General features: G+C 41.4%; 1 protein-coding gene across 2 annotated transcripts; it reads right to left on the minus strand.

Moving 5' to 3' along the window:
* Positions 1-416: 416 nt before the first annotated feature.
* On the minus strand, positions 417-26,523 carry LOC137298349 (protein ABHD15-like). 2 transcript variants are annotated; one of them, XM_067830571.1, is made up of 2 exons: positions 26,370-26,523; positions 417-4,512 (listed from the first exon to the last, which is right to left on the minus strand). In XM_067830571.1, the coding sequence occupies exon 2, from the start codon at positions 4,449-4,451 to the stop codon at positions 3,267-3,269; it is 1,185 nt and encodes a 394-aa protein (XP_067686672.1). In that variant the 5' UTR covers positions 4,452-4,512; positions 26,370-26,523; the 3' UTR covers positions 417-3,266. The 2 variants fall into 2 exon arrangements, with proteins under 2 accessions (XP_067686672.1, XP_067686680.1); XM_067830579.1 differs by having other exon boundaries at positions 429-4,508.
* Positions 26,524-72,089: the final 45,566 nt, after the last annotated feature.

Below are 72,089 nucleotides of genomic sequence, written 5' to 3' on the forward strand. Positions count from 1 at the left end.
CACTCCTTTAGTGTGTTGAGTAAAACTGGGAACAATTCACTCCTTTAGTGTGTTGAGTAAAACTGGGAACTATTCACTCCTTTAGTGTGTTGAGTAAAACTGGGAACTATTCACTCCTTTGGTGCGTGGAGCCAAACAGGGAACTATTCACCCATTCAGTGCGAGGAATCAAACCGGGAACTACATACTCGTATAGTGTTGTGGAGTCAAACAGAAAACTATTCACACATATTGTGTTGAAAAGTCAGATAGACAACTATTCATTCCTTTAGTGTTGTTAAGTCAAATAGAGACCCATTTACGCCTAGAATGCTGTCGAACCAAACAGAGAACTATTCACTTTGTTGTTGTAATTTTGGTTCAAGCAGACTAAGCTAGACCGTTCGTAAACACGATACACGACTCAAAGCCAAACAGCAGTATTTTGACAGTGTTTATTACATATCAGTGAATGCGACCAATGAACATGACATGAATCGTCTTGAAATGTATCGTCATAAATATGACACAGAAAGAACAAAATAGCGTTTTCCAACAGAATGTTCAGATTTACCCACTGTGAATTGACCCACATGCGTCCTTAACAACACGTGTTTTGAGCCGTATCAACAAAAACATCACGTTCATATATTGATGAAGAAGCTCCTTTATCAGAATAGTACCCTTGGTTACACATCCAGGCTAGAACTGGTCATCAGCTTGTTGTAAGAGGCTCCTCCAGACTTTTTCGAACTGACAGGAATCATCAGGAATCATGGAGTATCACACCGAAAAACATATTTCCAAAATTCGAACCAGATTTCGAAAGAATGTCAAAATAAGCAAGTTTTTCAAATTTTGAGAGAACGCGACCCCCAAGTGCTATATGATGTTTTAGTGACAAGTGGTCGCGTTTTTCCATGCGATTCCGCTGTGTTCTGCTAACGTCAGGGCTCTTTTGAAGAGCATTTGGGACGTTCTGATGTGTATTTGAGGTACATTCAAGCAGCGTTCAAACTTCAAGCTAAATATTCCGATACACTGGAAGAATATTCCATCTTAAGTCCAGCTGCAGTCGGGATACATTCCCACTCATTCGAGACATCCTGACAGGATTTGAAGGATTCCTATTCTCCCTCGAATTTGTTCAGAATACTTAGAATGCAGTTAAATATTTAGAATGCAGTGAGAGTACTTAGAATGCAGTTAAATATTTAGAATGCAGTGAGAGTACTTAGAATGCAGTTCGAATCCACCTCAAATGCCATTCGAGAATTTTCCTTTTCGAATGTACCTCGAAAGTTTTGGACATATTCAAAATCATTCGGGCATGTTACAAGAATTGACCCGAATAGATGAAATCCATTCGGAATGCAGTAAGAAGTTTTAGAATTCAGTTCGAATTTCCAGGAATCTCATTCCGATAGCATTCCGGCTCATTCCACCTCAGGTGTGAAGGGGGTATTAAGGGATCGGGTGGTTAGGCTCACTGGTTTGGTTCACACTCGCTGTCGTGTCCAAAGTACGTAGATCGATGAACATGTTGTTCATGTTGGATTTTCTGGTCCTAATTATTTACAGATCACCGCCAAATATCTGGAATATTGCTGAGTACGGTGTTCAACAACAAACCAACCAACACTGGTTATTATTCAGGGCCTAAATTTTCGGAGCTCTCTTATCGCTACTATATTTGTAAGCTAATGTAATGTAATGTTAATGTATGGGACTATCTTAGTGATAAGAGAGCTTCGAAAATCTAGGCCCTGGAGGGAGGAAGGAGAAATTGAGTTTGTGACCATGCTGGATGAAATGGTAGGTAAAAGTAGTAAAAATCTGATACTGTTTTACAGCTACTTATACCTGAAAATGAACACTGAGTAAGTTACACGCCCGACCATTATCCCCTTACCCTTTATCAGTGACCCATCTGTTGTCATTATCCTAACACAGCATGGTGGCACATTGACGCCAGCTTGTTTACTCTGTTACCGCAGTCCGGCACAGGCGCTTGGGGGTTACTTGAACATAACTACATAAACACAATGTAGCGTCTATCCAATTATCAAAGATCAAGGTTGCTTACAAAACATATCGATCCGATATACGGACGTTGTTCCACCATAACAGACACAGATAAACCTATACCATACTGAGTCATGGGGGGTTTCACATTAATTCTGTTATGATAAATTCTGGATCCTAGTTAGAATTGTCTTTAGTAAACCATGCTTGTAAGAAGAGACTAAAAGGATCGGGTGGTCAGGCTAGGTGACTTCGTTGACACGTGTCATCGTGTCTTAACTGCGTAAATCTACGTTCATGCGGTTGATCATTGGATTGTCTGGTCCAGATAGACACCATCACTGGAATATTGTTGTTTGCGGCGTTAGAGAACAAACAACTTAAAGCTTTGTGTAAATATCGAATAGAACATCACGGTCCTTGAAATAACCATTAATAACATTAATGCCCTGTGCCAAAGGAATCTGTTCTACATAGATAAGAGCTAAAGGATATCGCAATGTTGGAGGTCCGTAAATAATCGAGTCTGGACCAGACAATCCAGTGATTGATATAATGAGCATCGACCTGGGCAATTACGATAATATGACATCGATTGACCTAGTCTGACTACCAGATCCCGTTCGACGTTGTTACGGTTTGCTGAACGTCAGTAAAAACTCGGGTCTTCGCGGGTCTGTTGTCACGTCTTCAAATAAGAAGAGAATGAGTGATGTTAGTTTTACGCAGCACTCAGCAATGTTCCAGCTATGTGGTGAAGGTGTGTAAATAATTGAGTCTGGACCAGGCAGTCCAGTGATCAACAGCATGAGCATCACTTAGAAAGACTGACATTGTCTATCCCTTAACTAGAACTGCATGTCATTTTTCATGGAGAGCTAGGCATGTACATGATACTGACATTCTGTCTTGACGATTACATAAAAATACTTTTGTTTTTATTGACATTGTTTCATGGAACAGATCTACCCAACATTACCGAAATAACGGTAGCACTTTTCAAACTTTATAAACCAACATCATACATACATAAATAGTCACAGTTGCGTAAATCTGTAAATGAGACATAAATCAAACGAATAAAGTATTCTTTATGCCGCCTTAATATATTTCAGCAATACCACATTATACTTGTCTGAGAATCCAGCGAAGGCCTCGGGCGTGGCACAAAAGCTTCAGCCAGTAAATTACCCGTCCGTGATAAGACACAGTGCCACAAATTTAGATAATCTTCCTACAATATAATTAGCTTCTTGAAAATATCAGATGGTTGACCGAACGGCACCACGATTGTTCACTCCGTAACCCTTAGTAGTGAACTCAAACACAGCTTCTATGTAATCCAGGCACAAATTATCTGCCCATGATTTGGGTGGAAATCCTTCTAAAAATCCACAATGCCCTCCTCTCTCAGTTGCCACCAGTAGAAAGTTGGGATAATATTTAAAGAGATCATATGGAATGTTACTCTTGGCATAGAAAGGATCGTCTAAACTGTTAATACACAGCACAGGCACGGATATGTCGTCTACATCACGGATCGGGTTATTCCGCTCCCAGAACTCATCCATACTTTCGTAGCCATAAATTCGACAATAGACATCCTCTTCGTATTTGTGAAACGTCCAGGCTTTGAGAGCCTGTTTCACGTCCACAATGCTTGACAAAGCCTGTGCGTGGCGGCACAGGATGACCTTGAGGAACAAGAGAAACATGTAGTCATATATACTTCTCATCGACATGGAGAATCGTTCACAAGCATCGTAACACGGAGACACACATGCACCCACGGATATGAGAGCCGAGGATCCGAACTCGCCTAAATACGAAATCAGCAGACCACATCCTGTTCCATATCCAACTGCTGCTAGCTTACATCGCGGGAATTTCAACCTGATGTATTTTACGACTTGCCGTAAATCGGAAGGATCGCCGGAACTTTGTAGTTTGGCTGTTGTTAGTACACTTCCGCCGTGTCCTCTGCGGTTGAAAACCACAGCTTTAAATCCACGTTGCGTGGCGTCGTAACACAGCGCTGAAACACCTAGCGCACTTCCTGTTATAGAGGGAATGATTAGCAAAATAGTCCTTTTCCTTTTGATCTTTGGCTGAACACTCACAACCCAATCAAGGGCGACGACTCCCTTGTCTCTCATTTGCAAGTACTCCCTATCGAAATTGACATCAAACGAAGGGCATATTGCTGCAAGAACCGACTGCACGTGAGGATTGCGTATCCAAAACGAGGGAGTAAATACCCTCTGTCGCAGACGACACTTGCTTAGAAGGTGTCGCGTTAGCGTAGATTCCCTGTAGTGGAGCTTTGGGAGGTAGGCACGTGACCGGAAGAAGCTATGTATTCGGACGGCGAGACTAAGCAGCAGGGAGCCGATGACAGCCATCAGAAATGGGACGGCTATGATGGCGTATAGGGATAACATCGTCATCAGAGGAAAGGACCGTGAACCTTCGCTGCCATCTTTCACCGTTGTCTACATGGCGCTCTTTCTGGAAAAGTAAGTATAGACCTATAACAATCATACAAGGAAGTACATTGGAGTTCAGACAAAACCCGGCCGATGTAAATCCAGCCAGTCTCGATTATCTGACTATCTCTAGGCTTAACCGATGACTAGAAGCCCAGCGACTTTGCGTATGCAGTGCCATCCATAATATTTTGACTTCGACGTGAATGCCACCTTCCATGTACCCCTCAAGAACCTCATGTTAAGTGTTCGTTATCATAATCAAAGTTGTTGACTTTGATCGACTGTATTGCCTGTTACTGATCGACATATTAGTCTGATAACTTGAGCCTTGCATGTTCCTGTGCACAAAATAGGGTAATTGGAATGTTTTGGCACTGTTTTTTAGATGTGGGAGTAATTTTATGACTCCCCTCCTCTCGCTCTCCCCCTCACTCTGGCAGAGTCCTTTCTTTTCCTCTCGTTTGTTTCTCCTTCCCTCTCTACCTGTCTCATGCCCTCCCTCCCCCACCTCTCCACATCTGAGCATGACGTCATCCACAAGACATAGAGACCAAACTGAGAATATTTCATGCATATGGTAAATGTTAAACACATGTACAAGGAGAGGTTTTACGAGTGGAGTTCTCGTTGTCTGGAGTATTTACCTACTTACTTTATAGTGCCCAGTAATTGGATTTGTTCTGACACGGAAGTTCATGACCGCGTGTTCCAGTGACGTCATAACAGCTACTTAATGTCCGGCAGATATGACAAAGCAGCTGTCTCGTGGAACGCGAGTGTGTGAAAGACCAGCTCGAGATGGTGATTAAATAGACGGCCCCGGAACATATTCTTGGTTCTTCGATCGATTCAGTTGTGAGTGTGATTCCGCAATGACATAACATCAAGGCTCTTGTACGAGATATTTATTGTCACTGAACATGTCGATTACATTAAGGAACAATGACTTCTTCTCGGTGAACGAAGAGATCAAGTTGGATAGTCGTGGGTAGATCGTTAGGTCTTGTCTTAATCATGGTTTGTATCTAATCTGTTGTTAATCAAGAATACACATGCTGTCAGATACAATTAATGTATTATGTGATTACTGGTATGGTCAAAGAACACGGGGTGGATTTGGTTACATTGTTGTTGATGTGCACTGACCTATTGTAGAAGAAGAGACAGGTTTGTTGGGGTATTCTTCAGGAACATGAAGAGACGAAGTTAATAGGACAACCTTCAGCATCATGACCAGACTAACGCTTAGTCTCTGAATAAATATTTTCATTGCTGGAAAACCCATTTATATTGAAATAGAGTCCCAGGGAGACAATTGATTCAGAATCTGTAGAGGTGTGAACTTGCTTCTTTCAGGGCTTGGTTTTAGGGAAAATAATGTTTCAGGGACTGTGAGACAGACAAGGGATGACCAACTGAGTGAGTGAGTTTAGTTTTACGCCGCACTCAGCAATATTACAGCTATATGGCGGCGGTCTGTAAATAATCGAGTCTGGACCAAACAATCCAGTGATCAACAACATGAGCATCGATCTGCGCAATTGGGAACCGATGACATGCGTCAACCAAGTCAGCGAGCCTGACCACCCGATCCCGTTAGTCGCCTCTTGCGACAAGCTGAGTCGCCTTTTATGGCAAGCATGGGTTGCTGAAGGCCTATTCTACCCCGGGACCTTCACGGGTCGATGACGAATTGAGATCAACAGGGCAATGATAACAATTTACTCACTTTGGTTCACTATCCTCAACATTATGACCAGGTGTCGTTAATGGGACAACCTTGGCAACATGACAGGATGAGGTTAACAGGTCACTCTTCATTAGCAACACAACCAGATGAGGTTGATAGGTTTAATCTTAAGGAACATGTCCAGTTTGGGTTTACAGGACAACAGTCAGCAACATGACACTCTGAGGTGGATAGGTCAAGCTTCAACAACATGACCAGATGAATTTCACGGGACCAAGTGCACCGGATGGGGTTCATAGGAGCGGATACCACACTAATAGCAATCCCGCAGAAACATTGTCCAGACTGTAACTTGATAATATGATTGCCTGGCAGCAGGTGTCCGGAACAACAGTAAATTCCCAGCGGGTATCCTGGGATGCATATGCACATAATTACCCATACTTGTTGTGGAATTGACATCAATTACGTTTACAGTCTTGACTAAATGGAATTGATGATCAGAGAGACCAGTGGTTGATGGCGACGATGCACGTCGTCAGGAGGCAAGAGGGCGCAATCAGACAGGACACTCAGAGTAATGACCTAATCTTCAGGAATCACCTACGATAAACATGATATAATGTTGACCTAGAATTCCAACGGAATGACAGAATTTGTTTTGTCGAACTAGCAGTGACGTAGATCCTTGCTCAACTTCGTATTGTGGTGATGTTTGTTTATTAATTTTGCTTTATGGCAGCTGAGAGTAATACTCTTAACACAGATGGGTTTAAGAGATAGCCGAGCCAAGAACAGGCACCGAGTAATATAAATTGTGAGCTTGGCTCAAGCACAATGATAAGTATCGTATGTGAGTGAGTTCGTACGTGAGTGAGTTCGTTAGGTTTATCGCCGCATGATGTGATGAGGTCATACATGGTCTCTGGTGTGTGAGTTCGAATGCAGTAACATTCGCACCGCTTCAACCATACCCAGTTACTGACCATCTTGTTGAGTGAGTGAGCGAGTGAGTGAGCGAGTGAGTTTACGCCCGCACTGAGCAATACTCCAGTTACGTGGCGGCGGTTTATAAAGAATACGGCCTGGACCAGACAATTAAGTTATTAACGGCATCAGCATCGATAAGCTTAGTTGGGATACGATGATATATCATGAGGAGGGCGAATCCGGAGTTCGAAACAGAGGATTACTTTATAGTTGCACGCAAGGGGGCGTAACTCTAAGAACCCAGACGTCTGTGATTTGGAAAGCTACACATATGATACGCCAATTAGGCATTTCTGCGTGGCCCCCTGAGGCCTATGAGACTGCTCTTATGAGAATGATACTTGGGCATCTAAAAAGTGAGTATTATTGTGTTCCGTATTCTTTCTTTCGCCAATTATACCAAGAAACACAATTGTGCACACATCGAAATCATTTTTTAAAATCAGTGACAATTGTCGTAACAGCGTCAGCTGTGGCTGAGTGGGTTAGATCGCAGACTCTGTGTGCGACGATTATGTGCCTGACTGAGAGTGTGGTTCTAATCCGCATGGCACTCAACCTAACACTAACACAAGAATGTGTACATAACTGAGAAAACGTAAACCTTAATATAACATATATTAGAGGTGACCTCTTTTTTAACTGACAGTGTGTTTTCATATATCATGTGGCGCTGTAAATATCAAAAATAATTTTGCATTGGCGATGAATATGACGCACACGGTTAACGCAACGCGAAGGATTATTGCCCCACACCGATGCGCGATAAATGCATGCTATTTCAGCCTTATGATTACATATCTATACGGTTAGAAGAAGAAAACAAAATTCCACGGCCACAAATGTTTGCTGCAAATAGTGTACATTAATATACTGTTACAAGTTTCAGCTAACAGCGAGTGCATCTGTGTGAAGAAACGGGCTTACCGCTGATATGTGCAATACCCCGGGGCACCTGTCTGGAGAAACTCGATACACCGTCTATCAGGACTGCGGAAAGATGTCTTTTCGTCTTTCAGGGAGGGTAATGGAGAACCCGCTACAACGTGTTTGGAGTTTTGATGTACAAGCACATGCTCTGTTTCACAGATAATGAAAAAGTAATTTCAGTGTCTGAAACTCCCCACTCCTCCCCACACACACACTCACACGCACACACGCACACTCTATCACCAACATGGTTTGCTTGCTAATGCCCATAGTTGAAAGCAATGCATTCTGCATCGAAAGGGGTAGATTACACCTCAATGGTGGTTAGTAAATAATTAAATCTGGACCAGTCAATCAGGTGACTGACATCAAAAACATCCACCACAATGCCATGTGTCAACCAAGTCAGCGAGCCTGACCATCCGATCCCTCTAGTCGCCTCTTATGATTAGCACGAAATACCGAGGACCAATTCTAACCCGGATTTTCACGGGAGCCGTTCGAGGATTGTGAGACTACAAAGCGGGGATGTAGTCACTCTCACGGTCCCTGAACCATGTTTTCCTTCCACCTTGTCATTTCTGTATTGCAGACCCGTAAAGGTCCCGGAGTAGAATAGGTTCTTAGCAACCCATGCTTGCCATAGAAGGCGACTAATTGCGCAGACCGATGCTCATGTTGTTGATCACTGGATTGTTTGGTCCAGACTTGATTATTTACAGACCGCCGCCAAATAGCTGTAATATTGCTGAGTGCGGCGTAAAACTAAACTCACACTCATTTCTGTATTACAGACGCGCTAACCGAATGCTACCACCATCCGCGCACTGTCTGAGGCTCTTTTTCAATTTACAGTATATAGATTGTATTATTAAAAACATGCGACTACTTTCATACGGACTTGTCATGTATTTCAAAATTTAGTTAAACTGTCACATACATTGATATATTCTTCACGACAGACCTTAACTTTCAGGTTTATCTCTAACTACTTGTATTTAATATTAGTTGTCAGTAACATACTGCTTAGAAACAGGTGCTTCACAGTTGTCGGCTGCTCAATTTCAATGGAATCTTTTGTTTCTTCCAAAACCTACATTTATAGAAACAGAGGTTATGTAAGTCCAAAGGGAGGAGAGATATCACACATTCCTCGCCGATTTGACCCAAATACCTTTCCGATGACGATCGCGACCTAAATGTCTATAATCGTCATTGCAAATATGTCATCACTGAAAGGTCATGGATGTTCAAAACATAAACATTCCTGACAGTCATGATGTTTTTCATCATCAAGGGCATGTGACTTCACAAACTGCAGAGTTCATATTCCATGCCAGTTTTATCAACGGCCTGTACACATGCTGTATTAAAATCTGGTCATTATCAATAGAGGGCACCTATTACTTCTGTCCCCGGTTCTGCAGGCCTATGCATGTACATGGAGGGTAATCAGAAAGCTAATGTTCAGCATCTGATTACATTGATTGTAAACAAATAATTTCCTTTAAATTCAGAAATCCCGAAACTGAGGAAATATAGACGTGACTCAGATAGGGCTCAAGTAATGCAAACGCTTAGTCTTCGTACATATAATTTTGATACCAACAAATAATTGAATTTAAATTAACAAGTCCCAGTAAGACTGGTCTGAACGTGAGGAAATTAAGACTTAAGTTAGTCTGAACTATATGTTAATTTGATAGAATCAAAATAATCCCGCTTCAGTTGAAAAGGAATCCCTGTAAGATTAGCATAAACCCGAGGAAATCAAGACCTTGGCACAGTAGAATGGGCCGCATTGAAGAGGAAATAACGTGGTTTGAGGGCTATGAGACAGAGAGGTAGCCTTACTGACTAGCCCTCTATGCAATGCTAAAACCCTAATTGAAGCAAGTCTAGAATTCCCTAGGCTCGGGGTCTCCCAACTCACTGACCTCCTTTTCAATATAAACGGAGTTATTTGTTACTATCAAAATTATACAGATTCCGAGAATTAAGCATTACTCTAACAGGGAGCCTTATCAGTCTTTTTGCGGCATTTGTGAATGCAGACCCACTCCTCCTATGAGAGGCAATTAAGCTCGAGACAAATGTAACTTGCGTATCGGAACACAGTTGAGTCGCAGTGGAAGGGATCTGTGAAAACATTTCGAGTTAACCAGGGTTCGACATAATCACAGGATGATTAAAAAAGGGGGTGAGTTTAATTTCACGTTGTATTCAGTAAAATTCCAGCTATATGGAATCTTTTTGTAAGTAACTGAGTGTGGAGTCGAGTCAGCATAACTATCGGTCTGCGCATTTGGGAACCGATGACGTGTCAACCAAGTCAGCGAGTCTGACCACCTGATCCCGTTAGTTGCCTCTTAAGACAAGCATAGTCGCCTTTTATGGCAAGCATGGGTTGCTGAAGAACTAATCTACCCCAGATCTTCATTGGTTTCTAAAAAAGGGGACAAAAGTTTAGACGAAGTCAGATACCTTGCGATGTCAGTGGTCATTCACGAAATGAATGAGTGAGTGAGTGAGTATGGGTTTACGCCGTCTTTAGTAAATATTCCAACTTAGAATTGACACATAAAGACGAATTCCTATGACTTACAAGTTCTAGAATGCCTCTCAAACAGTTCAATATTCTAGCAACATCACGACGGGGACACCACAAATGGACTTGCCACTATACTGAGAGACGCTCAGATCCACTCATGGCAATACAGCTGTCCCTAAAAATACCACATGTTCTCTGATCAAGTAGAAGCAATCGATCCAGTTAAATCCTTGTCCTGAGGTAAATGTGACATGTAGATATGTGTTAATCCTGGGATCAAACATCAAATCTCTTACTGCATATGCGGACACTGGTGACCTAGTCATCTATGGCTGATATCTGTGCGGAGTTACGCCCCTTGGGCGCGTCAGAAAACTGTGGTTGTAAGTCAGGCTGTATTCCTAGGTCGGTCAGTATTAAGCCAGAGGCCCCTTTCACGAAGCTGTTTTTACTGAGGTTAACCTTAACTCCCATGCTTTAACATTGCCCTAAGGTTATCTTAGAGACTTACGATCACTTTAGTGCTTAGTGAAAGGAGGCCCTGATCTCGTAGGTATCACACATCTGAAACCAGGTCGAATTTTCCTCCATATTACAGCATCAGGTCAAACAGCAGGTCGAACATCAGGTCGAACATCAGGTCGAATTTTCATCTACATTGAAATGCGATAGAACTTGACGTTTACCGTTTAAACCCGACTTACTCATGTACACTTCAAGCACACTGTGACGTGGGAGATTTGACATATCATCATTCGCCTAAACCGGAAGTTGGACAGCCTAATGCTTTGATTCTAGACATGGGTACACTGTTTGAAGACCATTTCTGGTGTCCTTCTCTATGTCGCTGGAATATTGCTAAAGGCGGTGTAAACACTAACTCCCTCGCTGACTACACGTAGCTCACGGGCAGAAACCAGTAACTCTGATCTCGCGATATAAATGGGACAGTTTGTTACTTTCAAAATTACTATAACGGCATTTGTTTATCTGTTATCATACACGGTATTGGGCGCAATTAAGGACAGTTGCACAAGGCAAGAGACGAAAGTAAATTATGATCGATATTTAGGGAATGAGGAACAAATGACACCATCTTCAAAATAATAAAAAAAGAGTGTCCTGTAACTCAAATCTATAAACACAATTCACAAGAAGAAATTTACCTGTCACCTGCGAAGTTTTATTTTTAGATGCACGACATGTAATGCAATGATACATTGTGCTATTTTAACTTCCTTGAGTGGCATTTTAGACGTTGGGAGGTACAATAATGACAAATGTTCCGGAAAATATATTCGTATATTTCGTGAGTGCGACATTTCCATACAGATTCCTGTACCACTGTCAAGCTGAAGGAGTTTATGTGGTTAGTTTGCTGTTTGACGTCGCACGTACCGATATTCAAGATACATTGCGAAAACAATCTTATCTGGGCCAGACAATCCAGAGATCAACAGCATGAGAATCGATCTAGGCATCTGGGATACTATGTGTCAAACAGGTCAGTGAGTCTGACCATCCCGTTAAGTCGCCTCTATCAATTAGAATAGGTTGCTGAAAACCAGTTCGAACCGGATCTTTACGATTCGAATGGGGTGACACCGGCTATAGCATTTTCTCAGGCAGGTTTACATACCATAATTTGATCAGAAAAAGAGAAACCAAACGGGAGAGAAAGAATCTTAAAGAAAAAGAAAGAATCCCTTCTTATCACACCTAATTTGAAATTGCCGTTATGGCAACCATAGCATGGGGTCTTAGTGTGAAGAAGTGATGATATGCATGTACAATCAATGTCACTCACTCTCAAACATCTCTGGTTCTTAAATACCACAAAATACTTTCTCTGATATACAGCAACAGCAGTTTCCTGGAACGTACAAGAGACGCAACTCTACAGCAACTCGGTTCGGTTTGCAATGACGTATGGGTCACTTGTGATGTGAGGAAGACAAATTGCAACTGTCAGAAGAACTAAGAATACTACTTAAAATCTTTTCTTGCTTATCTGGAATTCTGAATTGGACGAAACTTCCTCCCGCCCCAGGCTTACCACACACTGAGCGCCTAACACAATGAACCGAGCACAACAACAGACACTGATAAAGATGAAAAGATTGGGCTGAAAACGGCTTTGGAAAAATCTCATTTCAGCCAAATTAGATCTGGGGGAATCCAAATGTCAAATCTTGTTAATCAGGAGCAGAACGTGATAATCCAGAATCTGGGAGAAAATTGTGGCGGGAATATTGCCGTTAAGAAGCAGGTCTGGTGAACTCATTGGAAACGTCTTTCTAAGGTCATGTAAACAGCGCGATATACAATGTATTACAAACTACGTCGTTCCCAGACAGGGGCTTATGAACATGCGCACATAAATTCGATGGAGTCAAGCTACCTTTCTAAGAGAGCATATTTATATCAACTACCGAAACTGTGAAGATCTGGTTAGAATTGGCCTTCACCAACCCATACTTATACCCCGTGAAGATCTGGTTTTGAACTGGTCTTCAGCAACCCGTGCTTGTACTCCGTGAAGATCTGGTTTTGAACTGGCCTACACCAACCCGTACTTGTACCCCGTGAAGATCTGGTTTTGAACTGGCCTACACCAATACATACTTGTACTCCGTGAAGATCTGGTTTTGAACTGGCCTACACCAACCCATACATGTAATCCGTGAAGATCTGGTTTTGAAATGGTCTTCAACAACCCGTGCTTGTACTGCGTGAAGATCTGGTTTTGAACTGGCCTACACCAACCAATACTTGTACCCTGTAAAGATCTGGTTTTGAACTGGTCTTCAGCAACCCGTGCTTGTACCCCGTGAAGATCTGGTTTTAAACTAGCCTACACCAACCCATACATGTACCCTGTGAAGATCTGGTTTTGAACTGGCCTACACCAACCCATACATGTACCCCGTGAAGATCTGGTTTTGAACTGGCCTACACCAACCCATACATGTAATCCGTGAAGATCTGGTTTTGAGTGAGTGAGTGAGTGAGTTTAGTTTTACGTCGCACTTAGCAATATTCCAGCTATATGGCGACGGTCTGTAAATAATCGAGTCTGGACCAGACAATCCAGTGATCAACAACATGAGCATCGATCTGCGCAATGGGGAACCGATGATATGTGTCAACCAAGTCAGCTAGTCTGACCACCCGATCCCGTTAGTCGCCTCTTACGACAAGCATAGTCACCTTTTATGGCAAGCATGGGTTGCTGAAGGCCTATTCTACCCCGGGACCTTCACGGGTTAGATCTGGTTTTGAAATGGTCTTCAACAACCCGTGCTTGTACTGCGTGAAGATCTGGTTTTGAACTGGCCTACACCAACCAATACTTGTACCCCGTGAAGATCTGGTTTTGAACTGGTCTTCAGCAACCCGTGCTTGTACCCCGTGAAAATCTGGTTTTAAACTAGCCTACACCAACCCATACATGTACCCCGTGAAGATCTGGTTTTGAACTGGCCTACACCAACCCATAAATGTACCCCCTGAAGATCTGGTTTTGAACTGGCCTACACCAACCCATACATGTACCCCGTGAAGATCTGGTTTTGAACTGGTGAAGATCTGGTTTTGAGCTGGTCTACACCAACCCATACTTGTACCCCGTGAAGATCTGGTTTTGAACCGGCCTACACCAACCCATACTTGTACCCCGTGAAGATCTGGTCCCCGCTATTCAAAGCCATCGCAGCGCTATGAACTCTCACACTTTACTATAGACTTCATCACCATCACCATCACTATACAAACATTTGTACAGCTCCGATATCCAGATCAGCTGGTCAAAAGGCACTTTTCCCCCTCGATCAGTGCATGTCAGTCTCAACGGCACATCGTATCGGGATCGTACTACTTACTACAGCCGTAGCGATGGGATCGCTTCTGGGAACAGCGCCCTTGAACAGAACTGATCATCAGTGTGAGTGAGATCAATCCAGTGATCAACAACATGAGGATCAATTGGGAACCGATGACATGTGTCAACCAAGTCAGCGACCCTGACCACCCGATCCCGCTGAAGGCCTATTCTCCCCCGGGACCTTCACGAGTCCTGATCATTAGTATGTTTGTACTCTGTGAAGATCCGAGTTTGAATTGGTCTTCTGCAGCTCATGCTTGTCGTGAGAGGCGACAAACGGGATCGAGGGGTCAGACACGCTGACTTGCTTCAGACATGTCATCGTATCCCAGTACGATCAATGCTCATGCTGTTGATCAGTGGATTTTCTTGTCCAGACTGTTATTTACAGACGGCCGCCCGACGGACGGTAAAAGGTAATGACAGTTGACCGGACGTTAAGCTGGAATATTGAGTGCGGCGTGCGGCGTGCTGCGTGAGGCGTTAAACAACAAGCTAAACAAACAAAAACTGCCCAATTCGAATGAAATATTCCGCGCCAACATGTAAAGGAACCCCCGACTTCGCACAATCCGTTGAGCAACAGCCTTTCTGGACATTTAGCGAAATAGCAGGAAAATTTCAATTTTTTGGTCCAGGAAACTACGTAGACATTCCAGGGTGTCGAATTAAAATAGCCCGGGGGTCAGTATATGTGACGAATGGTTATCAGAACATGCCAGAACCAGCATGAGTTCAGATTGATCCTAACAACCTGAATCGAATTGATTCCAGTACAACCAGTGACTGTAAACACTCCCAGAAATCCATAGAGAGTGTGCGTCCACGCGGAAGCGTGTGTCTGTCAACATGGTCACGGGTCCGACACTGGGGACACGATCGATACAGCAAAGACAGTATGTCACAGTTCTGTAATGTCGTGTTCAGTTGTGTTATGACGTATACGTCTGTGTTTTCTAATAAAGTGAGTTACAGATGTCAATGACGCGATTACGTCAACTTTGTTTTGCTTGATAATTGTTCATAAGGGATATACAGTTTTTTGGCAATGTGCATACGGTAGAGTGAGTGAGTGAGTGAGTTTAGTTTTACGCCGCACTCAGCAATATTCCAGCTATATGGCGGCGGTCTGTAAATAATCGAGTTTGGACCAAACAATCCATTGATCAAGAGTATGAGCATCGATCTGAGCAATTAGGAACCGATGACGAGTCAACCAAGTTAGCGAGCCTAACCACCCGATCCCGTTAGTCGCCTCTTACGACAAGCATAGTCGCCTTTTATGGCAAGCATGGATTGCAGAGTTATCTTGAGGCATGTGTACGGTTTGGTTGTTGATAACGCATCAGTGAGTGAGTGAGTGAGAGAGAGATGAGTTTTACGTCACTTTTAGCAACAGCCCAGCAAAATGACGGCGAGGGACATAGGAAATTTGCTTCACACAATATAGCCGAGTGGGGAATCGAACAGCGGTCTTCAGCATGACGAGCGGACACTTTAACCATTAAGCTACTCCGCCCCTTATGACATATGCACGGAGTTGTTGAATTACGGAACAGTTGGCTTGTGGGGTATATATATAGTCTGGTTCATAATTATTGAGAATTTTTCTTCTTACTTTGAGCTATCCTAACACCTCAACTGATTCACTGATACTTAAAACTAAGTAATGGTATAAGGGAGGTAATTCATCTTGGCCTACTGAGTATAGTACAATTAGAGTTACCTCCCCTGAATTTGTAGCAGACGTCATTTTCCTCAGCACTGTCAACAATGTCTGCTGAAGATAAAAGAAGGTCGATTTTTGAGTTGTGTAATCAAGGAATTGATGATGTAAATACATTGGCAGAGAGAACAGGGACTCCTCTTTCTACTGTGTATAGGATTAGGAAGAATTGTAAAGAGGGAAAGGATTTTGGGCACCAGAAAGGAGCAGGGAGACCCAGAAAATTGGACTTCTCAGATCGCGTCCGGCTGGGAATTTTAGCGTCTAAAAAGCAAAGGGCAAGCATCTCCAACATCAGGTATGAAATGATAGAAAGGGGATCAACAGTTGTATCAAAATCTACAGTTAGAAGAAATTTGATTGATCTTGGATGGGAGAAAAAGACTGGAATTCCTTCTCCTCTCATGAAACAAGAACATAAAGACAGGCGTGTTGAGTGGTGTTTGGCACATGAAAACTTTGACTGGGAAAATGTGATTTTTACTGATGAAAGCTCAATATGGGTATATCTCAATAATGTGAAAATATGGACAAAGTCTGCGTCAGCACCGTTGTATCGACGACCTAAATACAGCCCAAAGTTTCATGTATGGGTAGGGATATCCTTATTAGGAACGACCCCGCTGTGTGTGTTTGAGGGAAATCTGACAAGTCAACGCTACACTAACATATTAGATAATTTTCTCCTTCCAAGTGCACATGTGTTTTATGGAAATGACTGGATTTTGCAGCAAGATAATGATCCTAAACACACCGCAAAACATGCCAAGCAGTGGTTTCAGGAGAAAAATGTGACTGCATTACCATTTCCTGCATATAGTCCTGACTTAAATCCCATTGAGAACATTTGGGGGATGATGAAGGAATGTGTGAATCAAAAGGGGTTGACAAAAATTGAAGACATGAAGAGAGAGGTGGTCCGATACTGGGACAGCATAACTCACGAGACACTAACCTCTCTGATAGGAAGTATGCCTACCCGTCTTAGACTGTGCCGTGAAGCTCAAGGAGACTTGATAAAATATTAAATTGTTACCTACACAACATGAAAAGGTCAGTTCTCTTTCACAATACATTCAATTTTATCTGATTTGTTCTCGTTTAATAATATGAAATGCTTTAGCTATTCTCAATAATTTTGAACCATACTGTAAGTTCGGATTAAGTGTATGACCTCAACCAAAGTTAACTAACAACGAGAATACACAGTCGTTTTATGCATGCCTGTGTTGAACACACAGTAATGCTGATAATAATAATCAGTAATATTGCAGCAATGTTAATTCAGTCTGTAACCAAACGTGGTGGCGAGTGGTCCTGTGCGTAGTGCTCAGGTCACCATCAGTTGAAGTTAAGCACCGTCGAGCTCGGACAGTCCTTGGATGGGTGGCCGTGTTTGGCAGTTTAACTCCTGAGAGTTTCTAGGTCTTCGGTCCTGCCCCACAACGAAGCACATGGGAAACATGTGGTCTCACCTTAGGCAAGTGAGTTTGTTCAAATTTGCCTCTGTTCACCCAGCAGAAAATGGGTACCCGGTGAGATAGAGTCTTATGACTATAACCTTCTAGCGCTTAAGAAGGCAGCTTGGGTTATCCGGGGTAATGATAATCAGATTCTGATTAGAGCGTCCAGTGAGCAACTGGTCAGATGGATACTTGGCGCTATATAAGTGAATTATTATCATTATTATCAATCTGAACCAGACAACCTAGTCACTCATTATGAACATCAACATACACAGAATTCGAACCCAATTTTCCAGCCTGTCAAAGTGATTGATTGGGTAGTTTGTTGTTTAAGGCCACATTCAGCAATATCCCAGCAATATGGTGACGGTCAAATCTGAACCAAGCAATCTAGTGATCAACACCATGAGCATCGATCTACGCATCTATGACATGTGTCAGCCAAGTCAGTCAGCCTGACCACACGATCCTATTACAATCATGGGTTAGTGAAGACCAATTCTGTCACGGATCTTCACGGGTCGCCAAGGGACAAACATCTGCATGCGGTTTCAATGAGATTCCTAGCCAAAGCGGAAGCAAGAACTAAGAGATACATTATATAAGATTGGAGTGGTAATACATTTCACTAACCGCCAGGGCACGCAGCTGAGCAACACATGGCTGCAGTACAACGATATGTATCATCGACACATGATATTATATCGCCATGATGACACGCTCTCTCCAGAGACAATTGTCAGCTTACAACACGCAAAAAGGTGACATCGATTATTGGACACATTTTACAGCACATGTTGCACTGTTAGCGATCCCTGCGTTGTGAAATCAGAGGCTGCTGTATATACACAGGTTCTCTACCAACGTATATTGCATCTGACTTACCACACATATACAAAAGTCTAATGCTGAGACTACTGCAACAAAACATATTTTTTCAGCAAAAATGATCGTTGTTTCGAGCACTGTTTTTTGGTGGCTTCAGTTATTTTCTCGTTCCTTCGAATATTTTCTCGCTGCTTCGATATTTTCTTTACTTCAAGTTTCTGCCAAAAATATGAAATTTCGAATATATTCTCGTTGCTTCCAGTATTTATTCGTTGTTTCGAGTTTCTGTCAAAGCTTTGAAATTTCGAGCATTTACTCGTCGCTCCGAGAATTTTCTCTTTTCTTAAAGTTGGTTTTAAAAGCTTGAAATAGCAAGTTCTTCTTTGAAAAAAAAAACATTTTGAGCACCGAGATATTGATCGAAGCTACAAGAAATTAATTGAAGAAACGAGTAAACAGTCCAAATTTCAAGTTTTTGAAAGAAACTTGAAGAAACGAGATAATACCCGAACAACGAAAGACTGAGTTCAGTAACAAGAAAACATGATCAAGCACCGTCCAGATAATCGAAACGATGCAACAAAATTGTCAGGATCAGGCTTTCGTAAACATGTTGTTTCACATCTTCAGTTCACCACGTATGACTGACGCGCTTGTTTTAGACCCTGGTCTATTTCACGGTTGACAGACAGGCGGAAGTGTTCATTTCACACCTGGCATAACGATTACTAAGCTGCGCACATCGGTACGTTGAATATACAAAAGTATCTATGATGAATGTACCTAACGTTGTGAGGGTTGCTGGTAAAAGAAGTGGGCCCGCTACACAAACCAATCTTATCGCTTGGATGATGAACGTAAGCATGTGCTAAGGCATGGAAGCAACGATCATTTGAGCGCTGACATTGCTTCGCGAAACCTGGCCTTGGTTCGGACACAAATTGTTTTGTAGACTGTACTGAAAGACCGAGCAAGTTTAGATAAACTAAATCAAGTGTAGTTTTCAAACATAAACAAACACCAGGGGAATAAACGCTCTTTAGAAAACTAAAATTTTAATTGAATCATCTGTGCATAAGAATACCCACTTAGGATAATCCTCAGAAATAGATTCCGTTTGTTCTTCACAAGGTAAACATTCAGCAAAAAACATTTTTATGGACTACAGTAGGTTATTTGCCAGTTGCCTTCATTACGTCAAGTTTCAGAACTTGTGTTCTTGCAAGTGAATGGGCGAGTTTAGTTTTATTTATTTATTTTTTGACAAAATTCATCAATATCACGGCGAGGGCCACCAGAGACGGTTTTCACACATTGTACCCATATGGGGAATCGAAGTCAGGCTTTCGACGTGACGGGCGAGCGCTTGGCGCCCATTGCTTATACTCCATAAGGGCACAGATGAATTCCTATAGAGGACACTCTGCAGCTCTCAACACGTGTTCGATAGAGATGACCATACGTTGCACCAGACGCAGTTGAGGATAGATTGTAGAAAGTATTGAATGTAGTTGGAGTGGCCGATGTACAGCCTGATAACAGGTCATTGCCCGATATATATACACACATATAGACATGATGTCCAAGCTGCAGTTATCATACCGCCATTCCGTAATTAACTTCAGTTAGTGTTTTCTCCAGAGATGTCTGGAGGGTTTGATTTGTGATACAGTTATTATTCGTAAACTAAAGGAAATAGCTTTGTATTCAGTTTGAGAGACACGATGACTGGTTACGTTCGGTGGAATATCGAACGGTAGTTTCAACTTCCTTGTCTAGTGATGCCGTTCACTGCATCCACTGTGTTCGATGTTGCTGATTCTGAACATCAAAGGTGGATTGTCACGCTTATTGAATCATGACAATAGGATATTAACACTACATGTTGTCTTTTTATCACTAATACTCAATAACTTGTTCCGGCTTTGGTAGCTCAGAGAGATCGCTTCAGAATTTATTTCGCTAAATATCTGCGAGCAAAGCGGACACGATATTAATCTCTGCATACAAGTGTTATTGTTAAGTGAGTGAGTGAGTATAGGTTTACGCCGCTTTTAGCAATATTCCAGCAATATCACGACAGGGACTACAAGACATAGGCTGGACACACAAGACAAAGAACCAGGAGGTTGCACAACGATCAGAATTCGAAATATTCCGAAACCGACATTCCACAGTTAGCATACCAATATTCATGATAAACCTTTCAGATGCAAACTTTTATGTAATCGTAATTATTCGACAATAGTGATAATAATATTACTCTGTAATCACTTTTCACTTAGTGATACTGTATCCAGTACCCCTGGCACATAGTTGGTATCAAGTGTGTAGTTTCTTTTCTACGTCAGTACTGTTTGCACCAAGAGTTAGTTTGTCAGGTGAGCTTAAACAGTCACTTTTCAAGCAGATTGTACATCACCATCGGTCCAGAACTGTCTCGAAATAAGCATACGGTATACTGGTGCGAAACCCTACAAAGAAGGATACTCTTAAATTAAAAAGGAGAGGAAATCAACCAGTTCGATAACCCAGCACCCCTGGTTTCGAAAGGTACAATTTCCTGTCGCTGTAGCATCTTCCTGGAGGGAGCATCGCAAATGCACCTGCACTTAAACCACACAGTCATATCCAGTTGTTCAACGTAGCCATGGCAAGCAGACAAGAGAATGGCACTGTAGTGGCGCATGATGACATGGCGACCAGTTCATGGAATATCTGCCCATGACATGCACCGGATCAAATACCAGGTTATGACATCGGTAGCTTGACCTTTGATCTGTGTCTCACTGACGGATCAGGTCTGTTATCAAAAGTGGCAGGATCGTATGGATTATATGGATTTGTAACATTCATCCTTCCGTGGAGTTAAACGCATGACGACAGGACAGTCGGGCAAGGGAGTTTAACGCAGCTCTCCTCTTAATCACGAACTGTCAGTTTGATGTACAGTGAAAACCGAAGTGAATAAGCGAGATTATTTTTACGCCGCACCCAGCAATAGTCCAGCCATAAGGCGATGGAGTGAAAGCAGGTCTCCTGCTTCCCTGCTGACACTCAACCCCACGTAAATAACAAATAAAGAAGGTCTGAGGTTCGAACTTAGATTCATACGTTCCTGGTACGCGTAGGGGAGGCAACTCGAGATAGCGACTCGCAGATTCTTAGATAACTGTACAAGGCCAGTTTTGTATAGATTTCTAAAGCATAATGATTATATGTTTCAAGTAAAAATGTCTAAAAATTTGAACAAGTTGTTCCAAAAGACTGATGTCCTTAATTGTGCTTTCCGCTATAGTAGACTTGTCTGAGGATAGAATAACTGAACATCGATGTATTATTCAGACCTGCATTGGAGCAGGACTAGAACCATACGTGTGAGAAACAGAGGAGTGCCCATGTCAGAGAGAGCTTAAATGTTTGTATTTCTCTAGTGAGAACGAGGGATATACAGATATTTAGGTATGAATTCGTAAACATAAATTTAGTCTGGTATAGGCATAAACATAATATTCTGTAGATTACCAAGTCGTCAAATTGGCGAAAATAAACCCAAATCTACTTTCAAACATAGGCTGGTCACCCGCCGTCGTCGAATGTAGAACACAACGTCATAGAAGTAACGTAACGTCAAAGCACTGTTCATTACGGCACGTCACCATGACAACGTCCCCTAGGGTATCGTATGAAATATATGAGCCCTGTATACAGCTGTGGCCACGACTCCACAGGAAACAGATGAACACATCCTAGCATAGAAACCGAAGGGCCGAAGGGACTGATTCGAGTAATTCCTTCGCCTCCTAAAGATTATGCTCACTATATCAACCACTGTTTCTGGTAGGTTGTTTAACGCCGTACTCAGTCCTATTCAAGCTACATGGCGACGGTTTATAAATAATCGAGCTTGGACCAGACTATTCAGTGATTAACATAATGAGCATCAAATCTACTCTATTGGCATACGATGACATGTGTCAACCAAGTCAGCGACCACCCGATCCCGCTATTCGCCTCTTACGACAGGCATGGGTTACTGAATATGAATTCAAACTCGCAACTTCGTCCGTTCAGGTAGGTATTGATACGGTGAATCACCATCTACTGCCCCACCAGGGTGGATCAACATACTTGAATACATCATACGTCCCCAGCAACACTCAGAAATGAATAGAACCAAAGCTGGTTGAAATAGAATCACGACCAATACAGGTCGCCTTTCACTGGGCACCTTTAATATTTGGAACAACAAATAAATAATTCGAATGCCAATGTGGCTGAGTATTGACATATATTACAGGTACTTAACTGTGGATTCTTTTTCGAGGTTGGGTTGTGACAGCGGCTTAGATTAAACTGTTGCTGGTATCGAGGGCAAAGCCCCTATGAATCATAGAGGCCATGTTGTTTTCAGTATCTACGTTATCTGTAGCGGGAATATATGACACTCTCTGTGTTTGTTTAGGATTGTGTATTGACGGTCGTACATTGTCCACAAGCGTGCGTTGACCTGGGTGAACATGCGGCTTAACGGTCCAGCTGGACAGACCAAATAAGGATCATTGCAGAATGACATGTAGCACCAGAAACACAGCTTTTTTGTTTTTAAATATGTAAATATATTTATCTACAAAACATATTCAAACCGAGCACAGTCTGAGGCAGTCTGGACTCGAGATCAACAATTCCTTAGGGAATGAGCGAGTGAGTATACTTTTACGCCGCTGTTAGCAATATCACCAGCAATAACAGAGCTGAAAACACCAGAAATGGAATTCACAAATCCCACCCATGTGAGAAATCGAACCCGGGCCTTCGGCGTGACGGACGAACGCTTTGGCCACTACACTCTGCGACAGCCCCTCAAGGGTCTGGTAGACAGAATAAGGTAATTGTTAATAAATATACGTTTGTTTGTTTGTTTGTTTGTTTGCGTGTGTGTGGACTGACAGAAAATCCCCAGGTGGTGAGGAGACAATGACATGCAATCAACACCCAGTCTCACCAACCGAAATAATTCTTGCCTCCTTACCACGCTAAATACGGTTACCGGAAAGCGTTCGCTCGTCACCCCCGAAGACTCTGGTACGATTCCCACATCGGTACAATGTGTGAAGCATTTGCTTGGTGTCCCGTGTCGATATACTACTGGAATATTGTTAAACTCGGCATAAAACCAAACCCACTAATGCATGTCTGTCTACACTGTCAGTAACAGCTGTGACAGAAATTGTAATACAAAAGCTGCATAAGACTGTGAGTCAGAGTAGACCTATCAGACCATACATTACTCGTATGATGGAATCCATCTATTTTATTTCGGTAATTGGATATCTTTATCTCACCCGTCATGATATATATAAGGGATATCACATTGGTGTCCTAGACTGCCAATTTATCTTCCGCTTCAACTAGTACAATGTATTTGTGAAAACAAGTTTCTACACTTTGACCACAACAGGAAAGGTCACTTAGGGGCCTCTTTCTCCGCCAGTAGGTTCAATTAGCCCACGAACTGAAAACCTTGTGTGTCGTAATTGGGAGAGAGAGATAGAGAGAGAGAGAGAGAGAGAGAGAGAGAGAGAGAGAAAGAGAGAGAGAGAGAGAAAGAGAGGAGGAATTACCATTACTAACAGTATTAACAACTTAAGACATGTGGAATGTATGTCTTATTACATGCCTCACGTGTATCACAACTAATATGTGTAGGGTATTGAATGTTTAATTACATAGACGCAATCTCGCCGGTCATTTATCTAGAGAAGATCAGTACCTAGTGATGCAGAAGCTGTACACTAGAAAGTCAAATTCAGTCGTATCGAACAAAGTTTTACAGGAAGCCGTCGTATCCAGTAGTAGTATATGAGCTGTGCACAAGACAGTCACATCTAGTTGTTCAACGTAAGAGCTGTACAGAGGACCGGCATACCCAGTTATACCATGCAGGAGCTGTACAGAAGACCGACATACACAGTTATACCATGAAAGATCTGTACAGAAGACTGTCATATCTAGTCGTGCTATGTACCATATCCAGTTATATCATGTAAGAACTGTATAGAAGACCGACATATCCAGTTATATCATGTAAGAACTGTATAGAAGACCGACATATCCAGTTATATCATGTAAGAACTGTAAAGAGGGAATCCTAGCGAGAGACATCTCACGGACCCAGATCAATGAATTGTCCGCCCAATGCTATTACTAACTGTACAGAACTTCACGAGATGATTGAATGTTCGAACAAAATGCATTAACCAAACACTAAACTGAAGGTAGGTTGTTGCGGTCATTACCGAACATCTACGGAATCACGCGACCATTAACCCACAATCACAAGCACTGTGCATTTCTCTCTCGACACTCGGAAAATACCACCAAGACCTCACGAAAGTACCCCCACGTGTGTTCGTCATGCTCCTTGCCCCTGTGACTGGGGTGGCACGCTACTCTCTACTCTCAGATCCGGTCTGATTGCCGTAAGGGAGAACGACTCAGTTCGACCCGCACTAAATTAATCCTTTCAACGGTAATTGTATACGTCAAGCCGTGTTGGTTTATCACGGCATCTGTGAAGGTCGCAAAACAAATACAAGTTACAAAACATCTGTTTTAGCCCCAATTCCCCGAAATGGATGTACATCGTCGTCGTCGTCGTCGTCGTCGTCGTCGTCGTCAACATCAGCAGCAGCAGAATCATCTCAGCATCAGTACCATCATTACCATCACTGTCATCACCACCATAATCATCATAATCATAATCGCCGTCAAAATCATTATTGCCTATCATCATCGCCGCCCTAATCATCCTCCTCCTCCTCCTCCTCCTCATCATCATCCTTAACATCCAAACCTTGCCATCCAAATCATTATCTTCCTCATCATCGCCGTCACCACCATCATCGTTATCATCTCAACTTCCTCCTCGTCATCATCATTATCATACTACCGTCCAAATAGTCATCGTCATCATCATCGCCGTCATAACCATCTTCGTTATCAGCTCCATCTCCATCGTCATCATCATCATCGTCGTCGTCGTCGTCGTCGTCGCCGTCGTCGTCGTCGCTGTCGAAATAATCTACGACATCATCATTGCCGTCTTAATCATAGTCATTGTTATCGGTCTCCCTTCATCATCATTACAATCATCATCATCATCGTCGTCGTCGTCGCTGTCTAAACAGTCTACGACATCATCGTCACCGTCTTAATCATAGTCATTGTTATCTCCACGCTCATCATCATCATCATCATCATCATCATCATCACCACCACCCTCGTGATCATCAGTATGCAAAAGATCTCAGTTATCATCCCCGTATCGCTATTGGCAGGGAAGTCACACTACAGAACATACAACATACTCTGCTGGCACATCGTCGCTGATGTATACCTATTCAGTCGATCCTCTCCATTCATGCTCCAGATGCACAGAGGGGTCTGTGGCAAGGACGGGAGGGGAGTGTCAGTTACCCTCTCTACGTCAACACGATAAGAAGAAGGTCTAGCACCCAAACATTGAGTTGAGACGGAAATCTGATACGATCACACTCAACACTGAACGTAAATTAACTCCAGACCTTAATACGCTACAAACCACACCGGTTTATAGAATACAATGATCCTGCGATAGAAAGAGGGTAAAACTCACCCCCGGACCGTTTCCCCTCGTGGTAAGCCCTTCCATTACCACGTGCATAGTCACAGACACGCGGAGCAAAAACTTCACTCTTAATACACCTACCATACAATGTACAAAGCTACACAATACATCTAAAACCCATGTTAGACAGGAGATATACTTACACGCTAGTGTTCCTCTGTAAATATCCAACAGTGCCCCATCAGTGAGGTCCTCACTGTTGTCTTTAACATACAAGTATTGACATTCCGAAGTTACCGAGTCGCTCTCTGCCGCGGACTGTTCAACGTCCTCGTGGGGCGGCGACTGGCCCAACACAGCGTTCGATCCACACAGGCAGTTGCGGAGTTGTACAGCGCGTGCTGTGTGTGAGCGGAGGAGGAAGCAATCGAACTTCAATCAGAATAACCTATACTGCACACAATAGATCGATGTTTTGACATCGTTCTGAAGGAATCACTCGTTTCTGCCTTATTACTTCCTGTTCGAGTTCGCTAGATGTTTAGTGTAAGAAGAGTCTCATGTGACCGAGATGTGAGAGTTTAGCTCAATAATCCACATGTCTATATAAATAGAAATACGCTGATTCGCCCTAGTGAGTTTTGTAGTGGGTTTCCCTGCTTAGCCAAAGTTCATGGTCCTTGGCTGTGTCTGAATGGATCGCGACCCGCCTAGATCCTGGGTAGAATAAGTCTTCAGCAACCCATGCTTGCCACAAAAGGCGACTATGCTTGCCGTAAGAGGCGACTAACGGATCGGGTGGTCAGGCTAGATGACTTGGTTGACCCATGTCATCGGTTCTCAATTGCGCAGATCGATGCTCATGTTGTTGATCACTGGATTGTCTGGTCCAGACTCGATTATTTACAGACCGCCGCCCTGTAGCTGGAATATTGCCGAATACGGAGTAAAACTAAACTCACTTAGTACATCACGTTGTGATGGTTGTTCCATCTACTCATTATGACCTCAAGACAGGAAGTCAGCATCACCAGCCAGCAGTGATCTCACCTGTAGTCTCAACATAAGCAAGATGGTCTGTTCAAGATTGTCTCTGTTCACCAAGTAGAAAATGGGTACCCGGTGGGATATAATAACCTCCTAATAACCTCCTAGCGCGTTACACAGCTGCGCTTTGATTGTTAGCACTATGAGCACTCACCGAGAGAATGGAGTTTAGGGTATTATAGCTGTACTTATTGTTACATACCGCCTCGTGCCCTCACCCTGGTTCTGTCCCACCCGTGAAGATCCGGGTAAGAACTGGTCTTCACCAACCTATACTTGTAAAAGGCGATTCACGGGATCGGGTGGACAACCTCTCTGACTTGGTTGACGCATCTCTTCTTCCTATCCCAGTTACGTAGATCAATGTTCATGCTGTTGAGCACTGGATTGTCTGGTCCAGACACGATTATTTCCGGACCTCTACCGTAGTTGGAATATTGCTCAGTGAAGCATTACACAACAAGCATATAAAACACGGTTCTATTCACTTCGGAAGATCTTCTATACTTTTATCTACACACAAAGCCTGACAGTTTCTAATGCAGTGCATCGCTGTTACACAGTGCAATCAGTTACGAAGACAGCTGCAAAGGCTCTCCCATGCCACTACGTCACATATCTACCATTATATAAATACTACTTAATATTCCATCATCACGTTGGACGTCGTCATGGTTCCGTGGTCAGCCTAAGTGCGTTGTGGTGCTACGGGTTGATAAACAATCTGTTTTCTTTACGACAACCGTCACTAAACAGAAGCATTGTGATAAATAATTCACTGAGTGTTGAGAGCTGATCGATAGGCGCATAGGGGGCACGGGTCGGAGTGAGTGAGTGAGTGAGTTTAGTTTTACGTCGCACTTAGCAATATTCCAGCTATATGGCGACGGTCTGTAAATAATCGAGTCTGGACCAGACAATCCAGTGATCAACAACATGAGCATCGATCTGCGCAATGGGGAACCGATGATATGTGTCAACCAAGTCAGCTAGTCTGACCACCCGATCCCGTTAGTCGCCTCTTACGACAAGCATAGTCACCTTTTATGGCAAGCATGGGTTGCTGAAGGCCTATTCTACCCCGGGACCTTCACGGGTCGGGCACGGGTCGGGTACGTGGTACTAAGTATGTATTAATGTCAGATGATGATATATTTTCGGACTGAAATCTCGTGTATGTATATATTGTGGACCGATATCTTGTGTAGGTATATATTGTGGACTCAAATCTTGTGTATGTAAATTTTGTGGACTGATATTCTGTGTAGGTATATAATGTGGACTGATATTTTGTGTAGGTATATATTGTGGACTTATATCTTGTGCAGGTATATATTGTGCACCTACATCTTGTGTGGGTGTATAATGTGTACTGATATTTTGCGTAGGCATTTATTGTGAATTAATATCTAAAGTAGGCACATATCGTGAAATGATATCTTGTGCTGTCAATTGATATTTTGTGTTGTTATTTAGTGATGACCGATATTTTGTACATGTACATGTTGTGACATATCTTTAATGTCTCCGTTTAGTTTTACTGTTTCATTCATAACGATTGTATTTCAAACGGGTACCTCGTCAGTGGATATATTAGACATAGGTGTATACTTGGATAGACTGTGACCGTACATATAACTGATATCACTGCCAACTCGCAAACGGACACTATTAAGATCTAACATTATAAAATAATACTACCAATGATGCCCCTGTTCCAAATTCGATAACAAACTTGGGTGCAATATAGTTGACACATACACTCAGTGGTCGGCAGGCCACGGTGAATTATGAGATAATAAATCCCTAGGTAAACATTACCGTGGATAAATAATAACTATGAAGTCAGATTAATGTGTCATAACTTTGCCTTTAATATTCTTGTATGGGTGATAGAGAGACAAGATGTCGCAATCCTGGCAAACAGACCCAGCGGCTCTGGGACATAGTTCTCTATGATTTGGATTTAGTCAAGGCTTGGTTTGCCTTGATGTCTCTTACGACGACCACAATGACTTTGCAGACTTGGTGTGTCAGACATAGTGTTATGCTCAATTCATTCAGACTGACCCGGTAGTGTGTCTGATGTGTAATATTTTCAATCCTGACATCCATTCAGACTGACCCGGTTGTGTGTCTGATATGTAATATTTATATTCTTGTGACATCCATTCAGACACGCCCATCTGAATGTCTGATATGTAATATTTTTAATCTTGTGATATCCATTCAGACACACCCATCTGTATGTCTGATATGTAATATTTTTAATCTTGTGATATCCATTCAGACAGACCCGGCTGTGCGTCTGATATGTAATATTTTTATTCTTGTGATATCCATTCAGACAAACCTGGTTTGTGTGTCTGATATGTAATAATTTCAGTCTTGTGGCATCCACTCAGACAGACCCGACAGTATGAGATTTATTAGATTTAATCTGGTGAATCATTGACAGAGAAGGTGTGGTTTAGTCTGGTGAATCATTGACAGAGAGGGCTGTGGTTTAGTCTGGTGAATCATTGACAGAGAATGTGGTGGTTTAGTCTGGTGAATCATTGACAGAGAATGTGGTGGTTTAATCTGATGAATCATTGACAGAGAATGTGGTGGTTTAGTCTGGTGAATCATTGACAGAGAGGGCTGTGGTTTAGTCTGGTGAATCATTGACAGCGAAGGTGTGGTTTAATCTGGTGAATCATTGACAGAGAATGTGGTGGTTTAGTCTGGTGAATCATTGACAGAGAATGCGGTGGTTTAATCTGCTGAATCACTGACGGAGAATGTGGTGGTTTAGTCTGGTGAATCATTGACAGAGAAGCTGTGGTTTAATCTGCTGAATCACTGACAGAGAATGCGGTGGTTTAGTCTGGTGAATCATTGACAGAGAAGCTGTGGTTTAATCTGCTGAATCACTGACAGAGAATGTGGTGGTTTAGTCTGGTGAATCACTGACACAGAATGTGGTGATTTAGTCTGGTGAATCACTGACAAAAAGAGCTATGGTGTAGTCGAGCGGATCATTGATTGAAATGATGGTGGTCATTGACAGAGAGGTAGGTATATGAATCTGACAGGTCAACCCCTTAGCGAGTGGTGGGGTACTCAAATTGGTTCATCATGACTGACGGGTAGTAGCAGTCTAAGGAATTCAAGCATTCAAAGAAAGTGGCGTGGTATTCAACGACACAGCCGGAATCCCAATCATGAATGTGGTTAAAAGTGTGACACTTGCCTTCGCCATGTATCCGTCTGCATTGTTGCATCTACACAGAGCTGAGGGAACGTGATAGTTACAAAGTTCGTACTCCGATCGCGAGATATCCCCGTCTCTCGTCTACACGCAATATACCCTCCCTGCGGGCAAACCTGAACAAGCGTACATGAAGAACGATTATAATGAAGGCACTTTTCACAGTTTTCTCTCCAGCAGACCTCGTTCTTTGACCACAGGAGGCATGATGTTTAGCGACTCCCGAAAACATCACACTCAGGCCATTGACTGTTTTCACATCAGGCCTATTGTGGCGGGCGTGATGGAATTCCGCAACACTGCAATACTATTGCAGTTCAAATAGACCCGCCTGAAAGATTAACACACAGTTAAATCAATCAGTGAATCAACGAATAATTTAAAGTTGTCTATTTCATAGGCGACCATTTCTCACCATGTTGCATCTCGAACAAAAGGCTAAAAACTCTAATCTGAAGTTATTTCCCTTCCAGATTAAGCTTGATTATGGTTTTACACCGTTTTTAGCAATATTCCAGCAATATCGCGTCGGGCGATAGAAGAAATGGGCTTCACACATTGTACCCATGTGGAGAATCGAACCCGGATCTTCAGCGTGACGAGCGGACGCTTTAACCAGAAGCCCCGTTAAGTGTTTAGTTATGTTCATCTTCACTTAATGTGCATCCGGGCTGGCATAGGTCTCTCCAGTGCTACCCAGTAACGGCGGATCAATGCCCGTAGTCCTCATGTCTATTTCATATACATCTGCGCAACAAAAGCCGTATTGTCACTGAATTTGATCAAACTGAAGCCTATTATGTAATGCTATCAGAATGTATTTCATTTGGACTGACATGTATAGCTATCAATCAGATGTGTGGTTGGTAGGTCTTGGAAATAAACGTAATTTCGAAGTAATGATAGTCTCGTGGGATGATAGCCGGCTTCAGATGGAGGTATCGTGGGCAGCTGCTATTATCTACTCTCGGCAGTATCATCTTGAGGGTTTGCGCATTGTTCTGTGTCGTGATATTTTCGAAATAATTACCGGTTTTTGTTATTGCGGCTGTGAGAAATTCTTCCCGCGTGGGAGAAAACCTTCACTGAGGTTGATAGGGTTGGGCCGTGGCTTTTCGTAAGATTCACATTGTATTTTCAATCCTTTTTTTTGAATAGGTGGAGAGTGAGTTATACGTTAAACCAATGCTGTCATGGTTAATAGCAAACGTGAAAACGTTGGTCTGGTATGTGACCTCATTAGTGAATTATGAAGGTCAAGGTCGAAGATTCCAGCTTTTCATTACGATACCGACACCGTTGCCGGCACAGGAACACATCGTTTCTGAGCGAGTGAATGAGTGAGTGAGTGAGTGAGTGAGTGAGTGAGTGAAGGTGGCCAGTTACAGACTTTGTGAGCAGACAAAACATTTTCTGATTTAAAGTCTTACAGTATTTATTACATGTAAGAGTCTTTACATGTGTGTTTAGTTCGCAAGTGTGTTAAGTCTGTGTGTGTTTAGGCTGTGTGTGTGTTTAGTCTCTCTCTCTCTCTCTCTCTCTCTCTCTCTGTGTGTGTGTGTGTGTGTGTATGTGTGTGTTTAGTCTCTGTGTTTTCATCACGACACAGTTACTTACGTAAGCGAGTCTATTGTGAATTAGTGGGCCGTTGTGGAAACACAAAATACTTTCTGAGTTCTAGAATTATTGTATTTATTATATTGTGTCTCTAGTCTGTATGCAGTTTAGTCTGCATGCATGTTTAGTCTCTGTATGTGTACATGTATTTAGTCTCCATGTGTGTTCAGCTTTTGGTTTGGTTTGTATTTGGTCAGTGTTTCGTTTGTATGTGCGTCTAGTCTATATATGTGTTTAATGTGTGTGTTTAATCTGCACGTGTGTTTTGTGTGGAGAGAGGGGTGTTCAACGCACAAATAACAAACAAACCAGGTGATTTTCGTGATTTTGCTGAAATATCAACGTCATCGTAACACGCACTTCCTCACCCGTGTTTGTCTGCATATGTGTTTAATGTGTATGTGTTTAGTCTGCACATGTGTTTGGTGTGGAGAGAGGGGCGTTCAACGCACAAATAACAAACCAACCAGGGTCTACCATCGTGATTCTGCTGAAATATCAACGTCATTGTAACACGCACTACCTCACCCGTGTTAGTCTGCACGTGTGTTTAGTCTGCACGTGCGTTTGGTCTGGATGAGCAACACCATCATGCTTCACAACCACTGAGCGAAGCGACAGTCCAGCGATATAAATACTCTCATCCGACACAGATTCGATTCTCCTCGCATGTACAATTCCCTTTCCATATCGGATGGTCATACTCGCTGACGTGCTTATCATCCCCGCTGCGTAGCTTGATGCTCATGCTGTCAGTCCCGTGATTTTATGGTCAAGACTTGATCATTAACCGTCGTTAATATAACTGCATTATTACAGTGACCGATGCTCCACGCACTAAAAACAAACTAGCCACAGTCTACCTTCTCGATTTTGCTAAATTATCAACACCATCGTACCACGCACCCGCTCATCCGCATATACCTATAGCCTCCGGGTGTTGACAAGCAAATACTGCAAGCTGTTGACGCAAGTTGTCAGTGCAATGTAAGACCCCATGGTTCACCCTTGAGACATGCAGTTTAATCAGTGAGTAATGGCATGCATACAGTGTGTATGCATGTCAGTCCCCGAGGGAGAATGAGACGTTCGGGGAACTACTATATTTACATATATATTGATGAGACACTGGCGTATAAACATGCTTAACATAAAAACGTATGTTCGTGACAGTGAATGTCTTACAACCTGCTCAACGACAGCGCTCCATTCTGCCGTGAAACAAATACCAGTCACAATACGTTCAAGAGATTTTCCCAGCCACAGAAGTGACAAATTGCCCAATTTGTGAACTTGATTATTACAATGGGATTTTTATAAATCTATGAATAGTCATGTGCGTATTTTGCAATAGATTAAGTATATGTTGAATCTTTGTGCTTGATGTTTGACGTCTGCTAATTAGTTGCCTGTAAAGCAGCATCACTTTTTATTGTCTGTGATGTCACATCAATTATGCACGTGACGTCATATATTCTTGTGCTAATTCTGTATGGTTCTATGACATTAATGCTTAGATTTCCCGTGCTTCAGCTCTTTGTGTGAACTATGCAAGAAAACGCTTATTGTTATCAATGCAACTACTTGTGCTTGTTCATGTTCTGCTTCACAATGGCAGGTATTTGATAAAATACGTTTTCATTAAAGTTACTAAATCATTATCACTGTACAGTTTTGTTTCTTGCATGTATTAGCTGTGCATTAAATTCTACATGTTAAATTGTAGGGGCGATGTAGGGTCTGCTGGAAGACATTCTTCTCACCAGGGATTGTGATCATTATAAATGTTATGGGTTTTCAGGAGTTTACTAAAAACTTGATTTAATCACCAAAAACTGATTTATACGCTTTTTAAATAGTATATTTGTAGCAAATAAAAACCCCGGAAAGTTTACATTCATAGTACTTGTATGTTAGCACGTGAATCACCTCTCTCGTTGAAGCAGATTTCGCGCTTGACTGCCTAGACCTACCGGAAGTTGTCCAGAGGGCGTTGTTGCTTTGAAAACAACAAAACATATATTTTTTAGATCTTAGGAGATTAGGGTTATGTCATTAACCTGTCAACCCCATTTCCAGACCTCTTCAACAGAATTTCCTCTCGATAATAAAGGCCTTAATGCATACTCTTAAGGTATTTCAAATGGACACTGAGTGGCTTACAGTTATCTATCATTGATAAATGGCACTTTGTTGTAAGGTTTTGTAGCTTTCCTCTGGTGTAGGGTGATGTAGTAGTCCTGAGATATAGGGTGTTGTGGTGGTCCTGGGGTGTAGGGTGTTGTGGTGGTCCTGGGGTGTGATGTACTGGTCCTGTAGTGTAAGGTGTTGTGCTGGTCATGTGATGTAGGGTGTTGTGGTGGTCCTGGGGTGTGATGTACTGGTCCTGTAGTGTAAGGTGTTGTGGTGGTCCTGTGATGAAGGGTGTTGTGGTGGTCCTGGGGTGTGATGTACTGGTCCTGTAGTGTAAGGTGTTGTGCTGGTCATGTGATGAAGGGTGTTGTGGTGGTCCTGGGGTGTGATGTACTGGTCCTGTAGTGTAAGGTGTTGTGCTGGTCATGTGATGTAGGGTGTTGTGGTGGTCCTGGGGTGTGATGTACTGGTCCTGTAGTGTAAGGTGTTGTGGTGGTCCTGTGATGAAGGGTGTTGTGGTGGTCCTGGGGTGTGATGTACTGGTCCTGTAGTGTAAGGTGTTGTGGTGGTCATGTGATGAAGGGTGTTGTGGTGGTCCTGGGGTGTGATGTACTGGTCCTGTAGTGTAAGGCGTTGTGCTGGTCCTGTGATGAAGGGTGTTGTGGTGGTCCTGGGGTGTGATGTACTGGTCCTGTAGTGTAAGGTGTTGTGCTGGTCATGTGATGAAGGGTGTTGTGGTGGTCCTGGGGTGTGATGTACTGGTCCTGTAGTGTAAGGTGTTGTGCTGGTCATGTGATGTAGGGTGTTGTGGTGGTCCTGGGGTGTGATGTACTGGTCCTGTAGTGTAAGGTGTTGTGGTGGTCCTGTGATGAAGGGTGTTGTGGTGGTCCTGGGGTGTGATGTACTGGTCCTGTAGTGTAAGGTGTTGTGCTGGTCATGTGATGAAGGGTGTTGTGGTGGTCCTGGGGTGTGATGTACTGGTCCTGTAGTGTAAGGTGTTGTGCTGGTCCTGTGATGAAGGGTGTTGTGGTGGTCCTGGGGTGTGATGTACTGGTCCTGTAGTGTAAGGTGTTGTGCTGGTCATGTGATGAAGGGTGTTGTGGTGGTCCTGGGGTGTGATGTACTGGTCCTGTAGTGTAAGGTGTTGTGGTGGTCCTGTGATGAAGGGTGTTGTGGTGGTCCTGTGATGTAGGGTGTTGTGGTGGTCCTGGGGTGTGATGTACTGGTCCTGTAGTGTAAGGTGTTGTGGTGGCCCTGTAGTGTTGGATGAAGAACTCCTGTAGTGTAGATTAAAGTGATCCTGTAGTGTAGGGTGATGTAGTGATCCTGAAGTGTAGGGTGTTTCTCAGTTTCTTTTCCTGACGATCACTTTAGCAACCAGCGGTATACTTGTAGACCTAGATTTAAATGAATGCCGAATCGTGGAACAGCCTCCCAGCTTTAAGCTGAGCTATTAAAGGGATAGCTGAAGCACTCTCGTTAACAGGCGTCAAACCACAAGGGACTCATTTACTCCATCTGTGATACCTCTTCCTGGATTGCAAACGTCAAGGAATGACTCTCGCCACACCAGGGTCTGAGAACATGGAAATCCTTCTCGGTGCTTTCATGATGCACCTAAACTCATTCTTTACAAAATATAATCACTGAACTGTTAACCACTTTTTATGAAAACGCTTGATTGTACTTTAACAATAAGGAAATAAATGTATACAAACATCATCCCCACGCTTTCAGCAAAAGAAAGGCCACCCCTTTGTTGCTATGCGACGACACCGGTGATACGGGTTAGAACTGGTTTTCAGCAGCCAAAGCTTGTTGTAGGAAGCGACTAACGGGATCAAATGATCGGGCCTCTTGACGTTGTTGATGATGATCATCGCACCCCAGTTCCTGAATGCGCCATGTCGATTCTCATGACATCAACCTGTCTGGTGGCAGATTCGATTCTCTACAGACCGACACAAATAACTGGGATAAACCACATTAACAAACAAACAACTAAACAAACAAAGACGCCCAGCTGAATGATTGAAAAAAAAGGTCTCATGAAAGACCGGAATCCTTGACCTGACCTTTTGGCCGGACTTGAAAATTGTGGAAGGACAGAATTACCAAACTTCCATGGACTTGGAGAGAAACGTGTGTTATGGATTGAGAACTTCTTTATTGAAATAGATGCGGCACTTGGGTGTAGACGCTAACATCGTCATAAAGCAAGTGCGGGCATCTACTCCGAAACGTCGCGTTTAAAGCGATAAAGACGTTGTCAATCCTTAAAACATTTCCTCTTATCCATACCTAGTTCTTAATGCCACTTAGATGATGATGATGAAGATGATGATGATGATGAAGAAGATGATGATGATGACGACGACGACGACGATGATGATGATGATGACGACGACGACGACGACGACGATGATGATGATGATGATGACGACGATGATGATGACCTGTGTTCGATTCCCCAGTAGGTAGTACGTGTGAAGCCCATTTCTGATGTCCCCCGTCGTGATATTGCTGGGATATTGCTAAAGAGCGGCGTAAAACCCAACTCACTCACTCACTCACTCACTCATTACAACTTTCATAGCAAGGTTAGCGTATGTTTAAAACCCACCACTACTCTTGTGGAAAATAGCTTACAGCTGGGCACACACATCCATGTGTCAGTCACATGTTTCTCTGTGAGCATATTTGGTGACGCTCACGCGTACGCTCTTTATCAGGGCTCCATTGTTCAGGGGTCGCGCGGCCGATGTGTGTCAGTGGGACTGTAACAGGTGTTGACCCCAGCTGGTATACCATAGACAAATGGAGACAGATAAGTCTGGAGTTGAAACCATCAATATTCCTGAACAAATCGATGCGAGGACGACTTTACAAACCAATATGAATGTGTTGGGTTTCAAGAGACAACGCTGCTACTCCAGCACCATTCAGTTATGTGATCACACAAAATGTCAAGAACAAATATGTGTTAATTTACCATTAAACCATCTCGAATCTAGGGGGAAGTATATGAGTCATTTGAATAAACACAATAAAACATAGACTATATCGTATAAATATGGAATACTGTAAGGGACATTCTCGCGATCTCGCATTCTCGCACTTTTGACTTTTTAGGCTTGCTTCCAAAGGTCGAGATCTCGAGAATGTCCCTTACAGTATTCCATATATAAACGTTAGGAATGGGAATTTGGCCATCCATCCACATTTGACTCCAGAGACCTCTGAAGGCGTCATTTTGTTGGGACATGCGAACATCCGGTTTGGAACTGGTCTTCAGCGGCTAACGCCAATAATGTCATATCACGTAAGGAACACGTAATGTAGAATTGGTTCCACGACGTTTTGTAGACCATTGCATTCATTTTGATATGTATGCTTGCATGCATGTCCCTGTTTGTGGCGTCAGCAAACCTAGTCAGGACTACAATGTACGGTTCTAGGTTACTAAAATGCCACGTTGTTACGGTTTAGAAATTACTGGTGTAAATGGCGTGATAATCGCAGATCAGAAGAGTGCCCGGGTTCTCCACCGGGAGCACAACCCTTCTGACAATCTGGGTAATGCAGAAGGCTGCTGTGTTGGGGAGCCTCCATATTCTCCGGAAAGTTCTTGGTGGGTTCGACTAGGCAGTGTTTCCTGGGAGAAGTCCCATTCGCTGTCTGGGCTGCATGTAGAGGGGGTGAGGGCCCTGAGCTGATGATGAGCCTCACCGGCCTGACTGTGCCAGGATCACCCGTACCCTCTCTGCTGCATTTCATTTGTAATCTGTAAAACATAATAATATATACGTCTTTGCAATGAATTTACAGGGACTCGTCTTTGCAATGAATTTATAAAGACTGTCCAACACCTTGTCAGTGGATGCCCTTCCTTGGCACAAACAGCATATTTTAAAAGACATGATGGCATGGCTCGCTGCTTTTACTATCGTCTCCGCCATGCCTGTGGCTTTGACTCTGAGGTCCATCCATGGTACGACCCTGAACATGTCCAGGGCGTCCTGGAAAATGATGCTTTCAAACTTCTCTGGAATAGGCCAATGTACAGCCTGAGACGAATTCCAGCCAGCAAACCTGATCTTGTCCTTTTTGATAAAGCCAGTGAAATTATTTATATCATAGAATTTTCTGTCCCTTTTGACAGCAATGTGATTGGCAAGATTCAGGAAAAGCATGATAAATATGTGGACCTCGCCTTTGAAATGTCTCGATTGCATCCCAAGTCAGGCTTGTCGTCAGGCTCCCCATTGTTCTCGGTGCCCTTGGTTTGGTACCTCCTGATCTCTTGGCGCAGATGAGGAGAGTGCCCGGGTTCTCCACCGGGAGCACAGCCCTTCTGACAATCTGGGTAATGCAGAAGGCTGCAGTGTTGGGGAGCCTCCATATTCTCCGGAAAGTTCTTGGTGGGTTCCCACTAGGCAGTGTTTCCTGGGAGAAGTCCCATTCGCTGTCTGGGCTGCATGTAGAGGGGGTGAGGGCCCTGAGCTGATGATGAGCCTCACCGGCCTGACTGTGCCAGGATCACCCGTACCCTCTCTGCTGCATATCAATCTTAATCTGTAAAAAATAATAATATATAATAATATATAATAATATATAATAAATATAATAATAATAATAGCAACATAATGGAGGACAGACAAGTCTATGACAGTCACTAATTTATTCAATAAACAAGCTTACAATAAATTACAGTACATATTTCCAATACAATACAGTTGAGTCACAAATCTAAAATATTGGGACAGATCTAAAATATATACTCACCTGTAAAAACAGACGCACTGCTTTAAGATTGTTGACAGTTGTTTTAAGTTCAATGTAGACGAGGCCTCCTTCAAGAGCGGTCGGTCATGAAACGTCGATGTTAGAAGACAGACGACTGTAAATCCAAAGTAGTATCAGTGCCCATACAACCAGCAACCATCCCTTTTACAGTTATTATACAGTTCTGGAATATTCAGGTAGAAGCCACTGCACAACTCAACCGCGTTTCTCTCCCGGAAGCAAAACGGCAAGGAGGAGGTAACTCTAACTTCTCAGCTTACTCCCTTAACAGGTGAAATAAACAGCCTATGTACACATAATAACCAAACGTTAACTAATGTGACATAGTTAACAAAAACACCTCCTCATGACAACGTCGTATGTTAATATGTATACCCCACTGAGACATAGTTTGCTTTCTCTTAACCGGGTTCGTTTCCTACATCCTCAATTCTGATGACGGCCACAGTAACAACAACTGCTATCTCTTTAACGTCTCTCGATAACAGGGATCGAAACACCGTACTTCGCCTCTCTGAGTGGACGCTCTGTCAACTGGACCAACTAGGCAGACAGAAAATGAATTGCACAATTATAGTTTGTGCAAGAATCTTGGTCATCAATGTCTCCCGATCCAGTGTTCTGTTCCTATTTTAACATCACCATGACATTCACGTACTGAAAACACACACCACATCTGGTTTCCGTGCCTATGACGGTTTCTGAGAAAATCTGTCCCCATTAGGGATGGCGTGCACTAAATCAAGAAACAAGGGCCATAACTCTGCAACAAATTGTAACCAGGTTTCCTTTCTTGAACTCGAGACATTCATGTCCTCAAAACACATCAAATTTGTCTCCCTAGTATCCAAAACGGTTTCTGAGAAAATCTATCCCCATCATCTCGGGGTTATACCCCCTTCCCCTTCCACTTCTTGGCGGAGGATGAATATATGGTACGTCAGATCTTTGACCTATGTGACTTTTGAGCAGTATGTTCAGACATAAAGTTCAGCATAAAATTATTTAACTACACATTTGGCATTACTAATATGTGATATTCGCTGAACAACATGGAGCATATTAGTCATGTTCATATACTGGTGACCGTGTTCTTAAATATTTGATGCTCACCTAATAAGCTTCCTGATTGCGTATGAATACACCGGCGAGGTGAACCGTTCTTGCAACAGTAGTGACAAATAAACAGCCAAAAGTATACTCTTCTAAAAAGTAGGGAACCTGAACTTTGAGGTCTAGTAGAAAGAAAGCCCATTGAGGAACGTTGCAATGACATTCATCTTGTGTATCCAGCATCATTTCACGTTATCACCACACGCAAACACAATGCATGGAAAGCATGTGCACAACGTGGGAGCCCTCTACACGTGCACTGGGTGTCATTATGAATTTTGACGTTTTTCAGACAGGTCAATAAATCACTGTAGACCATTTTTTCCGATAATTTTCTTGCATCTTCTGACTGAAAATTGTAAACCAGAAATTTTCATGTCATACTCCAGTCACAAGTCATGTCATAACAAGGGGGATAACTGAACGAAACAGCTTTGCTTTGAATAAAGTCCATGTTGTGATGTAATCTCAAAACATCCATTATTATTGTATCAACATTGATTCAATCCCATATATATCCGAATTTCGACAATCGTACATTGAAAGTACTGTTCCCCTACTTTTATGAAGAGTACATAAACCACGCATTGAGGGTCATTGCTGTTGACAGTATTAAGGACATTTTTTGAACTGCTAAGTGTTAGATGGGGATGTAAAATGGAGTACCAATAAGTTAAACTCATTTACTTCCGAAGGGAGTAGTGTTTTGTGTGTAGGATCGGTTCCACATAACGGTCTAACGCTATCCATTCTGTGAGACAAAAACAGAATGTCTGTCACATCCCGCATCCATCAATTCATGAATCTGTCAAAAAAAGAGACAAAGTCAACGGCAAAATATCCTTTATGAATATGTCTACAAGTTATGATCATGCCAGAGTGAGTGACTGAGTGAGTTTAGTTTTACGTAGCAATCAACAATATTCCAGCTATATGGTAGCGGTCTGTAAATAATCGAGTCTGGACCAGACAATCCAGTGATCAGCAACGTGAGCATCGATCCGCGCAACTGGGAACAGATGACATGTGTCATTTACGGCAAGCATGGGTTGCTGAAGGCCTATTCTATCCTAGGACCTTCACAGGTCATTATGCCAGAGTTTTATACCGTAGGTATATAAATGCGTTCCCATCCGTCTCCCGATGCCGTCCTTCCGAAACCAACCGTGACAGCATGTAATGTTAACGCCAACGAACACAACTCGAGTTCCAGGCGTTACAGATGTAATGACATTATGCTGTCATATCATACGGTATGTCACCGACGTTCTGGCTTGAGGCTGTTGTGAAGCCAGAATTATGAATACTGTCAGTTATGTGAACAGGCTTTTACATCCAAATGGGATAATGACATCCCACAAACTCAATTGCGTGTGCATTTTCTTGCGCAAACACATTAATCAACGCTGGTAATGTGAATCCACTCCAGAGTACACGGTGTGTAATCTCTCCCAGTTTACGCCAAGTCCTGAAAAATATGATACAAATACGATTATAACATAATTATGTTTTTTGTTTCTTATTTTTTTATAAAACCTAGGCCTTGTTTCCATATACTTGTGTATGCTCAAGGGCTAACACACTATTACAGCGGATAGCCCAAGCAGCCCGTGAGGTGCTGGAAGGTTAACAGTCATGACTTATCCCCCGGGTACCCACTTTCTGATGAGTGAAAAGAAGCAATGTTAATCATGGTCACTTGCCTAGTTTGAGACCCAGTGTATTTCTTTGTGTTTCTGGACTGAAGGCTAAGAAAAAAATCATGCTTCAAGCTAACAGACAAAGTCACCCATTCAAGTACTCTCCGCGACCAACAATGCTTTACATTATCTGATTTGTACGCTAGGGCCGCAGGACCACACACAACCACAGGTGATGCAATGCTCCAAAACTAATTCGTTGTAGATACTCACAGCCTTTTCTATTTAACGTGTTTTGCAGGACAGCCCCGTGTCATTTTATAAACAACGCGCTATACATCCTTGCAGAGTAAGATAAGCGGAAGATAATATAATTATTTGCCTTCGACCATCTGTTCATATAGATATACTGGGCTAGTTAGTATTTGAAACTCAGTTAGTCTCAGTTTTGACCAAACAGTAAGCATCTGTACGTGGATCCCTCATGTACAAAGCTACTTTACTTTTCTAAACCTTAATGCACGAGTAGCCTCCAACACTCACACTTACGTTAGTCTGAATGTCTCGGGATTGTATTTAATAGAGAAAGACTTCCCCCGACAGGTAGTCATTTTCAGCACTGGCATTTCAAATGAGGATAGTCCCACCTTCCTTTGCCTAGATTATACCATATTGTATGCGATGAGACCACAACTATCTTGTCTGAGGGGACGGTGGTGTAGCCGATTGGTTAAAACGTTGGCTTCTCACACCGAAGACCTGGGTTCGATTCCCACCGTGGATAGAATATCTGACGCCCATTTCCGGTGACATTGCTGAAATGTAGGTGAAAGAGATGCTCAAAACCATACTCATTCACGCTTGTTTGAAATGTTAAGAGCCAACCAGGTTACCAAGCCCATTGCTACAAGCTGTTTCTGTTGTCGAAACTGATAAGAATTATCAGCCAATCATATTACTTAGGTTTCCAAATGCGAACTTTCGAAAGGTTGAGGAATTTCGCATGAAGATGTTTGGACAGAGAACTTACCGTTACTGGGCATCTTCTCCGTACAATCAACAGCTGCAATATCCTAAATTTCATCCACTCTTTCATTCACAATCATATTGGGCAATCAACCATGAACACTCACATATTCATGATGCACTGTCTATATGATTTTGTTAAAACACTGTCAAGGAAACAGAGTGTGAGTTCAGCTTCCACACTTATTATGTGGCGATGAGGAGATAGTCATTGTATGGGCATTATTTGACGAATCCTCCCCTGAAGCCATTGTCAGCCAGGCATCTCGGCCATTGGCCAGCAACCCGGGTAGACACTGACCAGTGTATCGAAACTAGTGATAATCAGCGCTTGAATCTGGGGTTGGATCTGCGGTCACTGCATGATGATTGTTTTGATGAAAACGATTTCAAGTGAATCGCCAATTAAATACAGAGATGTTGGTATAAAGAGCGCTAACGTTCAAAGCCCCGACCTTTAAAGAACGTCTAAATAATGGATGGTCAATCAACTCTCTTTGATGACTTGTACCTATGCGTGGATGTTGTTGGGCCTAGTCTTGGAAGGAAACGTGCTACAACAACAAATTTATCGTGTCCACTTCTATCTTCATGGATAACATCTGTGATGCACTATTGTATGGGAATATCCATTTTTCCATGTGTTGGTCAACGAAATGAGAATTTTCCCGGTGTGATTCTCATGGACATACGAAGTTGTGATGACACTAACTTCCGCGTTTACGTTTATAGAGGAGATTTACACAGTTGTATTTTTACCCCTCTTCACCCAGTAGTGAATGGGGATAAGTTGTTATTCACTTTCGTACCCCCTAAACTGGAAACACTTTAGCCAGATTACTTATTACCAGTCACTGTTCCTTATACAACACTAGATATGTTTGCTCCTGTATATGACGCAACTCTTTGGTGTGCTGACATGGGACACGTGCACATTCTGTAAAAGGGCATTACATAGCTACTCTCATATACACACACAAGTACAAGGTATGACAGTGACATCTCGAGAAGTGAACAAAGAATCCACCCAGAGGTATCCCTCTCACGAGTCGTATCCAGGCGATCCAGGAATATGCCCAACGTCCAAACCCTGGCTTGGTACACAAATACTTCCTCAACTGCTTCGCGAGTGCGTTTTCTTGTGCAAACAAATTAATCAAGTCTGGCAACGTCAATTCTCTCCAGAGCCCAGGTTGTGTTTTGTCAGTGCCGTTTTATACCCTTGTCCTTGAACCACGTAATAATTAGAAACAGAGTCTAATATTCCAAGAGTTCTTACAGACCATCAACATGCAGGCACAGTGCTCCGATACAGAGTCTTTGTAAAAATATACATGCATTCAATTTTTGGTTTAATGTATTTTATTTGAACATTTTCTCCAGAGATTGTGAGTGCATATCCAGTGCATATCCAGTGCTCCCATTATTATTTGTATAACTCAAGGGGTAGTGGGGTAGAATAGCAGTGAAGACCTTCTCCGGCTGTTCCCATATGGACACAATGTCTAAATGCCATTATTGGTTTAACCAACAATACCATTACTAGATGCCGCTCCAGTTCCAGTAAAACCTATTTCACTCGTTTATTATTTGGTTACAAGCCACCACAACGAAACTTTTTTAATGGCGACACACAACCACTTAACACAAATGGCAGTTTAATCTGTTTTGTTCTGTTGGAATTGGAAGAAGATTAAACCAAAGTTGAGTAGCTTCGTCGTGGTAAGAATCATGGAGGGCATTTAATTATTTTGTCAAGTTCGAATATCATAGCAATGATGAAGAAGATCTTATGTCTGTCATAAATGTCAAGTGAATTGTTTTTATATTTCCAATGTTGAACTCAATGACACCGAATAGTCAATTTCCTTACCATGCTCTTCATCGATATTGTGTTTTAAAATCAGCACAATGGCACCACCCATCTCCCTGGGTCAGATGAAAACACGACAGTAATATTAATTTATTTTTATTCTCTGTCCACGCGGCCTTATATCACTGTACATCAGTTCGAATGCAAAATCGACTTAGTTTTGACCTAGTGGTAAAGCCTTTGTGGACATGAATCTGTGCTACACTCATGTACAAAGCTTTAGTTCTCTGATCAAACTGGAACACACTCAGTGGCCCTAAACCCTCACAGACACTTACGCTCATGCCGCTCAGAGCGTATCGGAACTGCAACTAACAGAGAAAGACTTTCCCGTTCAGTTCTTTGATCTTCAGCGCTGGCCTTTGAAAGGAGGTTAGTTTTCTCTTTGCTATGTCTAAATTAAATCAAATGAAAGAACTAAGTTATACATTAATTCAGTCAAATTTGCGTTTGATCACCTTTTCATGCAGATATATTTTACTGGGCATCGTTCGTGTCAGTTTTGACCAAACAGTAAACGCCTTGGTTAGGGTGCCTTTATGGATGCCTCTCGTACAAAGCTATTGTATTCTGATAAACTGTGATACCCTCTGGCCACATATACACATACCAATAGTAGTCTCGGTGTATCAGAGCTGCATCTAATAGGAAAAAGACTTTCTTCTGGAGGTCATAAGCTTTTCGGCACTGACATTTGAAATGAAGATATTTCTCTTTCCCATGTCTACATTATGTCGTACCCGTGAAGGTCCCGGGGTAGAATAGGCCTTCAGCAACCAATGCTAGCCATAAAATGCGACATGCTTGTCGTAAGAGGCGACTAACGGGATCGAGAGTCAGGCTCGCTGACTTGGTTGACGCGTCATCGGTGTGGTAAAGCCTTTATGGACATAAATCTATGCTACACTCATGTGCGAAGCTTTAATTCTCTGATCAAACAGGAACACACTCAGTGGTCCTAAACCCTCACAGCCACTTAAAATATGAATAATGAGACCACAGCTATCTTTTCTAAACCGTTATGAATTGCCAACCATATCGTTTCATTTTCATCACCATCATCATCATCATCACCATCAAGTGGTAAAGCCTTTATGGACATGAATCTATGCTACACTCATGTACGAAGCTTTAATTCTCTGATCATCATCATCATCAAACTCCTCACTGATGGCACAGGCCGATATGCATATCAATATATATATATATATATTTTGATATGCATATCGGCCTGTGCCATCAGTGAGGAGTTTGATGATGATGATGATCAGAGAATATATATATATTTATATATATATTCAGTACGATCTGAGAAACAGGAAACAATTTCTTAAAAGATAAGCATTTACCTGTCTGAGTAAATTTTCTTACGCCCCTGTGAGAAATATCAGAACATATATATGTACATATATAGCTGTATTGCCCTTTTTTGAATAATTGTAATACCTCTTTCATTTTTCAAAACTTTTCTCTTGCTTTGTTTGCATGATAGATAAACGATCTAGATTATATATGTTCCGTTTTGTTTTGTCTAAGGGTATTTTGAAACGAAATCATCTTCATTTGCAAATTCTTAGACAAAAATATATCCCGAAGACCTTTTTAAGCTTGACATTTTAAGAAAAAGTGACAGTCATCCTCTAAACGTGTTTTTACATGCAGGACAATTTCTTTGAGATACATTAATATTTTGCCACCTACCTACGTTATTCTTTAAACGTAAGACACCAGGTCTAAACTTGATTAATACTTTACGGCATTTACTTTCCAAATCTGAGGACAGATTATAGTTTGCATATAACGTAAACTGATTTTCAAGAGCAGATGTCCAATTTGTGAAAAACATATTGATCAAGCATTCTTTAAAATGTAGATAAAAGCACACGGATCAGCGACAGCTTCTGAATACCAGACAAACTGAGCTGTGTGACCAAAGTATATGGCGGATCTCAGATGCCCATGTGGTACCCAGTAGTATCTGGGTAGTATAACATATTATGTGGTTTTTCGAATTTGTTCATCATGCATTGTCATTAATTTAAGCCAACTTTTCATCGTTCGAAAGCAGGAATTAATATAAACTGGAAACCGTCCACATTCTCAATATACTATAATTGCATTTTACATGCTTTTAAGTGAACTTTTTCAGTGCAATCGTATCGCTTAACCCCCATACTTCTGAACCATACAAGTATATCGGCTGAATTTGCCTATTAAATATTAAAAAAAAATACCTCCAAAGGTATTGGTCCTATTGGTTGTAATGTTGCTCTCATTGCAAAGTCAAGTTTCCTTAGCCGATAACTTCCCATCTGTCTAATAAACAAGAACTTCAGATTTACCTAAATTTACAGTCAATCCCTACTTATCTGAATACGATTTTAAAGTGTCATAACTAGCACTGACGACCACCAACAGTATCTGACAAAATAATTACATCGTCCGCAAGCTACAACATTGGAATTTCATTAGTACATCTGGAAAGAATTTGATCCCATGCTTTCCAGATATCTATGAAACAATGAGAATAACATCGTACTCAACATAGAGCCTTGCCGTAAACCAAATAAACAATTAAAACGTTCCGTTAGCTCGGATTGTACTTTTATATAATTTATGCACATAGGAGCTTGTAACATATGATGAGAGTAATTTCCGTATCTCTATTTAGAAAATCAAATTAAAAAAAACCCCAAAAACAACGTATATCGTTGTCCTTCTTCCGCATAGGTTTTTCTCGATGATGATGTGACGGGTAAGTGAACCCGTCAAGAGTTTCTTACCAGTACATGGGTTTTGCTCGGTTAAGTATGTTACTTTTCCGTTTTTTATGATGTACAAAAAGGGAGAAAACTCCGGAAAAAGAGAGGAGAGTGAGTGGTTTTTGTGTCAGATATACATACACGTGGAATAAAGAAGAATGTTTCACTCCCCAATAAGGGTTGAGGCTTATGTGTTCACATACGAGTACAGCAACCCAGCTGTAACATTTATGGTGGAGATGCTAATGATCCCGATAATTGCAGTATGAAGGACATTCAATCCATCTGTTTATGTGAGTAAACTTTCCATTGCCTTGTGTATCTTTGTTCGCCGCCATTTTGCCAACCATGCCGCCCAAGAAATCAAAACATCAAGAAATTAGTGGCGATGACTTTGAAACTGTCAAACCATCTAAGCCATTTTCTGGGGTCGGTAACTTGAAACCTCATTGTTTCACTGGTGATGTTTCTGAGGACCCCGAACTTTGGTTGGAGAAATTCGAGGCATGGCGCCAACTGTCCCGCTTATCGGATACTGATACACCGAATGTTTTCCGTCTCATGCTGGATGGGAGGGCAGTCCAGTGGTTCAAAACCCTGTCCGAGGAGGACAAGAAAAATAGAAAAGCATTGTACCATCGGTTTATCACACATTTCAAGAGTTCTCAACAACCGTGGTTAATTGAAAAGCAATTATTTGAAAGGGTTATGGGGGAGTGTGAGCCTCTGGAAGACTATATAAATGCCATTGAAAACAAATGCAGCACACTGGCTAAACCAGACGATGAAAAGATGCGCATTTTTGTAAGGGGCCTCTTGCCACATTTACGAACATTTGTAATCCAACAACAACCCACAACATGTCAAGCAGCCATCCAATCGGCTAGAATAGCAGCCGAATCCATCGCTTATGGGGGAAACAGCAACCCACAGGACCAGAGCTCAATTAAACTGAGAAAGTTAGAAGAACAGGTAAACAAACAGGACCAAACCCTATCAACCATGCTGGATCTTATCATGTCCTTGAAGGCCAAACCCCCAGAACAAGTCCCTGTGAACATGTTGAACACCGTGACCTCATCCACAGTTAGCTGTCAGTTGTGTCTCGAAGTTGGCCATACAGCGAGAACCTGCCCCAAGTACATGAAAAAGCCCATGTCTAAAGTTGTTTGCCGACGTTGCCACCAGAATGGTCATTTTGAAAGTCAGTGCACTACTAGTCAGGAAAACTAACAAAGTCCACCCAGAACAATGGGGCTCTAGGTGGACTCAGTGAAACCAATGATACCATTAGGCTATCAACGACTTCCTTACCTGTCTTAAAGAACTTTGTCCCAATTTCAATAGGTCAGGACAAACACTATGCCCTCATTGATACTGGTGCGGATTTTTGTGTTGCCAAATATGAAACCATTACCAAGAAGTTATTTCATCTTGCACCAATTCAGAAATCTGACAAAACATATATAGTTACGGCAAGTGATGAAAAGGTAGAAATTCAAGGGACTGTTACATTACAGGTGTGGTTCAATCAGACAATGTTCAACGTGAAATTTTACCTCGTTCCCGGTCTGAACACAGATTTTATTCTAGGTCTGAACTTTCTGTCAAGTCACAATGCACTGCTTGATTTTAGCAAGAATAAGCTGTCTATTGACCCCAGAAGACAGACTATTGCAGCAGACAATGTAACTATCCCTCCGCGCTCAGAGATAGTTATTTTGGCAAAGCTTAAAGGCAACCCTCTTCCCAACACTGTGTTAGGCATTAGCGAGAATGGAAACTGTGCTTATCCTGAAGGTGTTTTATGTGCCAAAGTGTTATGTCATGTAAATGACAATCATGTATATCAGCGCCTAGTGAACCTGTCTGATGCACCAGTTGGAATCTCGAAGGGTAGTTACATCGGGAAGTTTGTGTGTCTCAGCAAGGATGACAGCTTGTACTACCTTGGAGACGAAGGTGCAGATGAACAGGGGTTTAGTGTCAACAGAGGTGCAAATGAAACTATACCTATCTCTCTTTGTGATAAAGATTCAGATAAAGCCTCTCGGTTCGTACATCTTCCCCCTGCCAACAGTGACATAACCGAACATCAAAGACAGGACCTCACATCTTTGATCGACGAATACTCTGATGTGTTTGCTCTTCATGGCAAGGTTGGATCATGTGACATTATTACTCATAAAATCAGAGTGAAGCAGGATCAAGCTCCAATTAGATCACGGTCGTACAGATTAGGCCCTCAACAAAAAGCAGCACTTGAAACATGCATCAATGATTTAAAGGATCAAAACATTATTGAAGATTCAGTGAGTCCCTGGGCAAGTCCATGTTTTCTTGTGACAAAGAGACAGAAGAACCAATACCGATTTGTTGTGGACTACAGGAATTTGAACTCTGTCACGGAACTATTAGCCCATCCTTTGCCAACCACTGATGAGTGCCTTGAAAGTATTGGCCACGCACAACCGAAGTTCTTTACCACCTTAGACCTACAAAGTGGGTTTTACCAACTCATGATCGACCCGGACTCGAGAGAGTATACTGCCTTTAAATGTCATCTTGGACTTTTCCAGTTTCGAAGGCTTCCTATGGGGCTCAAGAACTCTCCCGCCTTATTTCAGAGAGTGATGGAAACAGTATTGCAAGGCTTGACATGGAAATCTTGCCTCATCTATTTAGATGACGTCATCATATATTCCAAGGACTTCAGTCAACATATGACTCATATCAGAGAAGTTTTAGAAAGATTGCGGACTGCAAACCTGAAACTCTCTCCATCAAAATGCTTCTTTGGTCATCACAAAATAAAGTATCTTGGCCATATCGTCACTCCCCATGGCATCGCTCCAGACCCTGACAAATTAGCTGCTATTCGCGAATACCCTCAGCCAACTACCTTAAAAGATCTTCGGGCATTCTTAGGCCTCAGCGGTTATTACAGAAAATTCATTGGCGGCTATGCAAAACTTGCTCATCCTTTGAACCAGCTGACCAAGAAAGATACACCATTCACTTGGACTACAGAGTGTCAAGAATCATTTGAATGTCTAAAGCAGAATCTCATGACGGCACCCGTTATTGCATATCCAAACTACAATGCCCCCTTTGTCTTATACACAGATGCCAGTTCATTTTCTGTTGGATCCGTTCTATGTCAGGAACAACAGGGAGTGGAAAGAGTCATCGCGTATGCGGGAAGGTCTATGAACAAACCCGAGAGAAACTACACTATCACAGAAAAAGAATGTTTAGCGGTTATTTTTGCCATAAAACATTTTGATTATCTCCTTCGACATGCTCAATTCACAGTAGTAGTTGATCATTCAGCATTAAAGTGGTTGTTGTCTGTAAAAGAACCAACTGGTCGCATTGCAAGATGGGTGACATATCTCATGTCATATGATATGACTGTTGTTGTGCGCCCAGGAGTATTGCATGGCAATGCGGATGCCATCTCAAGACGAACATATTCGGATGCTGAAGAATCTCTGGAGAATGAGGAAGATGATCACTCTATCCTTACCTGTGACGTTCCAGATACCACAACTGTCTCGCCCCTGATTCAGCAACATCCACTGCCGGAAATCGAGCAAACTACTTCAAATGAGGTCTGTGTCAATACACTGAAAACACGACAAGCTGACCCCGAACGTCTTGTGAAAGGAATTCCACAAGTGGCGACAACTGGATATACTAACTCTGCAGACATGGTATGTTCAGAAGTGTCAGACAGTACGCTCAATAAACTACAATTGGAACAGTGCAATGATCCACAATATCAAGACATGATCAAGTATCTGAAAGAAGGTGCTCTTCCTGATAATGAGAAAAGGAGGCAAGATGTTTTTAATGCCTCCAGGTTTTATTTTCTGCACAATGATATCCTATTCCATGTGTGGATCCGTGAGAATCGGACGAGGAACGACAGCATGGCATCTATTCAGCTTGCCATCCCAGATTCAATGAAGTCACAGATACTTAGAGAAATCCATGATGACCCCCTTGCTGGTGGTCATTTCGGAATTGATCGAACAATTAATAAGGCCAGGTTGAAATACTTTTGGCCTCGTATGTGTTCAGATATTACAAAATGGGTGACTTCATGTGATGTTTGTAATCAACGCAAACGGCCATCTCAACCAGTGCGAGCCCAGATTACACCCATAACTGCATCTGCTCCTTTTGAGAGAGTTAGCACAGACTTTCTTGGACCTCTACCACTGAACAAACAAACTGGAAACAAATACCTATTAGTGTTTGTAGATTACTTCACCAAATTTGTTGAATTGTTCCCTGTTTCTGACATGAAAGCAGTGACTGTGGCAAATAAGTTAGTGTACAACATCATATGTAGACATGGTGCTCCGAAATATCTACATAGTGACCGTGGTTCAAATTTTCTCTCTGAAGTTGTGAAAGAAACTTGTAAGCTGATGACAGTGAAGAAAACTCAAACTACCAGCTACCATCCAAGGTGTAACGGGCAAAGTGAAAGGTTCATGTCAACTGTCCAAGCTTCACTTTCCAAATACTGTGACAAAATGCATGATGAGTGGGATTTGCATGTACCTTTCATACAGTTTGCCTACAACACGACACCATCCCTTGACACAACGAATTATTCTCCCTACTTCCTTGTTCACGGACGCCATCCTCGATTCCCCAGTGACACAACACTCGATCTAGGCCCTAACTGCTCTCTTACAACGGCGGACTATGTATCTCAGTTAGTGAGCGGTTTGGAACATGCTAGGACAATCGCTGACGACCTTCTAAATGAAAGAAAGAAGGCCATGTGTGACAAATTTGCAAGTAAAGTAAACTTACCAGATTTCAAGGTTGGAGACACAGTGTTTGTGTACCAACCAGTGATTGTCACAGGCCAAACAAGAAAACTGGCCAGGCCTTGGTCCGGTCCATACTATATCACAGAGAAACTTTCAGACATTCATGTACGTGTACGCCGCAAATGTGATGGGAAACTGATTAGGAACAGATTGCATGTGGAGCGACTAAAAAAATCCACCATCCGTCCCAACGAACCAGATGACCACGAACCTCCGGGTAACTCAGACCAGCTGCCACCTGCTATCTTGTCTGGTGACGAGATCCCGCCCCATGATCTCCAACCTAACGAGGATAGACGAACTGTGTGTGACACTTCGCAAACCACCGAGACTGTCAAGAACATGTCTGACAATCCTCAGTATTATGAGATAGAAAAGATCATTTCCAAGAAATATAAACATGGACAGTGGTATTACCGTGTCAAATGGTTATCATTTGACCAATCTTACAACTCCTGGATTTCCTATAGTGATCTTTCATCTGACTGTCAGAAAATGGTGAATTCCATCCACTCTCAACTGAGAACAGATAGAAGAAGCCAGCGTAAACAGTAACGCTGAACTAAGTAATCGTTTGGGAAGTAAACGTGTGTAATAAGCAGAGAAATAGTCGTTAACTGTTAATTCCAGAAGCCATTTGTAGTGTTACCTTGATAATTCCTTCAAATTAGTTACCAGTGTTAGTGCAAATATTGTGTTATGTTATTCAATTGTTGTTTTTCATGCTAGTTCTAATGTTATCATTGTGACATTAGTTTCACGACAGCACTGAAATGTGAATCATGAATAGAATTCGAAACACATGACTAATAATGAAGAATCAGTTTCCCTTTCGGAAACACAAAGCCAATGAATGGTATTTTGAATATGTTTAACCATTTTTTTTACTGGTTTCTGACTTTACCACGAAAATGATGGTGCATTCAAATGCCAATTTCAACATTGTATATGTTTCACTGGACCACAGGGACTGATCATGAACCCTTGTGAAATACTGCAGTTGTGAACAATTTGGTAAATATTTGATCATGTTATACTCTGTTAGTTACCTATGCATCTATCATGATTCTGGTTACTTATGCAGTGTATGGTATAGAATTTGATATATTGTTTTTTCTAGTCGGTTTGCTTCCTTCGAAACAAACACTATCTACTAGTACTCAGTTAAACAGTATTATTATTATACTATATATTTGCTCAATATCCAGTATTAATCATCTTGACATTGCATTGTATGCATACTTGAAGTTTATCTCACCTTTATAGTTTAGTTTCTTACATGTGTCACATATTCTTTATGAAGGCGATTGATACATCCATTGCATTCAGTTAGATATTTCACAACATTTCATCGATAATTCAGCATGTTTGATCTGTAAAGCTTTAAGTGTCCTACTTATCTCACACTAGTGCAAGGGCCCTGCACTGTTGTTAGATTGGTATCATACTTCCGACCTATTATTAAATTTTGGTTAATCACAAATCCTTTCATTAGGGGGAGAGTGATGTGACGGGTAAGTGAACCCGTCAAGAGTTTCTTACCAGTACATGGGTTTTGCTCGGTTAAGTATGTTACTTTTCCGTTTTTTATGATGTACAAAAAGGGAGAAAACTCCGGAAAAAGAGAGGAGAGTGAGTGGTTTTTGTGTCAGATATACATACACGTGGAATAAAGAAGAATGTTTCACTCCCCAATAAGGGTTGAGGCTTATGTGTTCACATACGAGTACAGCAACCCAGCTGTAACAATAGCACGCAATGTGAAGATATGCTCAACAACTGAATAGCCCTTCCGAAAGTAATATAATTTTTGCCCATTTTTGTTAGTCTTTCATTTAAAACACTAGTATATATCTTCCCGAGTGAGCTGAGTAAAATTCCGGTAATTCTCAAACCTGCATCTTTCCTTTGATCCGCAATCAAATTGCATAATTAACCATCAAGTCTCACCGAAACATATGTTGCACAATCAATATTACTTTGATTAAAACACGATCACTGAAATAGATTGTGCGTTCACGTTTCAGGGACCTATAATGTCTTAATGACGAAATAACCACTGTATGAACGTTGATTGATATATTCCCCTCTGGAGCCAGAATGCTCACTGGCCAGTATCCCGGACAGACACTGGCCACTGCAGTGGAACTAATGACAATCAGCTCTTGATTCTGGGATTGAATTTGGCGGTTACTCCATGCTGATTCTGACTCCTGCTTTCGATGATAATGATTTCAAGTAAATTCGTCCTTCAATACAGAGGAGGTGTAATGAATCTTAACGTTCAAGGAACCGACTTTCAAAGAACGTCCTCATAATGAATGATACGTCAACGTTCATTGGACACCTGTCTATATTCGTGGGTGTTGTTTCATCTCGTACTTGCAAATGTAAAGATGGTTCAGATTAAAACTTAGGTTATAAATACCATTTCCCGTTTTATTTCAACTACAAAAACATCGTTATTTCCTCAAGACAGTGAAGGCAATGATCTGATTTTCGAATATTCCAGTTACCGCTTATAGTCTTGCCACACAATTCCATAATGGGCCCCGAAGCTGTAGGGATTGTTCAATCTTTTCCAGCAGTTTAAACAACCTTTGATTGTATCAGTTTGCTTGGCAGGACAATGGTAATCGCCTGTCTGGTCGACACAGACATAGCTCGTGTTTAAGCCTCATCTTTGAAATGGAAGAAAGGTAACTGTGGCGTCTAGTCACAGTGTTCAGGTAGAGGACTCAGTAGAGGTTTGAAATCTAAGCTTCCTTTGTGATGCGATATTGCATTGAAATATCCATTTTTTCTTGTGTTGGTCTATGCAACAGAATTTTTCCGCAAGTGATGTCTGTTGAGGAACGACTCTGTGTTGGTGACGTTAGACGTATTTGAAAACTAACTTCACTATTTGCTTGTGAATATAGAGGAACACACTGATGTTCACATCGTAATTAAAGTTTATACCCCTAACTGGCAACACACGTGTTGATGTAGCTTCTTCTAAACAGATATTGTTCTCTCACACAACGCATGCTTTGTCGATTACTTTCGCTCCAAATCGTGACACACCTGTCTGATCGTGTGGTCTGGTGTGGTTACACAAGGTTTTGGTGTTGTATATGAACATTATGCAAAAGTATATTACATGACTCACGTCACAGAATCGAATGATCTATTGTATATATGATGATCATCATCTTCATCATTATCATCATCCTTCAGAAACAGTTGTAACAGCGAAACGGAAACAGGGTAAAATTTGCTGTTCAAAAGTGACAGATGTACCATGTATCTCAAAAAGGTCAAGTGCCTGTTTTTGTCAGCCTGCTACAGGCTGGTCTTCTCTTCAATAGAAACCCCAATATATGGACGACGTGGAACCAACTCCATAGTTATAACGCTCAGTATTGGTGTCCCTAACTCTGAAAGATCTGGAATGTCTGGCACCCATGGGGACAGTTCAAGAAATGAAATGGTAGCTACAGCAGCCACGAATGTCCAAATGCAACAAAATAGTATTACCCTCGTAATGACGAGGAAATAATCATTGTATGAACGTTCATTGATCGATCATCCACTAAAACGAGTGTTAGTCATATATCTCCAGGACAGTCACTGGTAAGTGGCCTGGACAGACACTGACCGCTTCAGTGGAATTGATGATAACGGTTCTTTGATTCTCATATTAAATTCTCAGGTCAATCTGATTGTGATTCCTACTTGTCAAGCAATTCATCTGTTACCTGTCTCATGTACATAGACTTTGCTCGTTAGCTTTATCTGTGAATTGAGAAAAACGAATTGTAGTGTTAACCTTCGGCGTCGCGTTAGAGAACTGAATGTTCGCGTTTTTGTTTGTTTGTTTGTTTTTGTGCCATGCATCCCTTGTGCCAAATGATTTGTAGCGTTGTTTACCAAAATATAACCCACACACCAGTAACGTTTGTTAAATGTATTAAAAACCCTTTTCCATAACTCATTGCTACGTGTGAAGGTATATGTGTAAGCTCATATATTTCCGAAGGAGGTCGTGTTATGTCAATGGGATCGGTTCCACGTACCGGCTCAACGCTATGCATTCTCTGATAGAAATATAATATCTCTAGAATATAATATATATATAATATATCAAATCCTGTATGAAACAATTCAGGAATCTGTCAAACAAGCAACCCAGGTGTGTAAATGCGTTCTCATCCGACTCCCTATGTCGCCCATCCAAAACAAACCATGGCAGCACATAATGTCAACGCTAAGAAACACAACTCGGGTTCCCAGCGTATCAAAATATCCAGGTGTAATGCAATAATGCTGTTATATCATACGGTATGTAAGCGATGTTCTGGCTTCAGGCAGTTGGGAAGACACCATTGTGACTACTCTCGGTCATGTGGACAGGCTTTTACTTACAGATAGGATAATGACATCTTGCAAACTCAATTGCGGGTGCATTTTCTTGCGCAAACACATTAACAAGGGCTGGCAAAGTGAATCCACTCCAGAGTACACGATGTGTTTAATCTCTCCCACTTTGCATCAAGTCCTTGAATCTTTCGACCAAATAACATAATAATAATAAGGTCCTGATGATGTACGTGATGGGCCTAGATAGGGGAATTTTATTCCATGTACCAAACGCACATCACCCAGTTAGGGCTGACCCCTGTTGGTTTTTCACTGGGTTACAGACAAACAAGTAGAAAACCATCTTACAGCTCCGCAGCCCAGTCAGCCTTCGTCCGTTAATGAAACCAACCATACAGGCGATAGGACCTTTGCATGAGCAAAATGCTCAAGTGGCAGACGACCCCAAACTTCTGATCGACGTCATCCCAAACTTCTGATCGACGTCCGCGTCAACCTCTTTCTTCTTTCTGACGGAAACTCTTCACGACAAAGGGCCAATTGGCCCCGAAATTCCCCTTCCTCAATTGTAGACCTTTCCAAAAATCCTGCTTACATTTTATTCGTTTCTATTTATGAGGAAATTTGTGATTTACCTTTGAAAAAACGGAGGCCAATTAAACAACTGAACGTTTTTTCCCCCCATTTTTCCCATATTCATTTACTAAATGAAGGTATTTCTATGAAACTATCTGTGGACTGTTCATTACATGAAGTGAATTGTTGTGTGAATGTTGTCGCTCAAACTTTGGAGGAACAGTTCTTAAAGACAATCATCTAACGATAACAAGGAAAGACCACAGAAACACCGGTTTCTTGTAAAACTTACTGAAACAAGAAGAATTAGATCATCAGGGAGTCCAATGTCAAAACTGTAAAAGGCAATTTGGAGAAAATTATGACTACAGTACAACGAAAGAAAAGGTACTTCTCAAACTTGTCGATTCCCCTACGGCAAAAATAAAAGTTCGGACAGAAATAATGAAAACTGGGAAAGAAAAATACTAATTCATCAGACAAAACAGAGTTTTCAGAAATTCTACGGGCAAATTAAAACAAGTGGTGATGGTGAGCATGATAAACGGCCTCTTATGGATGCCAGTGAAAGGTTCTGGAAACAGTTGTGGTTCATACCCGGCGACTGTAACCTGAAGGCATCATGGGTCAGTGATCATAACCATCCAGTACACTAGAAAGTGACTAGGTCGTGTTCCTGTTACATCTCACCAGATTAAGTCTTTGAATGTCATTTAGAAGTGAAAATACATAAGAATGAAGATTTTTTATGGATATCAACTTCTTTATGTGAGAACACAACGTTTCGGAGTTAATGCTCACTCCTTCACCTGATGAAGGAGTGAGCATTAACTCCGAAACGTTGTGTTCTCACATAAAGAAGTTGATATCCATAAAAAAATCTTCATTCTTAGACCAGGTTAAGTCCTTCAAAGTCTGCTCAGAGTCGGCCCATTGTAGAGCAGCTGTCTGAGAAGGCATTGCATAGTGTGCACATGCAGTGTGTGGAACAGAAAAGCAATCCAACCGACTCCTTCGCCTGGATGAAGTCGGCTTGTCTTAAATGTGAAACTGAGGGCGTCCCTTGTTTGATGCTCAGGACCAATCACTTCCCACTCGCAATCGCCAAATGGGAATTCTAAAGACAACATTAACATGAAATGTCCAACACCTTGTCAACAGTGTCCTTCCTTGGCACAGACAACATATCTTAAAAGACATGATAACATGGCTTGCTGCTTATACTGTCGTCTCTGCTATGTCCATGGCTTGACTCCGAGGTCCCTCCATGGTACGACCTTGAGCATGTCCAGGGCATCATGGAAAATGATACTTTCAAACTTCTATGGAATAGACCCATATTCGGCATCAGAAGAATTCCAGCCAACAAAACTGATCTCGTCCTTTTTTATAAATTCAATGATTTTATTTACGTCATTTAATTTTCTGTCCCTTTTGACAACAGCGTGATTGGCAAGATTCAGGGAAAGCATGATAAATATACCTTGCATTTGAACTGTCTCCCTGGGTAATGCAGAAGGCTGCAGTGTTGGGGAGCATTCATATTCTCCGGAATGTTCTTCGTGGGTTCGACTAGGCAGTGTTTCCTATGAGAAGTCTGGGCCGCGTGTATAGGAGGCAAGGGCCCTGAGATGATGATGAGCCTTAGCAACCTGACTGTGCCAGGATCGCCCAAACCCTCTATGCAGCATATTTATCTTAATCTGTAAAACATTATAACACAATAATGGCTATATATAAAACGCCTGTTTCCACATACTTGTGTATCCATAAAGCACACTATTACCAGGGGTGGCCCAAGCTGCCTGTGAGGAGTTTGAAGGTTAACAGTCATATGACTTATCCCCATTCACTACTGGGTGAAGAGAGGTAATCAATGAACAAACACACTTGCCGAGGGTGAGACCACATGTATCACATGTGCTTCGTTGTGGGACAGGATGAAGACTAAAAAAATGTCAGGCTTCAGTCTAACAAAGTCACCCATCCAATGACTCTCCGAGACCAACGATGCTTCAGTTCAACTGATCTGAACCCTGGGACTACAGAAACACACACAACCGCTAACAGCACAGTTGATGCAATGCTCCAAAACTTGTAGAAAATACTCACAGTCTTTTCTATTAAACGTGTTCAGCAGGACAGCCCCGGGTCATTTTACAAATAACAACGCTATACATCCATGCACAGTAAGATAAGCTCAAGATAATATTATAATTATTTGCCTTCAACCATCAATTCAAACAGATATACTTGACTGGTTAGCATTTGATACCCAGTTCGTGTAAGCTTCAGTATATATAGTCTGGTTCATAATTATTGAGAATTTTTCTTCTTACTTTGAGCTATCCTAACACCTCAACTGATTCACTGATACTTAAAACTAAGTAATGGTATAAGGGAGGTAACTCATCTTGGCCTACTGAGTATAGTACAATTAGAGTTACCTCCCCTGAATTTGTAGCAGACGTCATTTTCCTCAGCACTGTCAACAATGTCTGCTGAAGATAAAAGAAGGTTGATTTTTGAGTTGTGTAATCAAGGAACTGATGATGTAAATACACTGGCAGAGAGAACAGGAACTCCTCTTTCTACTGTGTATAGGATTAGGAGGAATTTTAAAGAGGGACAGGATTTTGGGCATCAGAAAGGAGCAGGGAGACCCAGAAAATTGGACTTCTCAGATCGCGTCCGGCTGGGAATTTTAGCGTCTAAAAAGCAAAGGGCAAGCATCTCCAACATCAGGTATGAAATGATAGAAAGGGGATCAACAGTTGTATCGAAATCTACAGTTAGAAGAAATTTGATTGATCTTGGATGGGAGAAAAAGACTGGAATTCCTTCTCCTCTCATGAAACAAGAACATAAAGACAGGCGTGTTGAGTGGTGTTTGGCACATGAAAACTTTGACTGGGAAAATGTCATTTTTACTGATGAAAGCTCAATATGGGTATATCCCAATAATGTGAAAATATTGACAAAGTCTGCGTCAGCACCGTTGTATCGACGACCTAAATACAGCCCAAAGTTTCATGTATGGGGAGGGATATCCTTATTAGGAACGACCCCGCTGTGTGTGTTTGAGGGAAATCTGACAAGTCAACGCTACACTAACATATTAGATAATTTTCTCCTTCCAAGTGCACATGTGTTTTATGGAAATGACTAGATTTTGCAGCAAGATAATGATCCTAAACACACCGCAAAACATGCCAAGCAGTGGTTTCAGGAGAAAAATGTGACTGCATTACCATTTCCTGCATATAGTCCTGACTTAAATCCCATTGAGAACATTTGGGGGATGATGAAGGAATGTGTGAATCAAAAGCGGTTGACAAAAATTGAAGACATGAAGAGAGAAGTGGTCCGATACTGGGTCAGCATAACTCACGAGACACTAACCTCTCTGATAGGAAGTATGCCTACCCGTCTTAGACTGTGCCGTGAAGCTCAAGGAGACTTGATAAAATATTAAATTGTTACCTACACAACATGAAAAGGTCAGTTCACTTTCACAATACATTCAATTTTATCTGATTTGTTCTCGTTTAATAATATGAAATGCTTTAGCTATTCTCAATAATTTTGAACCATACTGTAGATCTCTCGTGTACAAAGGTACTTTACTCTGCTAAGCTTTAATACACTGATCAGCCTCAAACACTCACACTTACGTTAGTCTGAATGTATCGGGATTGTATTAAATGGAAAAGGACTATCCCCTACAGGTGCTCCTTTTTAGTACTGGCATTTGAAATGAGAATGGTTTCACTTTCCTTTGCTGAGATTATACCATATCATGCACGGTGACACCATCTTGCCTGAAGGGAAGGTGGTGTAGCCTAGTGGTTAAGGCGTTGGCTTCTCACGCCGAAGACCCGGCTTTAAGTCCTCATATGTGCTATCAACGTCATTTTGCATAAAACACTGTGAACGAAACCGAGTGTTATTTCACCTTTCATGCCAATTACATGTATGTCTTAATGCGGAAATAATGACCGGTCTATGAGCGGTCGTTGATCGATCATTCTCTGATGCTCTTGTTAGCCATGCATCTGCAGCATTGACATTGGTCGGCATCCCGGACAGAAAATGACCACTGCAGTATAAGTAACAACAATCAGGGCCCTTAATATCGAAACGTTTGTAGCCTTAAGAATTCTTAACTTTGATCATAGCCAATGTGTTAAGAATGGGCTCATTAAGAAGTTCGTAGGGCTACGAACGTTTCAAGAATATCTAGCCAGCTCTTGAATGTGGGATTGAATTTTGCGGTCACTCCATGCTGATTGCCACTCCTGCTTTTGATGATAGCGATTTCGAGACCATCGTTCGTTACAGAGTAGTTGGTTGTAGAACGTTCAAAGCAGCGACCTCTGAAGAACGTCTAAATATTGGATGGCCAGTCAGCTCTCTTTGGTGACCTGACCGTATTCGTGGATGTCGTTTGATCTAGTCTTTCCAAACGTGAAAATGTTTTTACAACGATCTTATCATATGCAGTTCTAATTCCAGCTGTACAAGACATCGTTATTTTATCCAACATCAGCAAAAACGAAAATGGTTAAAAACAAACTTAATTTCCCCAAAATATGTCCAGGATTATATCCACCTGTAAAAGCGCAGTTATTTCCTCAAGACAATGTTAATCTAACTGATTATCTTGAACGTTTTTGTGTACTCTAATTAGCATTTACAATTTTGCAACACGATTTAATGCTAAGCCACATGGCTGGAGGGATTGTCCAATTTTTTCTTGTAGCTTAAACAATCTTAGAAAGTATCAGCTTGCTTTTGGCGTCTACTCCACAGTTGTGGTAAAAAAGTCACCGAAGGCTTGAAATGTAAAATTCCTTTGTGATGCACTGTTGTATAGAAATATCCATTTTCCATGTGCTGGTTGATGTAAAGGTGAATTTCCTTTGTGTGACCCCCATGGATATACGAAGCTGTGTCGGCGATTGAAACCAGCTTCCGTGTTTGCGTTTATAGAGAAGCATGCAGGTTTACACTTATCCTAAACAGGAATTGCTCCCACTCACACCACTTAGTGTTGATATTTTCGCTCCTGTATGTGACGTACCTCGTTCATTGTGTGGCGTGCAGACATGGAGCACGTGCACATTCTGTAAAAGGATATTAAATAGCTACTGTCAGTCTCAGAGTGGAGTGCCTTAGATATAGATATTGATGTAGTTCGACAGTTCCAGGTATGATAGTGGCATCATGAGAAGTGAACAAAGAATCCACCCAGTATCTCTCATAATCCGTATCCAAACGATCCAGGAATATGTCCCACCTCAAATCCCTTCCCGAGTATTTAAATACATATTTCACCTGATTCGTGCACGCATTTGTAAACAAATTAATGAAGTCAATTCACTCCAGAGCCCAGCTTGTGTTATGTCAGTGCCGTTTTATACCTTGAACCATGCAATAATTAGAAACAGAGTCTATGTAAAATATACGCACTGTTACTTTTTTGTTTAATGTACATGTATTGCCTCTGAAGTTTTTTCAGAAATCAGTTTGTGAAGAAGCATTTAGTTCCCAAATACATATCCACGGCTTCCATCCCAGAATTATTTATGTTACTCAAGTGGGGTAGAATAGCAGGTAAGACCTTCCCTGACTGTCCCCATATGGACACAATGTCTAAATGCCATTATTGGTGTCTCCAGCAATTCCATTACTGTATACTACTCCAAATGCAGTAAAACCTATCTCACAGCATTCGAAACCCAGTTCATCTGGGTTATGATCAAAATGAGTGAGTGTAATTTTACGCCGCACTCACCAATATTCCAGCTAGTATGGAGGCGGTCTGTAAATAATCAAGTCTGGACCAGACGATCCAGTGACCGACAACATGAGCATCGATCTGCGCATTTGGGAACCGATGATTTGTGTTAACCAAGTCAGCGAACCTGACCACCCGACCAAGGTAGTCGCCACTTAAGACAAGCATAGTCGCCTTTTATGGCAAGGATGGGTTGCTGAAGGCCTATTCTACCCCGGGACCTTCACGGGTCTTTGACCGAAGTGTTAACGGCTTGGTGCGCGTTCCTTAATGGATACCTCTCGTACAAACTTACTGTACTGTACTGTACTGTACTCTGATAAAATGTAATGCACTGAGTTTCCTCAAACACTCACACGTAAGGTAGTCTCAGAGTATGGGGACTGCATTGAACAGAGAAAGTATTCTCCCGGCAGGTTGTCATTTTCGATACTGGCCTTTGAAATGAGAACAGTTTTCATTGGATGTGTCTTAATCGTCATGTTAGGAGTTATTAGACCACAGCTGTCTTGTCGGAACTGTCGAAACTTTGGTGTCGAAATTATAACCTTCTGATTGTTGAGCAATTTCGTCTGAAGTGACAGGGTCAGGAGAACATCCCAGTACTGTACTTCTTCGCCGTACAATCAACAACTCCAATACCCAAACCAGTTTATTTCCTTTCACCCAGAATCATTATTATATTAGTTAAAATACTAACAACGAAACTGTCTTTTGTGTTCATGTTTCACGCCTGTTATGCCGAAATGAGGAAATAGGTAAAACACGTCACAATTTAATTCTGGACTCACAATAGTCCAGAAACTCTCAGCACTGTGGCCACTCTCGCACAAGGGATTTCGCAAAATTAAACAGGCAGCTGTTATGTATGTGTGCAAAGGATGAAAAAATGAAAAAAAATTTTTTCGAAAACTCAAAATTTAAACTCGGTCGCCCATGGGCACGCCCATGGGCGAACAGTGGCCAATGGGTAGGCCCATGGGCAGGCCGAAAGTGTTTCATTTCATCTAGAATGAATGTTTTGGAGGTTGTAAATGAATGAAAAAATGTTAATAAGTATCATGACACAAATTTCAGCTTGTTGTGACTTGACTCTGCTAACTGACAGCGATTTTGAAAAATCTCGCCCATGGGTGAAAAACATATTAGCCCATGGACGAGAATAATTAATTTCATTGAAACTACATGTTTTTTTTCCAGGCTGTGCAGTCTTTCAATACATGAACGTGTATTTATTATTGTCTTGACACGAAATTAAGCTTATTTTGACTTAATTCGGCTAATTAAGAGTGATTTTTCAAAAAGACTCGCCCATGGGCGAAAACCATTTGGCCCATGGGTGAGAATATTTACTTTTACTCAAAATACACCTTTTCCCATGTTTTGGAGGTTGTGAATGGATGAAAGTATGTTCATAAGTATCATGTCACAAAATTCAACTAATTTTGAATTAATTCCGTTAATTTAGAGCTATTTAAGAAAATCTCAACCATGGGCGAAAAACATTTTAGCCCATGGGCGAGAATATTTCCTTTTACCCCAAACACATCTTTTCCAGTATTTGGAGGTTGTAAATGAATGAAAGTACATTTATGAGCATCATGACAGAAATTTCAACTCATTTTGACTTAATTCCTCTAAATGAGAGCAATTTTGAAAACTCTCGCCCATGGGAGAAAGACATTTTAGGCTATGGGCGAGAATATTTGCCTTCACTCAAAATACATCTTTTCCTGTGGTTTGGAGGTTGTAAATGAATGAGGATATATATATGAGTATCATGGCACAAAATCCAACTCATTATGACTTAATTCTGCTAATTGAGACCGATTTTCAAAAACATCTCGCCCATGGGCGAAAAACACTGGGCCCATGAGCGAGAATATTTCCTTTTCACTCCAAATACATCTTTTCTAATGTTTTGGAGGATGTAAATGAATGAAAGTGCCATTATGAGTATCACGACACAAACTTCAACTGATTTTGACTTAATTTTGCGAATTCAGGAAGATTTTTTAAAATATGCCAGAATAATCACTTTTACTCAAAATACATCTTTTCCTGTGTTTTGGATTTTGTAAATGAATGAGGATATATTTATATGTATCATGGCACAAAATCCAACTCATTTTAACTTAATTCTGCTAATTTGTAACAAGTACAAGAATCTGGACTTCCACTTAAATTTTCATAGCTTTTCTTATTGTCTTGGAGGTTGTAAATATATGAATGAAAGTGTGTTTATAATTATCACGACCAAAAAAAATGAAATCATTCCGGTCTTAATTCGACTAATCTCTCTCGTGGACGAAAATATATTCGTTTGCTCGTTTTCTTTATTTTGCAAACATATAGATTAAAAATAGCTGAAATTCTAATGACAATTCAGTTTAATTTCGTGAGTTTAGTTTTATGTTGCACTCAGTAATATCCCAGCAATATGGCGGCGGTTTGTAGATAATCGAGTTTGGATCAGACAATCCAGTGATTAACAGTATGAGCATCGACCTGCACAATTGGGAACTGATGACATGTGTCAACCAAGTCAGCGAGCCTGACCACCCGATCCCGTTAGTCGCCTCTTACGACAAGCATAGTCGCCTTTTATGGCAAGCATGGGTTGTTTAAGCCCTTTACTTCCAGCAACATATACAATACACTTAGAATACTAAGCCTTGAGATTCTTTTGAATTTAGGTATTCTATAAATATACCAAAATTCAACCTATATCTATGAAGTTGAAGTTATTTGTGAAAGCCCTAATCAAGAGTGACCAAACTCCAGTGACTATACTGGGACACAATAGTAAACGGTGTTGTGAGATCTTTAAACTGTATTGAAATACGTCTTGCCAATTCCGCTGACATTCACCAAATGTACCTACCTAGTAGTTTTAAGTGTACCTACCCAGTTTAGCATGTTTCGTTTGAATAGTGTGGTCTCCATTTTTAGTAATTCCCGTTTGCCCGTCCCGGCTTTTCCTCGTCCGAGGTTTTATGGGGTATTCTCCTATTTGTCAGACCAGAAATTGTCTACAACAGGGGTAGGTCACTCGCTTGTTTTCTTTACCATTTGTACTAATTAGTATCCGCCTCCTCCTGCTCCAATGCACACAGTGACCTGATTCGTCTCCATCGCAACTTAGGCTGCGTTTAACAGTACTTTAGCCAGTTTACTGTATCAGTCGAAATCTTACAATGAATGAATGAATGAAGAGCAAGAAGTATATGTGAATGAATGAAAGAAATGATAAAAGAAAGAAGTGCATATGTGAATGAATGAGAAAGATATAATCAAAGAAAGAAGTACATGTGTGAATGAATGAAAGAATAAATGATACATCACGGCCATCCCTTCCAAAACATGCTAAAGAACGCAAAACTATCGTTAGATCACATGTGTTAACGTCAGCTTGTTATTGTCTCCCTGGTCAGGCGTAACAATTGTCAGACAGGTTAAAACAACAAACTATCTGATTGACTGCACAGCTACCTGTTGACGTAGTATACCCACATCACCTACTTTTCCTGCGTAACCTTCATCTACATCACCACCCTTAATATATTGAGCAGAGAGCAAGGAAGGCCCTATAGCTGTAACCACTGAACCGTGGCGTCTCTCTGCTCCCAAGTTCCCAAGTGGGGGTGTCCTTCTCTACCTCTTCCATTAATCTTAAAACATCTAACAAGCTCAACGCATGCATCTTTTTATTAAAATGTGATGTTATACATAATCATAAAAGTATTTTTATGTATTATTCAGTTGATTATTATTCTAGAATGTATGACACGCTGGACAGGTCTAGGGCATTTTGTGTTAATTTACCATTCCCATTTTCATAATGCTTGAAAAAGACACTCATTAATCTATCGCAGAGTTTTGTCATTCCTTCACTCCAACATGGTTGCTAAATCCCCTATGATCATAGTATATCGACTCTGCCATACCCAATTCACCTAATCCTGAGAAATCAACCAGTCATGACATACCCACACGGCCTAATTAATTTTCCGTACCTATCGAGTAAAAAATACATAAAATGGGAGGACGCCTTGTTAACTAATGGGAGTGAGCCTTGCAGGGAGTACCCTCACTCTCACAAACCCACGTATTGAGGAGACGCGGCCGTGTTTGTCGGGGATTTTTCTGGCTTTGCTAAATAAATCGTACATAAACATGTAAAATATTTTGCTTTGATTCTGTAACTACCCACATTATGACATTGAGACCATTTTGGTTTATCGAGTAAAATACGATTGAATAGTTTTGAGTTTGAATCTTGCCACTTTAGCGCTCTATCTTTTTAAATGGGGCGTGCATACTAATATTTAGGTGTTTTTTAGTATTCCGTCTATTTGTTTAAATTAACTGATTTACCTGTTTTTGCTTTGTTTGGGTTTTTTATTGCAAGTGGCCCAGCGAGTGAGTCTGCTTTGATACCTGTAAATTTATTCTGACGTTTGACGAGCGGGACGTAAACAAGAACATATATGGAGCCCCTGCATCAATACGTATTAAAGTGTTTGAAACATTATTCGAGACCATTATTTGTACACAACTGATGAAATGTACCTGAAAGATCAAGATTCATAAGAACGTACAGGGCACATTTCTCCTACCCCATTTAAGAATGTTCATTTCTGATTGGTTCACGTGGCCTTGCGAGGAAGAATAGATCATTAAGTTTTACCCCGCCACGTGGGAAAAGCCTGCATCCAGTCAGTGAACTGTAAAGCAGTGGTTCGAATCGACTATAGTTAGTACCATGTTAATATAATACATGGTTTCAGCTTGTTTTGATGCTGTTTTTACATAAAGTGATATTTAAACATTCGTTATGGTAAATACGGTGTAGCAATGTGATGAAGAGTATGCGGGTTTTCTTCATCCACCGATGAGAATGGTGGTATCCTCTTTTGGTTCACACCCGGATTGTCGATTGTTTTATCAAATACACAACAGGACTGTCGAAAAGCAGTGGAGTGTGACAGTGGTCAACACTGTTCTAATGACACCCGGAGCGTCGACTACCTTGGAGAACTTGTGCCCGAGAATAGCAGAAGACTCGTCTCTACGCTAATTAACGAGCTAAAACACATACACAAAGACTTCGGTGAAAGAATGAGCTGCGGAACCAATTCCTGAATGATAGTCGTCGCACGAACAGTAGTCGAGAAAGTTGGCGTCATCGGGAATCGAGGGTCTGTGAGCAATGTAAACTGCATATTGTGAGACAGTGGCCACAATAAAGAATATAGAAGAACTTGACAGAAGGCTTCAGCGTCTCAACGAGCAGCTCCAAAGACAAGAGATTTCCGTAATGAGCTGTGCTCATCAGACTGTCTGCCTCGCTCATAGTGACCACATTACTGTACTTTATAACGTATTTGGTTTTCCTTCATGTCCGGAGCGTCGAACGCCATAGTGTTGACACCTGATTACCTCCTTACGTAATACCCGAAACATCGAATTTACAAACATTTCAATTCAATTTTAGACAGCCCAGGCAAGTCGTTTGTTTAAGGAGTAAGAGGATTAGGAGGCATGGTCGACTAGATTTCTTTGTTTAACTAATCCCACACGGCCTTCACCAATAGAGGGAATGATTTCTGTTCAGTTATGACATTGCTGTTCTCCATAGGTCTCTATTTTCTCCACACATCTCCATGTTGTTGTATTTTTGTGTGTTTTGTAACTCTGATAGGGACTGGTGAACAAGCTTTACAGTACCTCACCCATACAGCATATAATACAAAATATAAATGAAGCATGTGTCGTCATCCATATGAACTATCATATAATAACATATGCATACATATCATTACATCAAATACATCTATCATATAAGTAAACATGAAAAATAGAATTATGGTTTGTTGTGTCTGACTAGCTCTTTGTAGAAACACTGAACATTTGTGAGAAGGCTTTTGACAAGTTAATTAGTTTCCTCTTAAAAATTAAAAAATCAAGCTTTGTGTTTTATGATAAAATCGTGGACGGATCAACTGGTTTTCACAGTGAATAAGTTCTTTTCCGTTCACCGAAGTCATCATAGACCACAGTGAGAAAAGGTCGATCTTCAAGCAGTAAGGAAGACCATGATAGCGTATGGAGTACGTGTGTCTTGGTCATCTCCTCCGTTATCCCCTCCCCGAATCCACACCCCACCAGGGCGTGTAGGACTTGTTTCGGTGAATGAAAAGGGACTCCTAAAACCCCATATACCCCTAATCACAATGCTATAATTTGTCGTTTTTGTGTATCCGGTTTTGTGTATTCTGTAATATTGTATAGTACTGGTGAAGCGTTAATCAAAGCAATATTTTGTTTGCTAAACGAACCACATTTTTTTGAGAATCAAAATATGTTTTAAGCACATTTCCAAAATTGAAATGCAGCATGCACACAATAACTAAATTGGAAGGAATATCGTGCCGGACAAGGTTTTCCAGAGCACCTGAACATAAATGTCAATGTCTTTCAAAGACTAATATGTGCAGGTCTTGCAAAAGGACAAAGCAGGTATGCTTGACAAAGTTCTTGCAAAGGAGGTTTATACACAACACCAAAACCAACCGGTCAGCTCGACGCCTTATAGAATAATCAATTCGAGATGTCCTTTGAATGTGAGATATTTGGCTGCGCGTCTTGCGCAATCAGTCTTTTTCATCCATATACACTTACGAACACCTGTTCATTTCAAAGTTGGTGTCTCCTAATGACCTAATGTGATCCATGGATGAATTTTGTATATGACAAGTAAAATACACATGAAAGCGGCAGCTGTTATACTCCAATAAACAAGACCAGCGGACGAGACATGACTTTTTCTGTGCAAATTGTCGTAGGCGCTTTGCGGAAATTACGTAAGTGAACGCGGAAGAAACAGAAAGTGTCATCGTTCCGCTCAGTTTCCATTGTCTTTGCGAGTTATGCTGAGATACTCAACAAACTGAGATAAAAGTCAAAATGATGAAAAAGTGGAAATCAGTGTGTGGATTAGAACTTGAAAATCACTCATGAAGTCTCTGACAAAGTAATATCTGTTCAGGTCATGATCATTTGGAAAAAAATACGAAAGTTCTATGGATATACAACTTCTTATAAGGTAAGCAGCATTTCGGCGTAGCTGTTAAACTCGTTCAAGAAAGGAATATCTTACAGGTAGTCCTGTAAGTTAAACCTTTGTTTTGGGTCGAGGTCAAAATCGTTTGATGTAGTGACAACGGTGTTGTTTTATGGGATTAGACACGGCTTTTCTATAAAAAAAGTAAAATGTGTGTCCTCAGGAAACGAAATAAGACACGTGTACCAGAATGTAAGTGAATCGATGTTAGCGAGTTCAGTCACTGATTTCAGTTAATAAAATGGGCTTTCAGTTCACTCCTTCCAGTAGTAATGAGTTATTTAGTTTCTTGGTAGAATTGCTTGCAAGGTGAATGTTGAAAATGACAGTTTTCAGGATCATTTTAACAACTTCAGTTATGGCTTCAGTAAAGCTGCTATGCTTCACGTTTCGTCCTACTTATTTTACGGGAAGATACCTTTGTGTAAACAGCTATATGTTCATTCTGAGAACTGGTAAAAAGGGAGAATATATCTCGTGAAAATGAATTTTGGAAGACTGCAGATCAACAGTTCCAGATGTCTCAACAACATAATTTCTAAAATACTTAGAGACCACAATCACGGAAGCCAAAGTAAATCTGTTCGAGTGTAGCAAAAATAGGGAAAATTTATTTCAAAAATAGAAAAGTAAACGCAAAGTCAATCTTGATTACATTACGTATTCCTCATAGCCCGATATAATGATTATACATTAATAGTATGGATACGTTAATGTATAGTTTAAACTAATCTCCTCAAGTAATCGGGACTGGATTGTCAAGCATAAACATACATATCAATGCCGCTCCATACCAATAATATAATTACATAACATACATGATAACACCACTTCATGTTCCGCTCGTCAAACGTCAGAATAAATTTACAGTTATCAAAGCAGACTAACAGGCCCACTAGCAGTAAAAAACAAAACAAAAACAAATAAATTAATATATCCAAATGAATAGATGGAATACTAAACACCACCAAAATATGCACACCCCCTTTAAAAAGGTAGAGTGCAAAAGTGGCAAACCAGTAAAATATGCCAAGATTCAAACTCAAAACTATACAATCGTATTTTACTCGATAAATCAGAATGGTCTCAATGTCATAATGTGGGTAGTTACAGAATCGAAGCAAAATATTGTACATATATGTATCATGAAATAATAATTTATCAACTGAATAACACATAAAAATACTCTTATGATATGTATAACATCACATTTGAGTAAAGAAATGCATGCGTTGAGCTTGTTAGATGTTTTGAAGATCAATGGAATAGGTAGAGAAGGACACCCCCACTTGGGAACTTGGGAGCAGAGAGACGCCACGGTTCAGTGGTTACAGCTATAGGGCCTTCTGTGCTCTCTGCTCAATACATTAAGGGTGGTGATTAAGGTTACGCAGGAAAAGTAGGTGATGTGGGTATACTACGTCAACAGGTAGCTGTGCAGTCAACCAGATAGTTTGTTGTTTTAACCTGTCTGACAATTGTTACGCCTGACCAGGGAGACAATAACAAGCTGATGTTAACACATGTGATCTAACGATAGTTTTGCGTCCTTTAGCATGTTTTGGAAGGGATGGCCGTGATGTATCATTTATTCTTTCATTCATTCACATATGTACTTCTTTCTTTGATTATTTCTTTCATTCATTCACATATACTTCTTGCTCTGCATTCATTCATTCATTCATTCATTCATTGTAAGATTTCGACTGATACAGTAAACTGGCTGAAGTACTGTTAAACGCAGCCTAAGTTGCGATGGAGACGAATCAGGTCACTGTGTGCATTGGAGCAGGAGGAGGCGCATACTAATTAGTACAAATGGTAAAGAAAACAAGCGAGTGACCTACCCCTGTTGTAGACAATTTCTGGTCTGACAAATAGGAGAATACCCCATAAAACCTCGGACGAGGAAAAGCCGGGACGGGCAAACGGGAAT

The sequence above is a fragment of the Haliotis asinina genome, chromosome 1, assembly GCF_037392515.1.
Source record: "Haliotis asinina isolate JCU_RB_2024 chromosome 1, JCU_Hal_asi_v2, whole genome shotgun sequence".
Taxonomy (NCBI): Eukaryota; Metazoa; Mollusca; class Gastropoda; order Lepetellida; family Haliotidae; genus Haliotis; species Haliotis asinina.

What these genes read in the sequence shown, in the direction of transcription:
- LOC137298349 (XM_067830571.1), bottom strand. Translation starts at nt 4,451, where the DNA reads ATGACGATGTTATCCCTATACGCCATCATAGCCGTCCCATTTCTGATG.